General features: G+C 41.8%; 1 protein-coding gene across 1 annotated transcript; it reads right to left on the minus strand.

Annotated features, from left to right (window-relative positions):
• Positions 1-13,546: 13,546 nt before the first annotated feature.
• BCAP29 (B cell receptor associated protein 29) lies at positions 13,547-51,841 on the minus strand. Its single transcript, XM_063448110.1, has 8 exons — positions 51,776-51,841; positions 46,199-46,299; positions 44,628-44,728; positions 42,766-42,916; positions 40,602-40,737; positions 38,476-38,587; positions 24,508-24,608; positions 13,547-13,785 (listed from the first exon to the last, which is right to left on the minus strand). The coding sequence occupies exons 2-8, from the start codon at positions 46,288-46,290 to the stop codon at positions 13,747-13,749; spliced, it is 732 nt and encodes a 243-aa protein (XP_063304180.1). The 5' UTR covers positions 46,291-46,299; positions 51,776-51,841; the 3' UTR covers positions 13,547-13,746.
• Positions 51,842-60,948: the final 9,107 nt, after the last annotated feature.

The following is a 60,948-nucleotide window of genomic DNA, read 5'->3' on the forward strand; positions in this document are numbered from 1 at the left end:
AGGTGGGTCTTTTGTTGAGTTGACAGTGTTTGTGGTCCGTGTCTCACCTAGTGGGTCTTTATCTGCTTGCGTATTTGCCCGGGGGGTTTCGTGTAGTTTGCAGTGGCTTTTGTTGTGTAGGTGGCCTGTGGTCTAGGTTTGTGCTCCATGCAATCTATTGGCATGGGGTTTGTGCGTGTAGGGGGTTATCGCCCACGGGGAGGTCTCCTTTTGTAGTGTGTCAGTAATGGGGGGTCACCTTTCTTTATGTTTTCGATTCCTTCCTCTTGTTGGCTATTTTCTACTCCTCTAATTCTCTTTCTGGAATCCGGTCTGTGTAGTCCCTAGCTTGTGTCCTAGCTGAGCCTGCCTCTTATGTCTATTCTACTCCAGGTCCCTCCCTCCAATTCCCCCCCTTTTTCCTCAGTGTTATGTGGGTTCCTGGACTCGGATCAGTGAATTTTAACTATGTACATATATGAACACAGAAGGTAATGAGATTCGGCTGCACATAATCTAAAACAGGAACAAAAAAGGCACATAGTGTGATACAGTAAAACAAGTTCTAGTGCGCTGAGATAGTAATACACTCACAAGATTGAAATGAATAATGCGCCAAAAAGGTGCCTGCCCCAATAAACTTGGGTGGCTAAACGCCTCCACTCTCCACTGGAACTCCAAGCGGACCAAAAATATGGAATGAGACCTCCGATGTAGGTATGGATAAAATAAATATGCAAATTTATTGTAAAAGAAGGGCCATATAAATTAGCCACATAAAGAAAAATAAAACAGAGGAAAGGTCCTTACTATGAACACTCTGATAAAAGTGGCAGATTACTAGCAAGGATGCTCAGGGAGAAAAGGAGAACACAACACATCCACAAAATCCACACTCCCTGAGGGTATTCTAAAAGCGCTACGACCAGGTACAGAACCAAACAGGTCCGGCGGCAAGAAAACACCAGGAGCGGATAGCCTCGTACCTAGAGGACCATGTTAAATGCAAGCTTACCCCGGAACAGGAAACCAACCTAGAACTGCCCCTGGAGCTCGAACAGCTAGCAGCAGCGCTGAAACAAACTAAACCACATAGAGCCCCAGGGCCAGATGGACTCCCAATCTCCTACATACGCACCTTCAAAGACATTCTACTACCCAAACTCCTGACGGGCATCAACTCCATACGAACCAGAGGTCAATTCCACACAGACACCCTGAGGGCGACAGTCACGATCATACCAAAGGAGGGCAAAGACCCAACGAACTGCGCCAGCTACCGGCCGATCTCGCTGCCATAGGCGTGCGCAGCCTGTTGCATTAGGGTGTGCACCCTAAAGCACAAACACACACGCCGCGTATATATGTATTTTTATATACACACACACACATATATATATATATATATATATATATATATATATATATACACACATACACACACACAAATACAAGTATACGTAGGTGCAGTGTATGTGTGATTGTGAGCTGAGCTGTGCAGTGTGTGTGATTGTGAGCGGTGCAGCGTGTAAGGGGTGCAGTGTGTGTGATTGCGAGGGGTACAGTTTGTGTAATTGTGAGGGATTAAGTGTGTGTGTTGGGTACAGTGTGTATGATTGTGAGGGGTGCAGCAACAGGGGTTGGGGGGGGTAGAGGGACAGGAGGTGGGGGGGGTGGAGGGGTGAAGGGGCAGTGACAGGAGGTAGCGGGGGTAGACGGTTAGTGACAGGGGTTAGGGGGTAGTAACAGGGGTTAGGGGTGGTAGAGGGGTAGTGACGGGTTAGGGATAGAGGGGTAATGACAGGGGTTGGGGTAGAGGGGCAGTGACAGGGGTTGGGGTAGAGGGGCAGTGACAGGGGGTGGGGGAGTGGATGGGCAGTAACAGGGGTTAAGGGGGTTGGAGAGGCAGTGACATGGGTTAGGGGGGTAAAGGGGCAGTGACAGGGGTTAGGGGGTAGAGTGGTGTGACAGGGGTTGGGGGGTAGAGGGGTAGTGACAGGGGTTGGGGGGTAGAGGGGTAGTGACAGGGGTTGGGGTAGTGACAGGGGTTAGGGGGTAGAGGGGCAGTGAACGGGGTTGGGGTAGAGGGGTAGTGACAAGGGTTGGGGGGGTAGAGACAGGAGTTAGGGGGGTAGAGGGGCAGTGACAGGGGTTGGGGGGTGGAAAGGCAGTGACATGGGTTAGGGGAGTAGAGGGAAAGTGACAGGGGTTAGGGGGTAGTGACAGGAGTTAGGGGGTAGTGACAGGAGTTAGGGGGTAGTGACAGGAGTTAGTGACAGGGGTTGGGGGGTAGTGACAGGGGTTAGGGACAGGGGTTAGAGGGGTAGTGGCAGGGGTTAGAGGGGTAGTGACAGGGGTTAGAGGGGTAGGGACAGGGGTTAGGGGGGTGGGGGGGCAGTGAGTGACAGGGGGCAGAGGGGGGTTTAAATACCTGCCCTGGTGGTCCAGTGGTCCTGGTGGTCTCTTCAGTCTGCAGCTCCGCCGGGAGTGAGCTGCAGACCACATGGTGAGTCTCGCGATCTCCAGGCAGAGCGTTGCCGTGGCAACGCTCTGACAGGCTGGAGATCGCGAGATACTTCAGTCTGCAGCTCACTCCCGGCGGAGCTGCAGACTGAGGATCAGGGCAGACGGACAGGAGGGGCCTCTCACCCGGCGGCATTGTGTGCACGCCGCCGGCCCCCTCCTGTGTCGGGTCCTCGGTCATAGACCGAGGACCCGACATGTCAGTCTGCCCAGAGGCAGTGCAGCACGGGGGTGTGATTAGGGTGTGCCCAGGCACACCCGGCACACCCCGTGCGCATGCCTATGCTCGCTGCTAAACGCGGACTTAAAACTCTTCGCCAAAGCCATGGCCCTTAAAGTAGCTCGCACACTCCCAGACCTGGTACACCCAGACCAAGTCGGATTCATACCAGGGAGGGAAGCCAGGGACAATACCATCCGGGCCCTTAACATCATACACACAGCCACGGCTGGCAACCGGGACATGGTGCTACTGTCCACCGACGCTGAAAAGGCATTTGATCGGGTTGACTGGACCTTCATGGCAGAGACACTGAGACACATGGGTTTTGGGCCGCACCTGCGGACCTGGGTCGCAGCACTGTACACCACACCATCAGCATGAATACGAGTCAATGGAGCCCTAACGGACTCATTTAACATATGCAATGGGACTCGTCAGGGCTGCCCCCTGTCTCCCCTCCTATTCGCCCTCACTCTTGAGCCCTTCCTTGAAGCGGTCAGGCAAGACGGAGGAATCTCGGGACATCACATAGGCGGAAAGGAATACCGAGTGGGGGCATACGCCGACGATATGCTTTTCTTCTTGAAACAACCCAGGATATCGACACCGAACCTGCTGGAAGCATTCCGGAAATACAACTAGGTATCCAACCTGAAACTCAACCTGGATAAATCGGAGGCGTTGCCGCTCACCCGAAATACCGCCCTCCAACAACACATACGTACACAGTACCCATTCAAAATATGCGCAACCAAACTACGCTACCTGGGCATCTGGCTACCAAAGAACATCACACAAAATACCATATAAATTTTGCGCCCCTTCTCATAACCCTGAACTCGTGGTTCGGCCGAATAAATGCAATAAAAATGAACGTCATGCCCCGGATCTTATCCCCCACAATCATCCCACAAGACTTTTTTCAGACGTTAACGACTACCATCCGACGATTCGTATGGAACCAGAAGCCGGCACGCATACGGAGATCGACCCTGGAGCGGCCAAAGAGTGAAGGAGGCACGGGACTGCCATCCATCATCACATACTATCAAGCAACGCACCTTCATCGACTAGTCGACTGGCACGCCAACCCAAGCACTAAACAATGGGTACACATGGAACTACAGCAAGCGCAGGGGAAGATCCCCGCCCTACTATGGCTAGGTGAAGCTACACAGGGAGACATGCGTACAGGGAATCCAATGATAGACGCCACTCTGAGGGTCTGGTGCAGAGTGCGATACAACAAGAAACTCACAACGTCCCCCAACCCGATCACACCCATAACTAATAACCCGACACTGGCAGGAGGACTTAGCTCCACAGACCTACGGAACTTCGGAGCAACGGACTGGGTACACATACGCCAATGGTGCAACGGACCGAATTTGAAGACCCTGGCAGAACTACTACAAGACCGCAGACCAAACAGACTAGACGAATTCCGTTACCACCAAATAAAAACGTACGTCAACGCTGTGAAAGGCAAAAACCCCCTACATCGGCCGCTGCTGCAACTAGAACACATCTGCATGACCAGACAGCACCTCGCACATGGTGTATCGCTCCTATACACCACACTACAAAATAACGGGGACAAGAGCCCACTAGGCTTCACGGAGCGATGGGAGAGGGAGGTGGGGATTTAACTGATGGACTTCGAATGGGGAAACATCTTCCAGTTGACACACAAAGGAAACGCTAAAATTCCAAGAGTGCAACTATAAAATACTAACGCACTGGTACAGGACCCTGGATGTACTACGGCATGTACACAAATCGATCCCAGGAGAATGCTGGAGATGCGGCACAGAAGAGGGCACAGGGCTCCACATCTGGTGGACATGTTCCCATATCGTACCATACTGACAAATGATACACTGAACAATCAACGAAATCACGGGAATGGAAATCCCTCTACAGCCGCTACCGATGCTACTGAATCACACACACATACTGCCAAAGAAATACAAAAAAGTGCCTCACCATACACCTGCTCACGGCGGCGAAAACGCTTATACCAACAATGTGGAAAAGCCCAACAATTCCCACCTTTCAACAATGGATAGACAGAGTGGAAACAATCTACAACCTGGAAATGATGACGGCCTCACTGCAGGGACGTTCGGACAAGTGTGCCCTGACATGGTTCCCTTGGGCGGACTATGTGTCAAAAAGAGCTGCGCGAGCGGGAGCAGGAGGGAGCGGGGTTACCGCCGCGGCGGCGCAGGCTTCACGACAAGACAACGGACAGCTACAATAAACGCCACAACTAACAGAACCGCACACCTGAACATACCCCCCCCAGGGACTATAGACGTACAACAGAGACGCACACCCGCAGCACCCCACAAAAACTACAGCTAGACCATAACGAACAGACACCTACGAATAGAGAAGACAGGCGGTCAGAGAGGAGAAGGCAACACGATCGGAGTACAAAGGCTAGCTGACCTAGGTCTCTCATAGCCACATACGAGAAAAGATAGGAACAAGGGGAAAGCCACCGATAGGGACAAAGCCACCCCACGCAGGGTAATAGGGCTTCAAGACACCTTAGAACAGACGACTAACATAGGCACCTTAAAGACAGACCAACCCCCGACCTACCTACAGCCAAACACGATGGACACATACCCCCCACACCCGACAGGGAACATGACAATACACAAAAAGTAAGACGCGATTACCCCACAAGGGAAAACGAAATGACTACCAACAACGGGAGTAACATTTGAAGACACACTAAACCGATAAGGACCAAGATACCACAAATCGAACATAAACCCAACTCGACACCACAAACAACCCTATAGAGATGACACGATGACAAATGTAGACAACATCACACACACGGCCTACACCCAGAACTTGACCCAACGCACATTAAAAAATTGCGAATTAATACAACGCCCACCTGAGCTCTCAGGGTAAAGAAAACAAAAGGGTAAAAAGCCAAACAGGGATACACGCTAACACCTGGCTGCACGACCCGGGAATAAGCTATATAAACGAGACTCGAAAAACGCCCACCACTAACCAAAACTCACACAAAATGTAGCTTGAGAAGGGGTCACAACGCAAAACGAAGACATCGACACTCTCACAAACGCCGCTCATGCGGTAGCGCAAACTACAACCAAGCTCTCACCCTACACGTACCTACTGAAACAAAAACAAAAAAATAAATACACCCGAATACCTGCAAACAACAGGTAGCCAACACGGTAAAACGCTCTACACTCAACACAATAGAAAAGAATATACCTAGTTCTGACTCCTACTAAAAACTAAATGTTTAACTGTTGTAAGAATGTTCATCCGCATATGTTCAATGCAATAACAAGATCTGTATGTTACATATCTGTGACCGACAAACAAAAATAAAGAATGTAAAAAAAAAACCAAAAAAAAACATTGTGACTCTAACCTAACTAGATCTTCTTAATTTAAGATTCTGTGTATGACATTTTGTAATCTAGACTCTAAATAAGACAAGTCATTGTCAAGACCTATTCCTGTCGATTATAACTATGGTTACTGTAATTTTAGGGCTGATGAACCTTTACATTGTAATATACAGCACCATACATTGTTTAACACCGGGGGATTTGACAAGAAAGTTACATCTTTATTTCTTTACTAGAAGCCTGCTGTGATCAGTGATAATGTATATATTTAGTTCTGTTGTCTATGACATCTCCTCGTGAACGTAATATGTTATACACTGGCGAGATTGCGTCCATAGCAACACAATAAACACATATATCCGTGATCGGCATTAAGCTCTGCCCACTCTAATCCGATTGGCGCATTTACGGATGAATGACAGAAGGTAGTAACCACTCTGACCTGGGGGCATGTAAATGTAACGCCGCCCATTGTCTCGTGGATTGGCTCTGCACAATGCCGCTTCAGGTACAAATACATGCTCAGGTTAGTGTCCTCATTGATAGCCTTTGAGAAAGGTGCTGGTTTAAGCGCCGAAACGCGTTAGGCTTATTATGATTTTTTAAACTCACAGCACTTTTATTTTAGCACTGTTTGGGGTGTTAATTTAATTTATGGGGAGTAGAAGCTGGATTTAAGCACAGTTTAGAAAGGGGCTTAGCCTCCTAATGACTCAATAGCCTTCCTATACACAGGATTAGCAATGGATAGCTTTTAGCACATGATATGCAACAGCATAGTGTGAATAATCACTTGAAAGTAGCTGTTCATTATTGTATACCAAGAGATTTGCTATACCAAGAAATCTGCTATATCTGGGTCAATAGGGCTAGAGTGTTTAGCTAAATGTCTATTCAGTGTGTATATTATCAGCTCTAAGACTTGACAACTGATTGGCTTCACACTAGGGATACTGGGAGATCTACCTAGCCTCCATTATAGGCTTTATAGCTATTCTTATTCCTTCTATACGTGGCTCATATGCCATATAGGAGTATCTAACCTCTGGTATTGCCACTTGATTTGGCCTCCCCTTCCTGGCCTACTGAGCTTCATTATCTCCTCTTTAGGTTTTTACTTTTGGGGTAGTGTGTTTTTTATTATTATTTTGTTTGTCTTTGTTTATGATGACTAATAAACTTATGGTTTTTATCAGTAACACAAAACTCTCATATATCCTATCCGTGTTTCCTGAACATTTCTGCCCTAGGATCACTTTTTCTTTTGTAAGCTAATATTTTGGGTTATCCCCTCTCTGGCTATTTTCAGGACACACTTCATACTCCCTGCTTAAGGGATATTTTCTGTCTTTTCCTTTTGGTTACATAGAAAAAGTCTTTCAGTTCAGCTCATGAAAAATGAGGGCAAAAACAAAAGTGTTGCGTTTATAATTTTGTAGATATAATATATGTATTCATATATATATATATATATATGCATACATACATATATTATTATTATTTTTATAATTTTTTTTAGGATTTTACAGAAAAAGGGAGACTAGTACGTTCAGGCATCCCCCTGCAGGCAGCACTATGGAACGCCTATTGCAGCCATGTGACCACTCTTTCAGAGCGATCACATGGCACACAGGGCCTAATTTGCTGAGGGGGGACTGTCAGGCAGTCCCCCCAGACCGGGAGAAACACCGATCGCCGGCGAGGGAACGGCAGCAATCGAGTAAGTTTTTTGTTGGTCATTAAGGAGTTAATCTCCCCAGCAGTCTGTCATGGCACACAGCAAGGCTTGGATAGTGCCAGCTCTGCATTGGCCAGCAGGGGATATCCTTTGATCTTTCCTGTTGGCCTCGACCCATGGCCATCACTGCCCACCGTGAATATGCCCAGTTTGCCTCATGACCAGTCCAGGCCTGCTGACACTTTACTCCGGAGTAGTAGAAATTAAACAGTTTCACTGTTTGCTTGATATATCCCTTAAAAAAAAAATGTATAGACAAACCAATTCGAACAGAAACTGCAATCACAATTTGGGTCATTGGAATTACATATTTTTTTCCCCAGAGGAATCCATTCAGAAGAACCAAATTTTATTATAATGCAGAACTCTAGTAGAAATGTGTTCTCTGGAGTGATAAATCATACTTCACTATCTGACAGTCTGCTAGAAGAATCTAGGTGGTACTGAGTTTTATGCTGCTTTTTTGATAATTTGATAATTTGTTTGTAAAAAAAAAAAAAAAAATAATGACATGATGATTAGACGCAATAAACTCTGCAATTTAAAATATTGACTTAAGACCAAAGTGTAAATAATTTCAAGCAGTGCAAAACCTTTATTAATATAATTTCATTTAAAAATGACAAGCAGAATTGTAAACATATAATTCCATATATTTTGAAAACACGTCAAAGTGGAAAAAAAAAAATCAACAAACTTGTAAACATATCACATTTGCTGTGAACTGTAGAACAACATACTGTGATGTATACTCTAAATGGAAAATAAATTCAGTCACATTTAACTAGCGCGCAGAAAGGGCAATTTCAATGCAAAACTAATTACGCCATGACTCATGTCCATGAAATATTTCAGTTTAAGGATTGAAGACCATCAATAAAAAAATAATAAATCTGTTTTTTTTTTTTTTTTTAAGTAACATAAAACACTCAGGTGGCAAACTTTATTTTCTACTTCTATTCCTACCCTTGACGCTATAACATGAGTTTTCATGCTTTTGAGGTGAAGCTTTTTCCCCCCACATTAAGTTCCCCTCTTAAGTTTAAAGGCATCCATTCACTTGTATTTGAGTAAATAGAAGCCACTGCTGCTATTTCACATAAGTATGCAAATCTTCTATTCATGGGTAATGCATTGGACAGGTATGTGGATGTAAAACATATGCATAGTAGTGTATCCTGCAGAAATGCACAGCAAACTGCCTGGTATATTTTATTCACTTCCTTGCTGGAATTAAAATTAAGAAGTAGAAACACAGTAAAGGACTTTTTAATATTAACCTACATTTGTATTGCATTATTTGTATTGCATGATTAGCATGGCCAAATCCACTCTGGAGTATTTCTTTAACGGGATCCGTACCTTTTCCAAGCGGCACTCCATGCTTTCTGAATCTAGAATTTCAGAAGCTGGATGCCGCTGTGTGGGGAAGGGGAGGGCGAGATCAGCAATGGAGGCAACTTCGGGGTTAAACCGTTTGAAAACGTTTATCCCCTAAAGGTATGAATGCGCCAGGGGACCTCCTGGCATCATAATTTCATGTAGATGAAGTTGTTATGGTGCCTTATGATGCCTATACTGTCCCTTTAATTCTTACACAGATCGCTCTAAAGTTTCATGTTTATCAGATGCATGATTACAAAATGTACTTAAACTCTTAAGATTATTGGATAAGTTAAAAGAAAAGTGTAGTTGCCCCCTCTAATAGAAAAATGATGGGCTCTAAAAGCGACAGTCAAATACACCAATACAGGGCAGTCTTTAATACTGATTGGACCCTGGGCAGGTATTTGCTTGGGCCCCTTAGGCATAGCATGCATTCACGCACTCCACCCCCTCACACAAAAAACAAACAAACAAACAAACAAAAACACACTTAGCCACACTCAAAAAGACAAAATACACACACTGACACACATACAGATGCAAACACTGACATACATAGGGATACACACATACACAGGTACAGACATACAAAGACAGATACACAGACACACAAGTGCATACACAGACACACATGCAGATACACATTTACACACATCCAGATACACAGATGCACAGATACACTCACTGACAAACATGCAGATAAATAGACACACTAGCACACATATAGATAAACAGACAAATACACTGACAAATATGCAGATACACACAATAACATACAGATACATACACGGACCCACATGCAGATACACATACACACAACAACATACATATATATATATATATATACAGATGCACAGATATACACTGACATACACTAACACACATACAGATACAGACACACACTGACACACATGCAGATACACAGACACAGAATGATGCAAATTTAGATACACACATGTACACACATACAGACAAACATTTACATGCACAGATACACATACACACACAGATACACATACAAATACACACACAGATAAACATACAGACAAACAGATACGCATACAGACACACAGTTACACACGTACAAACAGATACAGAGACACAGATAGGCATACGAACACACAGATACACATATATGCATACAGACACACAGATACATATACAGACACACAGATTGGCATACAGATACACATACGGACACACAGAAAGACATACAGATGCACAAATGGACACACACACACAGATACAGACACACATGCAGATACACAAAGACAAACAAACAGATACACAGACACACAAAAACAAATACACATAGAAACAGATACACAGACACACTTACAAACAGATACACATACAGACACACATACAAACATGCAAAATTTACATTGTTTAGTCACCCTCTTGTGACTCCCCAGGGGTCCAGTGGCTGCCTCAGGCTGATGAGTGTGAGATCTGACTCCCTTCTCCTCCCGCGTGGTGCTCGGTGAATGCTGGGAGGCAGTGACCTCCTCCCAACATTGTAACATCATAGGGTTACGCTTTTAACCCCTTAAGGACCAAGCTTCTGGAATAAAAGGGAATCATGACGTGTCCCACACGTCATGTGTCCTTAAGGGGTTAAAGCGCTGCAGCGCTGACCGGGCCCCCGAAAATACATTGCCATCGGGTGGCCCTTAGATCATGGGCCACCCGATGGGCCCCCTCATCGTGTGTGGCCCGCGGTGGTAGTTCCACACGGGCCGCGCGCACCATGACGGCCGGCAGACTAAAGGGGCAGCTGCTTTGGGCCCCCTAGGATGACAGGGCTCAGGGCAGCTGCCCCTTTTGCCCTGTGTTAAAGACGGCCCTGCACCAATATCAAATATAAAAAGGCACTATGGACTGATGTTTCTGAGCAATTCGACCTAGGAAAACATGGTATTGAATTGTATAGCTGGCATGACCAGTTTGTGACATAAACCCCCCCCCCCCCCCCCCCCCCATGAGATCAAATACAGTAAAACTTTCACCAGTTAAAATCATTGCTATTTTGCAGATCCCACCAACAAGACTCCACATCACAACACAGCAGTCCTCCCTAGGAAAATATTTCACAAACTTACTTGAAGTTTTTTTTAATATCCCTTTTAGAACATTCTTACATCTTTCTATTGCACGTTTGTAGGTGAAACACTCCCGGCAAACTGGAGAAGTGATTTTTTATATAACTAAGGCTAGCATAATGAAGATCAGCAACACTTCCTTTTCAGCTTTGACATTTACAAAAAGGGAATTATTTGTTTTCTTCAAAAGCAGATTTGTTTGCCCAACGATAGATACAATATATCAGATATTTAGAACATTTACATGGATAATGTGATCTGTCAAGCCATCCTTAGAGCTCCTAAAGTAAGCTATTTTAAAGGCATACACCCTCACAGTGCGCGTACAAATATTTGTAAAATCAAAGTAGATTCCTGCTTCGACATCAACTGGGAAAGGTGAAGACTTGTCTGTAGAGATGTTTTCAAATACAGTTTCCAAACATCTTATTGAAAGCCAATTGCATCATAGCCATCAGAGTGAATATAGGTGGTTAAGGTGCCTAGATTTTGAGACTTTAGAATAACTAACAGTACAAATAGGCTGCCATTTTTGCCATTTATATGAATTATTAGTGTAGGACTCCCCAACAAAGAGTTTTTGCCTTGACATGGCAGATGAGCGTACAATTTAATGGCCATTGGAGTGATATTAAAAAAAACTAAACACCTCCAGTTATTTAATAGTGCATGGGGATTTGGTTGGGATAGTGGGCAACTAATTTTTTTCTTTGTTTTGTTTTTTTATTGCAAGTATTGGGGCTGATATGTACTATAGTCATTGCTGCCACCTGGAAATTGTTTGAGTTTAAGGGCAGGACTTTATTTTGTATGTTACCAAAATATATGTTTAAAAATCTATACATGTCAACAGGCATGAAATCATTTTAAAATGAAATGTATCAGAGAAAACACGATTCTTAAAAATATTTGTTAATTTGAGCAAGAGTGTATATTTACATACATTTGCAAAAACTTTAAATAAAAAAACCTGGATATATTCAGATTTCAAAAATAAAGCACATTTTCACAGCGTGAAATGAATGTGTGTGCATATAAGTGTGTGCAGTTTTCAACAACAAAAAAATCCACAGTTTAAAATATGAAATATTTATATATTTGGCTACATATATAACCTAATCCAAACTAAGAACTTCCAAGAAGCAAAATACGTGTGGATAGAGGTATATGTGTGGTTGGCTTTTGACAGAAAATTCATTTATTAAATTGGTACATATCTATATATAAGCCATCTACAGCTGGTTAATGACTGTAGCAGTAAAAAGAACTTTGCAATAAGTCTAAGAGCTGAAAAAACTGCACTTAATTACACCTTTTTTTCCAAAAGCAAATATCTAACAGGCAAAAACTCATGCACAAAGAACAGTAAATTTGATTTCAACATTAATGATGCTGTGAAAAATTCATGGTGATTCATTCAATCAATAAGGATAATTATTGGCATTAAGCCTTTATACTCTATACAAACATCAGCTGTGTCCCAGATATTATACCAGTCAGCAGCAGTCTGATAAATTGGTGGATGCTTGTAGAGCTCTTCTGTTTAAAGGGACACTAAAGATACCCAAACCACTTCATCTCAATAAAGTGATGTATAGTGCAGTGACCCTGTTCTTTAACCCTGCAATGTAAAATTTATTTTACTTTTTTTTTTAAAGAAACTGCAGTGCTTACATTGCAGGGTAAATTCTCCTCTAGTGGCTGTTTTTCTGACAGCCACTAGAGGCGCTTCCACTGTATTAACAGAGTACAACTCACGTGTCATTAAAGTTGTCACGTGACATTAAAGCTTATAGGAAAGCATGTGCATCAGCTTCCCAATGTTATCTGTGAGGAGAACTGATTGAACCTCCACCAGAGGAGGCCAATTATGTTGCAGGGACGGAGAGATGGGAGTCTTGTCGCTGGAAATAGGCAAGTAAAACTTTTATTGCATTAATTTTTATGACACATGGTGACGGGACTATATATACCCAGAGATAGGGACACTCAAGATTTAGGAATACAGGTTTGTATTCCTAACACCATAGAGGTTCCTTGCACACAAGTCTATGCAAAAAAAAAAAAGTTCTAGGGCAAAATTCTACAACTGGGGCAAACTGTAGGAACATTCCATAAGTGCTCATACTATTCTCAATATATATATAACCTCAACATAACCACCCAAGTGTGATCTAATGCCTGGTCATGCAATGAATTTTGCTTGTTTTCAACACTGCTAACAATTAACACGTTAGGCGTTAAAGTATTTGCTTACAGGCCCTGAACATCCTCTGTGCCCAAACATATTCTGTAAGCAGTAAATAAACAAAACATTGCACCATATGAAACAACTAAAGCAGTTTTCCAACAAACTTCCTTCACAGTCACGCAGCAAAGTATAAGTTACTCGTCTTTCTTATCCTGTCTTGCATCAGTGGCATTCTGTTGAAGGAAAAAAAGTATAATTACATTAAAAATGACAATAAAGCAATGACGATACACATTCTTAACTTTGTTAAAATTAACACCTTTATTCAGGTGGCAAGACATTTTCCCCCAATTGAACCTTTGGCATTCTAAGATAGAGGAGCTGAGGTTCCTTATAGAAATTCTGGTTCATGGCCCAAAGGGGGATGTAGGTGTACTTGGAAATGTGTGTGCAGTGGCTGGTCTCAACATTTACTACTGACTTTCAAGATGTGCTCAACGCCTCATATTTTTACTACTATATTTCATGTTAAAATAATTTGTAATTTTGATTTTGTAAATAACTGTATTTAAACATCAACATTCAAAAAGTTTTCTTTTTTTAAAAAAAATATTAAAATTAAAAAGAAACGAAACAGGGAATTATGGATATGATTGGTGGCTGTAAAATATGTCTACCTTAGTAGCTACAATTAAGCAACATTAGCTGGCAAAGTTGTCTATTCACTGAAATGAATATGTGGATATTATTCCTAATTGATTTAACCCCTTAAGGACTGGACTTTTTTTGCGATGTTGTACATTTGCGACAGGCATCTTTTTGACACTTTTGTGGTGTTTGTGTTTAGCTGTAATTTTCCGCTCTCTCATTTACTGTTCCCATACAAATTATATATTGTTTTTTTCAGGACAAAAGGGGCTTTCTTTACATACCATTATTTATATAATCTCATGTAATTTAATTTAAAAAAATGAAAAAATATGATAAAAAATTTAAAAAAACACGTGTTTTTTGACTTTTACTTGGAAAATCTTTTACTCATCTACAAAAGCGAATGAAAAAAACTGCTAAATAGATTCAAAATGTTGTCCTGAGTTTAAAAATACCCAGTGTTTACATGATTTTTTGCTTTTTTTTTGCAAGTTATAGGGCTATAGGTACAAGTAGGATATGGCGGTTTCAAAACATACATTTTAAAAATGTATCACTCGTGACATTGTAACACTATTATCTGTCATAAATCTCTGGAAAACACTCCACATGTATATATATTTTTTTAAAGTAGACAACCCAGGGTATATATCTAAGTATATTTTGACACTTTCTATGCATCCATTTTACCACCAGTCTATGCCAAACTTCACATAGGTATTTATTTATTTTATTTTTTTTCACATACATTGCAATTCAGGTATAAACTTACAGATCCTGTTATGTCTTGCTGCCAAAAAACACACTAATATATGTTCAGCAACATCTCCCGAGTACAGTGATACCACCCATGCATAGGCTTGTTGAGTTGTTTGGGGGCTAAAAGGCCTAATTTGGTAGGTGCGCATATCCATTTATCAACTTGGAATTTTGACAAGTAGTCAACCTGCGCACATGTTCTATTTGGGACATTTGTAAAGCCGGCCAATGTATTTTACCCCCACCAAACCATATATTTTTGGAAAGTAGACACCCTAGGGTATTTCAAATGGTGGTTTTTTAACACTTTCCATGCACTAATTCTAACACCAGACTTTGTCAAACATTTAGGTAGTCCTTTTTTGTGTGTTTTTTTTCCACACACATTGTACTTTAGGCATGAATTAACAGATCGTGTTATGTGTCACTGCCAAACAACACGCCAATATGTGTTCAGCAACATCTCCCGAGTACAGTGATACCACCCATGTATAGGCTTGTTGAGTTGTTTGGGGGCTAAAAGGCCTAATTTGGTAGGTGCGCATATCCATTTTCCAACTTGGAATTTTGACATGTAGTGAACCTGCGCACATGTCCTATTTGGGACATTTGTAAAGCCGGCCAATGTATTTTACCCCCACCAAACCATATATTTTTGGAAAGTAGACACCCTAGGGTATTTCAAATGGTGGTTTTTTAACACTTTCCATGCACTAATTCTAACACCAGACTTTGTCAAACATTTAGGTAGTCCTTTTTTGTGTGTTTTTTTTTCACACACATTGTACTTTAGGCATGAATTAACAGATCGTGTTATGTGTCACTGCCAAACAACACCCCAATATGTGTTCAGCAACATCTCCCGAGTACAGTGATACCACCCATGCATAGGCTTGTCAGATTGTTTGGGGGCTAAAAGGCCCAATCTGGCAGGTGCGCATATCCATTTATCAACTTGGAATTTTGACAAGTAGTCAACCTGCGCACATGTCCTATTTGGGACATTTGTAAAGCCGGCCAATGTATTTTACCCCCACCAAACCATATATTTTTGGAAAGTAGACCCCTAGGGTATTTCAAATGGTGTTTTTTTTAACACTTTCCATGCACTAATTCAACCACCAGACTTTTTCAAACATTTAGGTAGTCCTTTTTTGTGTGTTTTTTTTCACACACATTGTACTTTCGGCATGAATTAACAGATCGTGTTATGTGTCACTGCCAAACAACACCCCAATATGTGTTCAGCAACATCTCCCGAGTACAGTGATACCACCCATGCATAGGCTTGTTGAGTTGTTTGGGGGCTAAAAGGCCCAATTTGGTAGGTGCGCATATCCATTTTCCAACTTGGAATTTTGACATGTAGTGAACCTGCGCACATGTTCTATTTGGGACATTTGTAAAGCCGGCCAATGTATTTTACCCCCACCAAACTATATATTTTTGGAAAGTAGACACCCTAGGGTATTTCAAATGGTGGTTTTTTAACACTTTCCATGCACTAATTCTAACACCAGACTTTGTCAAACATTTAGGTAGTCCTTTTTTGTGTGTTTTTTTTCACACACATTGTACTTTAGGCATGAATTAACAGATCGTGTTATGTGTCACTGCCAAACAACACGCCAATATGTGTTCAGCAACATCTCCCGAGTACAGTGATACCACCCATGCATAGGCTTGTCAGATTGTTTGGGGGCTAAAAGGCCCAATCTGGCAGGTGCGCATATCCATTTATCAACTTGGAATTTTGACAAGTAGTCAACCTGCGCACATGTCCTATTTGGGACATTTGTAAAGCCGGCCAATGTATTTTACCCCCACCAAACCATATATTTTTGGAAAGTAGACCCCTAGGGTATTTCAAATGGTGTTTTTTTTAACACTTTCCATGCACTAATTCAACCACCAGACTTTTTCAAACATTTAGGTAGTCCTTTTTTGTGTGTTTTTTTTCACACACATTGTACTTTCGGCATGAATTAACAGATCGTGTTATGTGTCACTGCCAAACAACACGCCAATATGTGTTCAGCAACATCTCCCGAGTACAGTGATACCACCCATGCATAGGCTTGTTGAGTTGTTTGGGGGCTAAAAGGCCCAATTTGGTAGGTGCGCATATCCATTTTCCAACTTGGAATTTTGACATGTAGTGAACCTGCGCACATGTCCTATTTGAGACATTTGTAAAGCCGGCCAATGTATTTTACCCCCACCAAACCATATATTTTTGGAAAGTAGACACCCTAGGGTATTTCAAATGGTGTTTTTTTTTTTTTTTTTAATTCTTTATTTTTTCGTGCAAGAGTTATTATTACAAGCTTTCATGCTTTGCCACAACAGCAGTAGCATGTACCAAGCTAAAACACGGTTTAACAATTGTGGCACAAGATATAGTTGCACATTTTTTTTTTTTTTATAAGATAGTCAAGAAAAAATAAACGAACAATAGTCAGTGGAGTGACAACAAACATGTGATGCGAGAACAAGCTATACTGGCTGACTATATGTGCTTTTTTACTGGGTAAAGATGATGCATGGTGTACATGAGAGGCAGACTAACAATTAGGTGAGCCGTACATCTGACTGGTCGAGTGAGTTATGTGTGTGATGGTGGTTGTTTGTTAAATGGCTTATTAGGTTGGTCAGCCTTATTGTGAGGTCCCTTATTCCCCAGCACATTCCCTGTATATTGTCTTGTCTGTCAGATGTGTGTTAGGAAAGTGCTCTTTGTATTGGCACATTGAAACAGGTTGAGCTGTGGGTCTAGGCAGGGGGTCTAAAAGGGTGCAGGCTCAAGAGGGAAAGCCTAGCGTGACATAGTGGCTGGCTAAGCGTGTGAGGCATGCATAAACCAACAATAAAGGTTGCTTGTGTTGCACAAAACTGTAGAGTCCCTCAAGATAAATAGCACTCAGTCCTGTTAATATTGCATGGCTCTCGGCTGTTGTTGCCGCCAGCGGCCGCTCGCTGCAATTATTCAGTCCGGTGTCAACCGACTCCCATGCTGGGGGCTGATGGCTTCTCCAGGGTTATTGATTGAAGGAGGCAACGTATTTCGCCCTTTCGGTCTTGGGTCAGTGTAAGGGCCGGTGTCTTTAAGCCATGGATCTGGGGGCTCGGTGAGTCAAAGTCTCTCTCGCCACGTGGGCGGCGGAGGGTCCTGGTGCTTGATTGCCGTCTGTAGCGGGTGATTCTCCGTCTGCGTGAGGATAGCTGCGGGGTGAGTACCCCCAAGTCCCCTGGTCCATGCGGGTTGCGCTTGGGTTTGGTAGCGTGTCGGGTACGTTCTGCGCCCCTTTGTAGGCCCTTCTTTCTCGGGCCTGCGCCCCTCCGGGTGCCTCCGTGCTTTGGACTCTGCTTGTTTGTCACCCGTTTTTCTAGTTTGGCCCAGAATTGGGCAAACAGCTCGTCCAGTCGTTGGAGTGTCCACTCTATGGGGAGCATTGTAGTGTGTGGGCCGCGTGCGACCGCCATCTTGGGCGCCCATGGGGATCGTGGCTGCTTGTGGGATGCGACAGCCGTTTGCTCCGTGCGGTTGGTGTCTGCCGCCAGATTGTGTCGAGCATGCCATGCAGGACCGGGATAACCCCCGCCGGTCCATAGGGGGGGGGACAACATTAGTCGATTTGTACCTCCAGTTAAAGCCGTGGGAGAGCGGCCGTCTCTCCTCGGTTCGATCACTGGTAGGCCGCAAAGCCTCGAGTCACATTTGCCCGTGGAGGAGAGTCTTGTGAGAGACATCCCCGGAACCACCAGCGTGTCAGGAACAAGCTTGGCACGATTTTGCAGCCCAGTAGGTATTTGGCTTGGCATATTTGTTGATTGTAGTGTGCCAGCCGCAGGAGCTCAAGCAGCACACGTCTGTACAGCTCTGCAGCTAGGCTCCGCCCCCCAAATGGTGTTTTTTTAACACTTTCCATGCACTAATTCTACCACCAGACTTTGTCAAACATTTAGGTAGTCCTTTTTTGTGTGTTTTTTTTTCACACACATTGTACTTTCGGCATGAATTAACAGATCGTGTTATGTGTCACTGCCAAACAACACGCCAATATGTGTTCAGCAACATCTCCCGAGTACAGTGATACCACCCATGCATAGGCTTGTTGAGTTGTTTGGGGGCTAAAAGGCCCAATTTGGTAGGTGCGCATATCCATTTTCCAACTTGGAATTTTGACATGTAGTGAACCTGCGCACATGTCCTATTTGGGACATTTGTAAAGCCGGCCAATGTATTTTACCCCCACCAAACTATATATTTTTGGAAAGTAGACACCCTAGGGTATTTCAAATGGTGGTTTTTTAACACTTTCCATGCACTAATTCTAACACCAGACTTTGTCAAACATTTAGGTAGTCCTTTTTTGTGTGTTTTTTTTCACACACATTGTACTTTAGGCATGAATTAACAGATCGTGTTATGTGTCACTGCCAAACAACACGCCAATATGTGTTCAGCAACATCTCCTGAGTACAGTGATACCACCCATGCATAGGCTTGTCAGATTGTTTGGGGGCTAAAAGGCCCAATCTGGCAGGTGCGCATATCCATTTTCCAACTTGGAATTTTGACATGTAGTAAACCGGCGCCCCTGTCCTATTTGGGCCAATTTATTTTACCCCCATCAAACCATATATTTTTGAAAAGTAGACAACTCAGGGTATTTTGAATGGTGGTAGTTTAATACTTTTCATGCAATAATTCTACCACCAGCCTTTGGCAAACTTTTGGGTAGTAATTTTCTTCGTGTTTTTTGACACATACATTGTACTTTAGGCATGAATTAACAGGTCCTGTTATGTATCACTGCCAAACAACACCCCAATATGTGTTCAGAAACATCTCCTGAGTACAGTGATATCACCCATGCATAGGTTTGCTGGGTTGTTTGGGGGCTAAAAGGCCACAATCGAGACTTGTACATATCAGTTTTTCAACTTCATATATAGGTATGCTTGGCCTATCTTCAGTTTGGCATATTTTTGCATCCCCCAGTTAATGTTAACATCATGAAAGTTAATATTTTTATAAAGTAGACATTCCAGGGTATTGTATATGAGGTGTTTTCACATCCTTCCCCCAACCATTGTGCTAAACAAATTTCAGAGAACGTGCATGGTGGTAATTTTTGAATTCTGCTTTTTATGCACACGTCATCTGGTTTTGGCCAGCCAGTTATATGTTACTACCATAAAACTTTTTTAACCAAATGTGCAGGTATCAAATGCACCTTTAGCAGCATTCTCTAAACTAACTCCTGCAAAAAGAATCTAAGTGGAGATTTGGGGGAAGGAAACTGACTAACTATAATGTGCTGCTTTCAAAAGAAAAAAAAAACAGTGCAAAGGGGTGTCTGTCATTTTCCCTTTTTTATAACAGAACCAGCAACATTTCAGGGGATTTGTGTTTTTTTGCAGTTGGCGGTATCTTAAAAATAAAATGTCTGGACTCCTCTGGCACCGTTGTTGAAACTTCTCCAACCATCTCCATAAATTATTGTGGAAATCAGCTTGAACTGAAATTGGAGAAAGGTGTTTCTTTCTGGATTTATTTTTTTAAAGAGTAAAAATGAATTATGTGTCGCTACTTGCATCAGGTAGATAGCCACCTTTTTATACCAGGTTTTTGTCTTTCTTAAGATAAGATATGGCTGCGTCAGCTGATCAGCCAAATTAACACCCCATGTGCATTTTATAAGCCCTGATGCAAACAGGTTTGGTCTGTACTCTGCCTCGGACAGTGACGTCTGACATGCTTTCGTCATGGATGGTGGTTAGTATATTAACATCCTTCCTGTCCTTAAATTTTATTGCAAGCACTTTAGCTTTGTGCAGACCTTTACATTCACTTTTTTTTTTATTTGGCCTCTATAAAAGGTCTGGGAAAATCCTTGGCATATCTTCTCACAATGCCACAGGCCAGTATCTAGAAACCCTAAAGAGTTTGAAACAAACGGACAATGCTATAAAAGTTGTCCACATAAAGGTGGTAACTCTTATACCTAAAACTGATAAAAACAAACTAAATGAGACTAAAACTTCCGTTAGCAGCAATCTGTAAACTAACTCCTGCAAAAAGAATCTAACTGGAGATTTGGGGGAAGGATACTGACTAACAGAAATTTGCCACTTTCAAAATAAAAAAAATAAAAAAATCAGGAACAAGTATTATAAAAATGTATTTTTGTGTGGTAGACCTTAAAACATGCTCCGATACACAGTCCAGGTTTTGTAGGGCAATCGGGACAGTGAAAAGGGGTGTCTGTCCTTTTCCCTTTTTTATAACAGACCCGGCAACGTTTCTGGGGATTTCTTTTTTTTGGTGTTGGCGGTATCTTAAAAATAAAATGTCTGGGCTCCTCTTGCACCGTTGTTGGTACTTGACCATCTCCATAAATTATTGTGGAAATCAGCTTGAGCTGAAATTGGAGAAAGGTGGTTCTTCCTGGATTCATTTTTTTAAAGAGTAAAAATGAATTATGTGTTGCTACTTGCAACAGGTAAATAGCCACCTTTTTATACCAGGCTTTTGTCTTTCTTAAGATAAGATAAGGCTGCATTAGCTGATCAGCCAAATCAACACCCCCCATGTGCCTGTTATAAGCCCGGATGCAAACCGGTTTTGTCTGTACCCTGCCTCGGACAGTGACGTCTGACATGCCTTCGTTATGTATGGTTGTCAGCATGTGCACATCCTTCCTGTCCTTAAATTTTAGCGCAAGCAGTTCAGCTTTGCGCAGGAATTTGCATTCACCTTTTTTTAATTTGGCCTCTAGGAGCGGTCTGGGGAAATCCTTGGCATTTCTTCTTACAGTGCCGCAGGCCAGTGTCTGCAAACTATAAAGAATTTTAAACAAGTGGACACTGCTGTAAAAGTTGTCCACATAAAGGTGGTAACCCTTATTGAACAAGGGGAACAGTAGGTCCCAAACCAGTTTCCCACTTGTCCCCAGAGAGTCAGGACAGCCAGGAGGGTTCAGTTGAGCATCTTTCCCCTCATATATACGAAAGGCAAATGTGTAGCCACTTTCGCTCTCACACAGCTTGTATACTTTAATGCCATACCTAGACCGCTTTGAGGGGATATACTGTTTGAACCCTAATCTCCCTTTATATTTCATTAGGGACTCATCAATAGATAAATTTTGTTGGGGGGTATAAACTTCAGAAAATCTGTTCTGAAGATGGTCTACCAGAGGGCGAATTTTATGAAGCCTATCATATTGGGGGTGATCTCTGGGGTGACAGAGCGTGTTGTTGTTGAAATGTAAGTATCTCAGCAGCAGCTCATATCTTGGTCTAGGCATTGTTTGGGAGAATATAGGAGTCGAACAAATTGGGTTGTTGCTCCAGTAGGAGCGGATTGATGGCTTCTTTATTATCCCCATGAGCATGGTAAGCGCCCAGAATTTTTTAAGTTCAGGGACATCTGTGGGGTGCCAAGCATGCTCCCTGACTGTATAGCTACCTGGATTCGTCTCAATAAATTGACTAGCGTATAAATTAGTCTGGGAAACAATCTCCTCCCAGATGGTATCCCCTAAAAATAGCTCAATATATTGTGTAGGGGAGAAGTCAACCACATTCACATTAATGCCTGCGTTGGCACTAAAAGGGGGGATGTTCGGCTCAGCTGACTGTGGAGGTACCCAGTCCTCCTCCACATTTGGCGTAGCAGGGGGAGCACAGCTTCTTTTAGCAGCTGGCTCACACACAGATGACGACATGTCACTAGATGTGCTGCTAAACTGACCTGGGTCAAAATCGGACGCAGTGTCAGTGGCGTCAGAGTCTGACGCCAAGAAGACATATGCCTCCTCCAAGCTGTACATGCGCTGCATGTTTCACACTAACAGACTAAACTAACAAAATACTAAACACAATTTTTTTTTTATTTTTTTTTTTTATATATATATATATTTTTTTTTTTTTTTAACACTAAAACAGACTAAAACAGACTAAAACAGTAATCCCTAAACTAACTCCTGTTACAAAAATCTAATGGAGATTTGGGGGAAGGAAACTGACTGACTACGACAGACTACGACAGACTACGACAGTCTAAGACAGTCTAAGACAGTCTAAGACACAGATCTTTAAAATAAAGTTAACCCTTAAGGGCAAAAAAAAAATACAGACAGTACCAATGCACTGTCTGTAACAGATCTGGCAGGGAAGGGGTTAAAAAGGGATTTTTTTTTCACTACAGATACTTTTGACAACTCTGGAACAACTGCTGCAACAATATATCACGATCTCTGTCTCTCTCGCCTCACAAAACGCTACAGAGGGGAGAGAGGCAGAGATCAGTGTCAAAGTGAGTGTTTGTAACACCCACTTTGACACCAGCCAATTGTGAGCGATCGCGGATCGCTCACATGCCGCAATTGGCTGTTACTATCTGCCTGGGATGCCAGGCAGATAGTAACAACGTGATTTCGGCGGAAGTTTTCGCCGATCGCTCCTGCCGCCCGTTTTCCGTTAGGACGGTTCAGGACCGTCCTCGGTCGGCAACGCAAAAATGCCGAGGACGGTCCTGAACCGTCCTGCGTCCTGAAGGGGTTAAAAAGACCGGAAGCAGATCTTGGTGGCAGCAAGTCACAAGCTTGGAGCTGCCCCAACAGTTTTAAAGGATCCCTAAAGGAACATAGACAACTTGATCTCAATGAAGTGGTCTTGGTGGTGAAGCAGTCCTTTAGTTTTAACCTTGCAATGTACAACATTGGTGTGTAGTGGATACAGCAATGCTTATATTTCATGGTTAAAAACGCCTCCAGTGGTTTTTTACCTGACCGTCACTAGAAGCAGTTTTGCTCTGAGAACAGAGTTAAACTCTGTTCTCACATCTAACCTCAAATAGGAGCAAAGTGATGCTGCACATGTGTTTTTACTCACCAGTGCTCCTCTATGAGGAGCTTTGGATAAGGCCTCTAGAAGCATCAATGGTTTGCATTCCTAACGCTATAGTAGTGTTCCTTTAAGTGATGTGTGCATATGGATATTCTATATCATATGCAAAAATTAAGGGGAAAAAAAAAAATTGTAAATATATGAAAACAAATAATTACAATTTTTTTTCTTGTTTGAAGTTCCAGGATTTGACGCAGATCCCCTGTAGGGTGCTCTTCCTGATCACTTTGTATCCCAACACAGAGCAGAAGGCTTTGCAGCTGCCGCACAGTGACTGCCATGCGTGTGCCCGGTCTATTAGCAGAGAGCTCATCAGTAGGAGCAGGCTACAGCAAGGGACAGTCTTGCTACAGGGCTAATGGCAAAGTTAACCGTTTATTTACAGCTTTTACAGGGGAGGGGGGCCAGAATGCCTTCCAGCTTTATAAATAGATTTATTTATATTGCTGGAGTGTTCCTTGAACTCTACACAATTTGTTTATTTCACCTTCATCTTGACTGTATCTAATTGTTGCTTGTTATGAGGTCTAGATCACTACAAAATTGCTTCCCTTTGACTCAGCAATATTATCAAGGCAGGTACATTTGTGTGTATATACTAAATATTTACATCTCAGTGAATATACCTGCAGTTGCTCATGTTGTCTTAGAAGACGATCATATTCACGTGTAAGGCCTTCTGATTGCTTCTTCAGAGCACCAGATTCTGCTTCTGATTTTGACAAGGCTAAAATAGAAATGTCTAATTTTAATTACAAACAATTAAAATTACATACAATTATAATGGGGAAAAACTCTGCACACGCGAGATAACCCTCCATGAACGTAAATGTAAAACACATTTAAAAACTACCTAATCCATTTCTCAAGGTACATCAACAATCAAGGATTTTTTTTGACAATCTTTATCTATAAGTTTACTTATAAGTTTAATAATTTTATTTATAAGTTTCACAAACAGAACAAGAACATAGCAAAAGGAATAAGATAAGCCACAGCACAAAGCTCATGAAAATCGATACTTACGGTAGCTAAAAGACACATCAACATAGCTTATTAGTATTTGCTAAAGCTTCCACAAGGTTCACAGGCCTTAAATTTGTGCCTGCCATAGTCGTTATGATATCAGGAGTACCCTGGCCCTTTTTTCCCGGTAATGTGGCAAACTATTTTGCTCTCTTACCTGGGTCTCTGCCAGGTGCTGTCTATGGTCAGTGACATGCATCCGGTTTCTGCAGTGCTGGAGAAGCTGGAAGCAAATCGTGCCAGCCATTCACTGATCGAGATGTCAACTGCCTGCTCTCAGGCAATGAATGCAACCCTGTGCATAGAAATATGCACAGAAGTGACATAGCCAGCCAGTCAGTATTGCTCCAGCTGACTACTAAACACCTCAATGATGCTTTGGATTCTGTGGCTGCTATAAAAGCTGTAATCACTGCATTCCACATTTTGCAAAGGTTTAGCTTTAAAATCGTAATTCACTTAAAAACAGACTTAGTCACAAACACATTGCATCTCAAAATATCATTCGACCACATTGGAACATAATTAGGAAATGCCTAAATCTTTGACAGCTGATGTGCCTCGAGGACTAGGGAATTACCAGAACTTTGCATTCATTTTTTTCACTGTACAATATGTATAGTATATAAAGGATTATTTAATGTGTTTTTCCAGTATGCATACTAGAGATACTTTAAATACGTTTTCTAAAATTGGTTAGCATGTAGCAAGATTAGAATTTCTGTCTCCTACATTTACTTCTCTGTCCACCGCTATAGATTTATGGTTATTTTAATTTTTTCCGAGATACAATATTTAACATGTGTTTTCGCGTAGCGGTTTTAACATGCAAAGTGCATCAAATAATGAGCTCCACTAAATTCAGTATTACTATACAGCAGCCATTAATTTCTATGAATGAAGCAATACAAAAGGCATCTGTGCACTTTTATCCATATTTATCAATATTAAAATAAAAAGGGAGGGGGGGCAGGGCCTGACTGCCAGGCTGAATAGTTGCATGAAAGAGCAGCTCCAGCAAGCTTATGATTTTTCAACCTATTAAAGCTGAACTTGTACCCACCTGGCTGGCGTCCTGTACACAAGGGAGTACTGGCTCCAAGGAGAGGCTTGCACGCAGTGTTTTAGTCCCTTGGAGGGCCATCCTTAGTCTACCCAGATGAGGCCTACTTGGGCGGTGAGTACAGTGGACGGCCGCTTCCCTGCTCAACTGTACCAAGCTAGACTTCCGACACTATGTGAACCTGGCCCTGTTCCCCCACTCCTGCCCCCTCCCCTCCACCCCTCTGGACTGGTGGGGGTGATCCCGGTCCATACCCCGAGGCCCCATCAAAACTGCGACTCTGCAGCCCCACTGTACCATCATCTTGTGGCATCAACCAGCAGATTTCAATAAAATGGCTGAAGCAGTTCATCAAGCAGCCTGCTCCAGGGAGGCCGCTGAATTTCCTTCCTTGCAAGATAAAATCTTCCCAGAGCTGTGGCAGAAGCAGCTGAAACATACCTTTAACTCCCTCGGTGTGAAGCTTGCTGTTAGGCTGCAACCCGTGACCCCTTTTGTTCTGGCCACCCACACTCAAGGTCACACACTGGAAATGGAGTGACTTTACAAGTTACTACTCCGCAGCAGCATGACATCTTGGCTTCCATCTGGGATCCTCTGCCTGCAGACCTCTCCACCACGGCAGAGCCATGAGCTACCCCAGAGGGGCATAGGCTGAAAGGGGACTGTGACTCTTGCTACCATACTCACCTTTGTGCAGATACCCATATTTTGCAGAATGATTTCTAAGTTTAGGTTCTTATTTTAAGTTTACTACTTCTAATAATATGGGGTTCTGATCTCTATTAGGGACCTTGCTCTTTAACAACCTACTGTAGGGGCCATGGGGGTGTTTTAACACTATTCACTTTGCCAGTTAGTATAACTTTATTTCTCTGCTTTTCTCCCAATTATCTACTGACACATTCATCAGCATGTTAACAAAGCATGTTCTTACTTAAAAGCTGACAAGTATACTTGGCCTGTTTATCTGTTACTGCCCCCCTCCCACCCCCCAAAAAAAGAGGCTGATCTATGTAGGTGTATAACTCTATGCTATGTTATGCTGTTCTGTTATGCTGTGTTTTCCTGTTATACTACCTTTATCATTTGCTGTACCGTATAGATCACATGCCTCAATAAAAGAAAGAATTATAAAAAAATAAATAAAAAGGGAGACCAGAGATTGGCTAGGATCAAATTAACTTACTTCCTTATTTATCTTTATTAATATGTAATCTAATACATTAATTTGTTCCTGGATGGCAAGAGTACATGAGAACCACAGTATGTGGGAAGTCAGAACTGAGGATCTTGGATGAACTGCAGCTCAATGTAGTGATTATGATGACAGGAATGCCCTGATATCCCCCTCCTTCCTTATCTACTGTCTTCTTGGAGGCAACTAGAGCAAGCTGTAGAGGTAATGATGCTTGGAGTGTTCATTTAACCTGTGCTTCGGTGTTTGCGTAAATAAATAAATATATAAATAAATATATATAAAAGCATAATTTCTAAATGTGAATACCTGTAGATATATATCTAGATGTATATCTACTACCATTTTAGTATTATTACAAAGTAGCTTTGCTTCATGTGCAAATTGCATTTACAACCCTCTTGTAACGGAGTAACATAAAAAACACAACCAATTAAATGAAATTAAATCTTGGGCAAGAAGAAGTAACCTGATACAAATGTATATATATTTTTTGCAGGGATAGACAATCCAGTGCATTCTGCTGTTGTTACTATAAACAGCAGTATCTCTGATCAAAAAGCAAAGTATCTAGAAATACACAATACAAAGAAACGAACAACATTACACATTGTTTCAGTGTTTTGGTAATATACTGTAGCTAACGAGTCATTACCAAGAACAGAGGAGGATGAAAACGTGTGTCATTTCATTATGTTTGATTTACAATTACAGGCTGAATATAAATAATTGTGAACAAAAACCTGATATTTTTTTTATTAAAGGACCACTATAGGCACCCAGACCACTTCAGCTCAATGAAGTGGTCTGGGTGCCAGGTCCCTCTAGTTTTAACCCTGCAGATGAAAACATAGTGTTAACCCATTCAACCCAGCGGGAGGGGGATCCTGAGGGTAGGTGGGGGGGGGGGGGGGGGGGAACGACCTAATGACCCTATAGTGCCAGGAAAACAAGTTTATTTTCCCTGTTACTATAGTGCTCCTTTAAGATAACACCTGCACAGGAATAGAGGTCTCCAATGAATCACAGCGAGGTGGTGGGGTGGGCTTGAGCACCCCAGCAAAGGCGCTGAATAACTTGTCCAGACGGAGCTCCACATCCAAACTCACATAGCAAGGGTCGAGGGAGCATGTGCATCCCATTACCATTTTACAGGCAACGGTGGTGCTGGGCTCTAGTTTCAGCTGCAGTGCCGCAACTTTCACTAAGTTGCGGGGGAACCTCCAGGGGGTAGACCGGGATGACCCCCACCAGTCCAGAGGGGGACTAACAGGGGCTCAGGGCCAGTATTCCAGCCTCGTATGGCAACGAGAGAGTGGCCGCCTCCCACACGCCACCTATGCTGGTAGGCTGTGTGAAACTGTCAGGTGAATCCCACATGATAGGCTGTTCACTACCATGAACAACTTGTTGCTACCTCTCACTTGGTGGCTTGTATAAGCCGATTTTCAGCGATATTTCGTGGTAATTGCTATTTAGAACGATAGCTAGCATGCCCTCAGCTCAGTAGTCAGGCCACGCCTGCCAATATAATATTTTTGTTTAAGCTTTCCAAAATGATTGAATATTTTTGCAAGAACTTTTAAATTATTTTTATAAGTTTTAAGAGATATATAAATACCATAATGCAAATATTTGAAAAGTTTATCCAAAAAAATAAAATCGAGGCTCTCTTAGAAATGGTACACTTAACGGTCTTGAGGAAAGTTCCAATCGGGGATTAAGGAAAATACCATTTACACTAGAAGCATCTTTAAATAACAATGATATTAACAAAACTTATCAAAAGTCACATCACTAGTTCCAACTAACAGTTCAGATTTGGATGATACAGAAACACAGATTGTTTAATAAAATATTTTTCAATTATTTAACGTTAGCGGCATAAATGTCACTGACCACTACCTCTGGTATGATATGAAGCGAAGCATAGCTCAGCCACAGCATTTTGTCATTAGAGGCTGTGCTTCAGGCTGCTTAGGACCAAACATATCTATTAAAATATGAGTAAACAGTTTAGTATTTCAGAGTAACCCAGCACCCATGGACTCTAGGCACCATAACTACTTTCATTAGTTTAAGAGGTTGTGGTGCCTTTAATATCTACTATTAATCTTTTGTTGGGTTATTAATTGTGGACAATTGCCTACTTCATAGAAAAACTTGGAAAATATATATTTTTTCCTTTCTGACACAAAATCCTTACTGTTTAAAACCACAGACAAACAACAAATAATGGCATCATCACAGCTCATAAATGACAACAAATAAGGGCATGATCACGACTCTGGTGCGAACCAGGCCATCAGATGTCCAGGACATAAACATTACTGCCCAGGATTCAAACACATCTCTCTATTCTAACATAGGTAACTGCCGATCATATTATTAATATTATTATTACTAGCATTTACATAGACCCAGCATATCCCATAGCACTTTACAATATTATCAAAGGGGCAGATTTAACAATAAATGAGACAATTACAAAAACTTACAGGAACAATAGGTTGAAGAGGTCCCTGTCAAACGAGCTTACAGTCTATAGGAGGTAAAGTAATTGGTCGCCACGTCAGTACTTTGAAAATACTTTCCTAGAGGTACAATGATTGTATTTTACTTTTACATGGAATGCTCCACAGGAAAGTAAAGAAGAAAAAAAATGGGAATGGAAGTAGTAGCATAGGAAAGGAAATGAATTGGACAGTAATCCAATGGCCCATATGTTTTTTGTTTTTTTTTATAAATTTAAAATGCCTCACAAGAAGATAAGCATTAATGTCCTAGATCTCAAAAGCAAATAACTGAAATATTGAGGTAATGTGACGTGCAGATTTTAATTTTGGTCTACTAAAATATTTTCTTTTTTTAATTTAAGATTTAAACTAAGTAGGATAATTTAACACTGATAAATTAAGTAGATTTTATACTGAAGAATTTTTTTTTTCAAAATAAACTATATCTTAGTTTGGATATTTTGCAAATGTAAAATTTAAATGTTTTGTTTTTCAGTCAGCTTATACAGGCCACCAAGTGAGAGGTGGCAACAAGTTGTTCATGGTGGTAATATCCTTACACATGCATAAATATTTGAAATGTACCAGAATTTTAATACATACAACCATAAAGTTTTAATACATTAAAAAGCCCACGTCTAACTTTCGTCAATCTTAAAAATTTTCATGAGTAATATAGAAAACCAAAACAAATTGTCCCTTCTAAGCCAAGCAGGATTTCCCAATAACATATACTGTATCCTTGAGATCAGCTGGAAATTGTGTCATTTAATAGGAGCCTAAGAAAGCACGCCAATAACAGTAATGAAACATTGGATTGTGTATTTTGTAAATGTAGAAACCTACTTAGTGTTTATATATATATGCAATGACTACTATGAGGCCTGAACAGAGCAAAGCTGGTTCTAAGAACAGTGCTTTACCCTTGTACAAGGACCTCAGGTTCATTCTTAGAATATGTTCAGTTTCTGCAGGAAAAAAAAAAAACAATGCGGCACAGCCCCTTATATATAAAGACAAAGCCACCATGATTTTTTTTTTTTTTTTTTAAATCAACTATAATGGTCATTTGTGTGCTACCCATTTACTATATTATTGTATTAAGAAAAAATTGCACCTTATTCTCCGACTGATTTTTGTAAATTAGTCACGTGCAGCAGCATGTTCTTTATTACAGTACACTATAATTATACCCTACTGTGACTACAACGCTACATGATACTACATAAACTATATTACACCAGAGGATAAGAACGTAGCAATGTTTAATAAACACATCATATATTTCTCAAGTATCTCGTACAGAATGTATATGAAAGCTACTGAAACAAATTGGAGTTTCAGTAAATCTAAAAATTCAGGCAGTGGCATAGTGAAATGTTGTTGAGAATTCACATAGCAATTTCCCTTGTGCCCAATTACTGGCAGGGGCTCAAAGAACAGAAGAAGTTATTGAGCTGTTTTGTGTAATTCCAGAATACAGAAACGCACTAGAAAAAAAACGGAAGCCAGCCTACAAAAATAAATATTAAAACATAACCTTTACTGAATTTTGAATTAGAAAATCAGGCAATAATAAAAAGGTACCACCCTAATTGAAGGGATGTAAAACTATCCTTCATAAAAACACATATACCCATAACGGTCATTTCTTCCTTTTCCTACTGTAGCAGGGCATTGTTTATCCAGCATATTGTAGTATGATTGGGAAGTTTAGTTTAGTATAGGTTCCCCTTAAAGCCACACTCAAAACAGATTCTTAAGGACAATACCCCTCCTTCACAGCAGGGAGCTTACTTTCTACCATTATTCATTATATAGTCTATGTCTGAATTTGCTACAAATTGAAACTTTAAACTATGGATACGCATTTGTTTAATGTAGAAACTGCAACTCTTTATTTCTCTGCTACCTCCATTAGCATTACACCAGATATATCTTTATGGCAGAATAGGTTTTCATCCATCCAAAAAGGTGTTCTTGATTACACGGGTATCTTTTTATTATCTCCTGGATTTATAATTATACAAAATGTTACCTCTTATGGACAGAGGCAATTATACAAGTTCTGACCAAAACAAAATCTAGAATATGTCTGTTCAATCATAAATTTACCTTTTTTCATAATTATTATTATGTTATTTATATAGCGCCATCAAATTGTGCAGCGCTTTACAATGGGTGGACGAACAGACATGTAGTTGTAACCAGACAAGTTGGACACACAGGAACAGAGGGGTTGAGGGCCCTGCTCAATGAGATTACATGCTAGAGGGAGTGGGGTAAAGTGACACAAAAGGTAAGGATAGTATTAGACTAGTGACAGTTGCAGAAGAGGAATCAGTCAGGAGCTATTAACAGTTTAATTGATACGCTTTTATGAAGAAGTGGGTTTTAAACGATTTTTTTAAGGAATGGAGACTGGGTGAGCATCTAACGCAGGAGTGAAGCGAGTTCCACAGGAACGGTGCGGCCCTCGAGAAATCTTGAAGGCGAGCATCAGAGGTGGGAGTACGGACATAAGATAGATGCAAGTCTTCAGCAGATCGTAAGGGCCTAGACGGGACATACTTGTGTATAAGGGAGGATAGATAGGTGGGAGCAGCATTATGTAGAGATTTGAAAGCAAGAACCAGAATTTTAAATTGAGCTCTATATTTTATAGGAAGCCAATGTAGGGACTGACAGAAGGGTGAGGCACGGGCTGAAAGGAAGATGAGCCTCGCTGCCGCATTCATTATGGACTGTAACGGTGCAAGTTGGGAGCACATAAGACTACTGAGAAGCGGATTTCAGTTTTGGTCAAGTTTAGTTTAAGGAAGTGGGCAGCCATCCAGTTAGAAATAGCAAAGAGGCAGTCAGAGACACTAGTCAAGAGGGACGGGGAGAGATCAGGAGAGGACAGGTAGATTTGCGTATTTGAGTACGGACAGAAGATAGATGCAAGTCTTCAGCAGATCGTAAGGGCCTAGACGGGACATACTTGTGTATAAGGGAGGATAGATAGGTGGGAGCAGCATTATGTAGAGATTTGAAAGCAAGAACCAGAATTTTAAATTGAGCTCTATATTTTATAGGAAGCCAATGTAGGGACTGACAGAAGGGTGAGGCACGGGCTGAAAGGAAGATGAGCCTCGCTGCCGCATTCATTATGGACTGTAACGGTGCAAGTTGGGAGCACATAAGACTACTGAGAAGCGGATTTCAGTTTTGGTCAAGTTTAGTTTAAGGAAGTGGGCAGCCATCCAGTTAGAAATAGCAAAGAGGCAGTCAGAGACACTAGTCAAGAGGGACGGGGAGAGATCAGGAGAGGACAGGTAGATTTGCGTATCATCTGCATAGAAATGTTATTGGAAGCCAAAGGAGCTAATGAGTTTACCAAGGGAGGCAGTATAGATGGAGAACAGTAGGGGACCAAGGACTGAACCTTGGGGGACACCAACAGAGAGGAGTTGGGGAGAAGACGCAGAGCCAGAGAAAAACACTAAAAGCGCTGGGAGAGGTAAGAGGAGCACCAGGAGAGAGCAATATCTTGTAGACCGATATTGCGGAGGATGAGATGAAGCCGTTGATGATCAACAGTGTCAAAAGCCACAGACAGGTCAAGGAGAATTAGGATAGAGTAGTGACCATCAGATTTTGCAGCGAGTAGATCATTGGATACTTTGGTCAGTGCTTAGCGCGGAAACCAGACTGAAGCGGGTCTAGCAGAGAGTTGGACTCGAGGAAGTCTGTCAATCTCGCATACACAATTATTTCAAGGATCTTGGATGCAAAAGGCAGTAGCGAGATAGGACGATAGTTGGATGGGGAGTTAGGGTCAAGATTGTGCTTCTTTAGAATTGGGGTTACAGTTGCAAGTTTGAAGGCCGATGGAAATATACCAGAGGAGAGAGAGAGATTGCGAATTTTAGTGAGAGGTAGTGAAAGAGAAGAAGACAGAGTACGGATGAGATGCGAGGGAATTGGATCTAGGGAGCAGGTGGTGGGGCGGGAGGACTGGAGCAGAAACCTCTTCCAATGTAGCGGGTGCTGATAGCAATTCTTAAAGGAGTGGGTTTAAATAGGTGGACAGGGTGAACTTCAAAAGAAGAAAAGGATAGGGCAGGGGGAGTTATGATTGGTTGAAAGGTACATTTAGGGGAAAGAAGGATGCCTACGCCGCCTCCTTTACAGTTGAGTCTGGGAGTGTGAAAGAAGTGCACTCACACTTTTTATATATCAGTTTGTTCAGGAGAAATAGGGCTTTCATTTCACATGCATAAATATTTTATATGAAACACTATTTAATATAAATAAAATCTAAAAAAAAAAAAAAAAAAAGTGAGAAATTAAGAACAAAAAATGGCTGTCCATGGGAAGTCCCCATCCAGCCTGACAGAGACTGAGAGGATTGGCAGATATGAATGGCAGAAAATATCCAAAAATATCCAAAGCTTGTCACACCTAAAAAGACATTCTGCTGTAGTTGCTGCCAAAGGTGCTCCAACTGAGTATGGAGTTAAGGTTTTGCATACTTGTTTTAATGTAATATTTCAGTGTTTTCTTTTTTAGTATATTTTCAATGGTGTAAAAAATCTGTTTTTTGGCTTAGTCATTATGGGCTATTGAGTGTAAATTGACGTGGAAAAAAACAATACATTTCAACAAATGTAGCACAAGTTACAACATAAAAAGTGAAAAATTAATGAGTCTGAATACTTTCAGAATGCACTGTAAGTAGAATCAAATATAATTTTGAGATGTGTAACCATGGATAAACCGTTTTATAAGATTTCAGTCCATCACCAGACAAATTCACTAGATTTACTTTGGCACAAAATAAACACAGAATTATGTTTACTTGGTGTAACCCCTATGCCACCCCAAGAGTTGAGTACTCAGAAGTAACAAATATCAGTATGCATAGAGATAAAATAGACCTAACCATACATCTTCATACAGGTGGAAAAAAAAGCATTAAAATTAGCACATTCATGTTTGCACTAAGATCTCTATTTAGTGTCACCATTGATTGTCAAAATGGAGGAAACCAACAAAAGTAAACATGTTTACTTTTACTAAAATGGGAAACTGAACTCTGTATCTACGAGAAAAAAAAAATGTCAGGATTGATGTTATCTAATTAACCAATTTCAAAAAGCTGGTGCTCAGTAATGTCAAACACCTTGTAACATCCAAATGAGACATCCCTAAGCAGGTCAAAGCTGCTTTCAGCTCACAATGTTGATGCTTTAAGACATTACTTCTCCAAGCTGAAATTCTTTATGTGCTAAGAAGTTACCAAAGAAGCAGAAATGTTGCTTCCTTCTTCACTGATAAAGAATTCCTACATACCGTATTTATCGGCGTATAACACGCACTTTTTCTCCCTGAAAATAGGGGGGAAATTGTGGGTGCGTGTTATACGCCGATATCCCATAATTACTTACCTGTCTTGAAGCGTGGTCCGGAGTTCAGCGCGCACCGCGGTACTGGAACTTTAATTTCAGGTTCCGGTTGCCGGCCCACGCTTGAAGACAGGTAAGTAATTATGGGACAAGGGAAAGTGCACTAGGGGACACTATGGGGGGGGGGGGGGGGGGACACTATGGGAGGAGATGGGAGAATACTATGGGAGGGGATGGGAGAATACTATGGGAGGGGATGGGAGAATACTATGGGAGGGGATGGGAGAATACTATGGGAGGGGGGGAGAATACTATGGGAGGGGATGGGAGAATACTATGGGAGGGGATGGGAGAATACTATGGGAGGGGATGGGAGAATACTATGGGAGGGGATGGGAGAATACTATGGGAGGGGATGGGAGAATACTATGGGAGGGGGGAGGGGGGAGAATACTATGGGAGGGTTTGAGGGGAGAATACTATGGAAGGGGGGAGAATACTATGGAAGGGGGGAGAATACTATGGGAGGGGGGGAGAATACTATGGAAAGGGGGGGACACTATGGGATGAGGGGGGGAACACTATGGGATGAGGGGGGGAACACTATGGGATGAGGGGGGGAACACTATGGGATGAGGGGGGGAACACTATGGGATGAGGGGGGGAACACTATGGGATGAGGGGGGGAACACTATGGGATGAGGGGGGGAACACTATGGGATGAGGGGGGGAACACTATGGGATGAGGGGGGGAACACTATGGGATGAGGGGGGGAACACTATGGGATGAGGGGGGGAACACTATGGGATGAGGGGGGGAACACTATGGGATGAGGGGGGGAACACTATGGGATGAGGGGGTGAACACTATGGGATGAGGGGGGGAACACTATGGGATGAGGGGGGGAACACTATGGGATGAGGGGGGGAACACTATGGGATGAGGGGGGAACACTATGGGATGAGGGGGGGAACACTATGGGATGAGGGGGGGAACACTATGGGATGAGGGGGGGAACACTATGGGATGAGGGGGGGAACACTATGGGATGAGGGGGGGAACACTATGGGATGAGGGGGGAACACTATGGGATGAGGGGGGGAACACTATGGGATGAGGGGGGGAACACTATGGGATGAGGGGGGGGACACTATGGGATGAGGGGGGGAAACACTATGGGATGAGGGGGGAAACACTATGGGATGAGGGGGGAAAACACTATGGGATGAGGGGGGGAACACTATGGGATGAGGGGGGGAACACTATGGGATGAGGGGGGGAACACTATGGGATGAGGGGGGGAACACTATGGGATGAGGGGGGGAACACTATGGGATGAGGGGGGGAACACTATGGGAGGGGGTGGAGAATACTATGGAAAGGGGGGGAATTTCCTGGAATTTCCTTCTTAAAATGAGGTGCGTGTTATACGCCGGTGCGTGTTATACGCCGATAAATACGGTAATAGAGCTGCATAACCGTTCAAATTACAAAATATTGTTAGGATCGGTCTATATCAGCCCATGATAATATACTATCTCACACAATGCTACATTTCTAAAAGAAAAGTGATCAATTGTTTTAATGACAAAATTAATCACTCTAAGATTGGGATTCATTGTTATTAAAGAAACACTTTAAAGATCATAACCACGACAGCTAGCTGCTTATTAGACTTGAGCGCCGTCAAAGTTTTAATTTCATCCAAATACATTCAGACAAAAAAATTATAATTTCTTTCGACCGAACCAAATTTCGTCTGTTTCTTCATTCATTCTTCGTGGGAATTCAGACTTTATTTTAGTTACTGAATTTTATTTGGACAAATCAAATTTTGATATAGCAGAAAACTCCCTAAATTTGTACCCTTGTGGCATTGCTATATTTAAGACAATTAGGGAGCGGTTTAGTAGATAGCTCCCTTTTGGTATCCTTATAGTATCCCACACTGATTAAAGAGCTATGTACTAAGAAGTTTAAATACCAAAATTACGAAAAACCCTTTCTCTTCCTAGTTTTGATAATTTGACCTATTGTCCCCCCATCCACCACCCATTGATGGCAAGTGTGGGCTCTAAATAGTAAAAGGGGACAACGATACCCCCCAATGGGAGGAAGCTGGGGTTCAGCCCCCTCTACCCACCACCAGTTTATTGACTCCCTCCTCAATATTATTACACTATTAGCCCATTTATTTTAAGAGCCCCCACTTGTGGGGCTCAGGAGGGAACACTATGTCTCCCTACTTTATTAATAGGATAGTTTCCCCACTATGGAAGCATGAAGGACCTGCATTAGCTGCCCAATCACTAATCTTTTTTTAGGACAGCAAACAGCCAATGGCTGCTTGCTGTTTAGTTGACATTCCCACATTGTGGCACGGCAGAAGGGAGGATTTAACTTCCCTTATACTAATATGGCTTAGGGTAAGAGAGGGCAATACAGGATTTAGGAATATTTTTAAATATTACACGGAGGGAGGTGTGAGCTGTTAGCTCCCTCCTTGTTACTAAAACAAATTGCATGGACAAAGTTTGGTCCATCAAACAAGTTGTTTTTAATTTGCATTCGTCCATTCGTCTTAGGGAAAAGTACCATCCTCCATTTCTGTGGTAAACCATGTTTGAACCGTCTTATTAAAACCTAGGATTCCCAGGGCACCCACATACGACTGCTCAATGTAAACTGCTCAATGTATTGCTAATGCAAACGTTACACTTCTGCATTAGCAATATTTGTATTGTCCATCTTTGGATGGAAGTGACCATTTTATGAGTACAAATTTGCAACAGAGATTCCCAACAATAAAACATGCTAGCTTATCTTTTAAACTACAATAAATGTTTTTACAAATACTACTACACTACACTACACCAGCTACCAGTGGGTAAAGTCCATGAATAACCCTTCTTCCAGGCACACTTCCAACCAAACCCCTGAAATTATAGTGTCCCTTTTTATTCATTTTAAATATCAAGTTAAATGTGCATCTATAGGGTCTTTGCTTAAAATGCATAGTTGAATATCCAAATATAAACGATATGGTTTAATAAGCACTAACATGTTTCAGGGGCACATTAAAAGTGATAAAATTGAAACTAGTGAGATTTTTAAGAAATAAAAAGCACAACTCACAATCAACTTTTAGTTTGGTATTTGAAAACTCACAATCAACTTTTAGTCTGGTATTTGATTGAGCTATAGTCTCACATGTGACAGTTATGTTTTTTTATAAAAAGGTGACAGAATAATTGGCAAAGCTAGTAAAGCTGGAAAGAAAAATAAACAACGCATGTAATACACTGAAACTATAATACTGTCATATTTATGATTGTGATCCAAAATAACAGACTGAAACTAATTTCTACAAAGAAATTTCAAGTAGCTAAAGGATGCATACCTTCGGTCACTCTCTTAAGTTCACTTTTGGTGTTATCAAGTTCTCGCTTGAATTTTTCATTCTGTTCGTTAATTTCTTGTGCACCTTCCTTCGATTTATTTCTATTTATGGCCTAGCAAAAAAGGCAGAAGCAAATGCAACACTGCAAATTTAAATCAGTCAGAACTTTTGGATTATTACCCTCTTTCCTCCCACCAATTATATACCGGAGTCTACAAGGAATAAAAAAAAATTCAACAATATTATGCTTTGAAAACTTAATACCAAGAATCAATATAGTGCAGACAGATAAACATATAGAATATGGATACAGTAATATATAGTGATATAGAATCAAGATGCAAAGAAGAAAATTTGGAAAAATATAAAACTATAAAAACCAAAAAACAAATTGAATCTGGAAGAGACGTACGGATATATGGACTTGAGTGAATGGTTGGACAGCAAATAAGTTAAAAGTATGTAAGTAAAAAACATTTTTCCCCAAACATCTCTGTATGAACTGCTGTTTGTAAGACTGTACATCAGAAGCAAGCATCTAACTTTTCAAACACAGTATAAATTGATGTATAGACCTAATCAGCTTATAGATGTCCTGTCATGCTCAAAGATACATCATGGGGGTAGGGGGGTGGTTATGCTGCCTTCACTGGTCAATGGAAGATTTACCCATTGTACGAAATGAGTTAAAGTCTCTTCCTGGCTGCGGAGGGTCTTTACTGGCTACAAACAGTAGCTTTCAGTTGATTATGTTTTCATTTAACATTTGAAACTAGGATGCCCATTGTTGCCTATTGTCTCCCTTTCAATTTGGTTGTAAATGACAGATTGGAAAGAGGTTTGATGGCACTTATGATATGAAATATTGGTATCATTATGATACAATTGCTTAGAATCTGCAAACAATATCTTTAGTTTATGCTTCACTACACTCAGTCATTTAGATTTTAATTTTACATTTTCCACAGTCTATGTAAGGAATTCTGTGTAGTTTTCAGATAGTAATTTCCCAAAAGAACACTAACCTTAGAAATGCAGACTTGTATATTTAACATTCAAAGGACACTATAGTCACCTGAACAACTTTAGCTTAATGAAGCAGTTTTGCTGTATAGAACATGCCCCTGCAGCCTCACTGCTCAATCCTCTGCCATTTAGGAGTTAAATCCCTTTGTTTATGAACCCTAATCACACCTCCCTGCATGTGACTTGCACAGCCTTCCATAAACACTTCCTGTAAAGAGAGCACTATTTAGGCTTTCTTTATTGCAAGTTCTGTTTAATTAAGATTTTCTTATCCCCTGCTATGTTAATAGCTTTCTAGACCCTGCAAGAGCCTCCTGTATGTGATTAAAGTTAAATTTAGAGATTGAGATACAATTATTTAAAGGTAAATTACATCTGTTTGAAAGTGAAACCAGTTTTTTTTTTCATGCAGGCTCTGTCAATCATAGCCAGGGGAGGTGTGGCTAGGGCTGCATAAACAGAAACAAAGTGATTTAACTCCTAAATGACAGTGAATTGAGCAGTGAAATTGCAGGGGAATGATCTATACACTAACACTGCTTTATTTAACTAAAGTAAATTAGGTGACTATGGTGTTCCTTTCAGGGCTAACTAGATTAAGGTCCCCTAAAGTTATAGTCAAAGGGTTATTCAAACAACCATGACCACTTCTTCTTTAAGAAGTGGCCATAGTGGAAGAAATTTATATATACACAGCATTTGTCATACAGATATATATATTAACTTTTGTGCCGAACACGTGACGTAGACAGCCTGGAACACTTTTATAGGTTGCATAATGTGAAATCTGGTCAAAACCAGTGTGGGGATCTTCTACTGGCACTGGATTCCAGGAAAGTTATTGCTTTACTTTGCAGATTTTTAAGTGGGTCGGGGGACGGGAGAAGGGGAATAGTAATGTCCAAAAAAGAAAAAGAAAGAAAAATAAATAAATATTTGATTATATAAAAATGTTTAAAGTAACCCTTTGAATAGTTTTTACTTATCTTTCTTCCCACACCCACAGGGAAGGAATTTGGGGCACCACTGGACATGCACAACAATAAAAGCATTTTTTTTTTTTTTTTTTTAAATCAAAATAAATACATTGGAAAATATACCATTTTAAACTTCTCATTTTCCTCCATGTATTTTTTAGCTGCTTCATTAGTATTTTCCACTTGAGTTTTCAAAGCATCATGACCTTCCATCTCTCCTGCTAACTGAATGATCAAGGAAACGAGTCGGCGCAGAACTCTATAAAAACACGTTTAGTGTGTTAATTTCTGTTTATTTAAAAATCATGTACATGAACGCACACAATATATATATTGCACACCGAAACCATGGACACTGCACTGCCAGGGTAACTATTTCACAAACCTCTCTCACTTTCTCTTAAAGGGCCATACTTCACTCCTACTCCTGCTATTTTCCTGACCCTCCGCTTGGTTGCTATCCCCTATATTGCCCATTCCAACATGTTTTTATAACCTACATTGTAATCTTTTTCGGGCAGGGTCCTAATCAACCTAGTGCTTCTGTAACATTTTGTAATTGTGTCACTTACTGTTGAATTTTAAATATTTAAAAAATATTTGTTTTACTCCAAGTGTCATAACAACTTATGCTCCTTGTAAAGGTTATGATGCAAGGAGGTTCCCTGTTCCCATCTCCCTGCACACTTTCAAGTTTGTCCTTTCAAAGCAGGATGTTATAAAAACTTTGTACATCCATATTTCACACTAGAAACAGTACATCTAAAGTTACTAGGGTTGCCAGGTCACCATTCATTAATGAGAGGCACTTATGGAAAAAATGCATACTTAAATTGTATTGTGGAAAACATAACATGAAATATTTTTATTCGTTTATAATACTCTGATAACCTTCGGGCCAGAGACAATGGGTACAAGAGATAGAAATATGCAAATTAGAAAATAATAGCGATATGTGGAGAAAATATGTCAACACTGATAATAGAGCATATATTCAATACTGAACAGTGTAACAGTTCCATTCAGAATTAAACTGTTTCTAACGTTTTAATGCTAAGCAAGAGTCCCCAGCAGCCCATGCCCTTTATGCTGCTCGGCTAATTAGGAAGCATTAACATACACAGCAGTGTGCAACTGTGACTGGCTGAGAGTACTAGCTGAAACCTCAAAGCGCCCACTGATGGCATGATTTGGTATAACTAGGAGGTAGTGTGCAATTTCTGCCTTAGCCATACTTCCAGCAGGGGCCAGAGACCCTAATTTAGTGTTAATAAAAATTAATAACACCGAATGGGAGGGACTGTGCCAGAGGAAAATATCAAATTTAATGAGATCACATGGTTATAGTGCCTAAAGTGTCCATTTAATGTCTTAAAAAGTGTTATAAACTGATTAAATCTCACTAGCACAAACATACAGGGCATTGCTTGATCGCTAAAGATGGGATCCTGTGGTGAACTGAAATATCTCTAATGATCAAAATGCATAAAAGCAAGCTAATTTATAGGTCTTTATTGACATTTGTTTTCAAATAAAACAACCAAGAGTACATCATCTTACTAGATGTTGGCTAATAAGTATGTCAGGTCTCATTTTCATGCAGTCTCTTTTAAAAGTACTAGAAAAGAGACACTAGACTAGTATCAGTCTAGTGTCTTGTATAAGCATGTTTGATCTAAAAGTATTTTCCTGTTGCTCATACCCATGGAGATTGGGATCATAACATGGTAGTTTTAAATTGTGCCCCCCCCCCCCCCACCCCAAACAAAGATAGAGTTTCTATAAATGGCAAAGAGAACGGCAACATTAAATATTTTGCAGTGTCAGGTAAAACACTGCATGTGGCTTAATGTAGCATGTTTCAGGGGTTTTAAAAATCACTCACTAATAATAGAAGCTGGATATTCTGTTTGTTTTAATGGATCAGTTACACCACTGCCAAATGTGCATATGGCATGTCTGTAGAATATAACTTACGGTCTGTCAGCGATAGCATAGACTAGTTACGGAGATTCAGATCTAAGACCTCTTGGATTCTAAGATGCCCTGGAGTACCAAAGATCACAGAATCTTTACTAATCCATAGTAACTAAAAGAATACTAGCTCCAAGAGCCTAGTTGCAATCCCCTCCACCTAATATCATATTGGAATGAGAGTTGTGAGAAAAGCATGTCAAAATAGGTCTGTATTGTCTAATGTATGATCTCATTTGTATGTGTGCCATCCAATTACGGAGACCAACTTCAAACCTGCTTTAGATATTCAAGCTCTGTGTGGGACACTTACAGCCAGAGAAAGAGAGAAAACCCTGAAATATAAAGATTACGTTGCGATCTAAATAGTTTCATGTGGATGAGATCATAAGAACTAGGGTAAAGCTTTGAAGTCTTGTCTGCCACTTGCGTCGCAGAGTACTTTTTTACTTCTCTTGCAGCATCTGTAAATAAATAAATCAAATTTAAAAACTACACAGGCAAAACAAACCGAGGAATTTCCAAAACACTCATTTGATATAAATCCCTTGTTTATCTAGATTGTGTGTGGACACATTTTCTTTCAAATAAAAGATGCATTGTACACCACACACTGGGTATTTCCCTCCAGTGGCACATGTAAAATTGACAACAACGTTCTAATACATTATATCTATTTACATAAATCGTGAAAATGTACGTTTGTATAACTGATTTGATTTTTGCAAATTTTAATGGTCTGACATGTTCTATTTCATATAAACAAGATTACAATGAATACATCTAATGCATTTACCAATCAATACAAAAGAGAAATCCTTGTTTACAATGTGACATGAAATGTGTTGACATAACAAAATGAAAAGTTACAAAAGGGCATCAGGTAAAGTATGTTATGTGCCCTTCACTGGTACAAGGTGCGGCAGCTCCAGCAGACATCGCTTCTGTTTTGTAAACACAAATGTTGCATGTAATGTCAGAAAGGTACCAACTACGCATTTTCACTTTCCTCAGGCAACAGCACCATTGAAGGAAATTAATTTTATCATGTATGTCCCTTTAACCCCTTAAGGACACATGACATGTGTGACATGGCATGATTCCCTTCTATTCCAGAAGTTTGGTCCTTAAGGGGTTAAAGAGGAACAGTTTTATTTATTAGTTATTTAATTTATTTTTTAAAACACCCTAGTAAATTGTATTGCAGAATTTATAGGGGTTGAAAACTTTACTTTTACTTAACTAGATTGTACAAGCAGGGTATTGCAATTACAGTTGACCAGGCTTTCATTTTTTTTTTTTACGTAACCACTTCCCATAGCAGGCAATTATCTGTGAATAGTGGTGCAGTTAGACACAAGTTATCATGGAAGGCCATATGCATTCATTATATTTACATACATTAAGACCCACTACCGAATTCATGGATTGGAGGTAAGTAGCTTTCACTCATCCCCACTCTTTTTCCCCTTAGTGTTTATTTGGGCAAGCAAAAGAAGAACCATCAGAAATAAACATGACTATGCTCTTTAATTGTAGGAACTTATCCATTTACTGGCCTTTGAACTAAAAAAAATAAAATAAAAAACAGCGTCATTACAGCTGAATTAAAATTTAAAAAAAAATGTTAAAAAAGAATGGCAATCTTGATATTATAATCCTATTTAAACATTGTTAATTGTAAAAGTCAAGCTTGAATATACATAGAAACCATAAGACATTTGGTTAATCAAACAGGCATTGCTAAATATTTACAGATTACAAGCAATACTGTAAACCTGGGAAGATGTGTTATCAAAATAAAAAAGTATTGTGGAAAAGACCAGTATATTTATTATTAACAAATGCCACAAAATATATACTTTTTTCATGATAGTTCCTCTATACCGATAAATAGAATTATGCTCATGATATGAATTGTATGCAGTGTGCAAACTGCAGAGAAACTTGATGGCTATCAACACAGGGAGATAAACGCCTATGCTACCGCAAGGAAAAACTACCATATTTAATTATTACATGCAATATATCATCTATGTTGTAAGGAATGCACATAGCTAAAATACCTATTTCAAGTATATATGGTAATCAAACGTAAGCACTAAAACATTAAAGTAGGACTTTAGGATTAAGCAACAAACACAGATACAAAATATCTCTCTCATAATAACTTACCAAGAAACAATATAATCAATACAACTATGATGGAGAGAAAAGCCTTGTTCCAATAGGGGGATATTATACTCCACAACCGAAATCCAAATATTTTCCTCCATCTAGAAGCACAAATGCAAGCATGTAAGAAAAGCCTTAATTTTTTTTTTTTAATTTAAGGAACACTCCAAACATCACAACCACCATGCTTGCCATTCGCAGTTTGCAAGTAGTTCGCCGACCATTGTCCCTCAATTTCAGCAGTTTAGGAGCTTCCATTAGCTTCCCTGAGCCACACCCTTCATTTGTTGCCCTCAGCCAATGAGCTAAGGCTTGCACCGCCGTTCTCAAAAAGTTTGACTACTTACAGTGTGGGGCAGAGCGCCAATGCACTGTAGTGGTTATGGTGCTTGGAGTGTTCTTTTAAGTGATAGGATGAGGAGGATACCAAATATTATGCAGATAAATCCATATGTGAAGAAAATATGCCTAACATTGCAGAACTCGCAAATGTTTTAACTTTATTTTGCTTAAGCAAGTTAATTTGAATACCATGTTAATCATGATACAGCTCTGCAGAAGTTGGACCGCCTTTGATAGTTTGCAAACCTTAAAAGAGACATTGTAGGCACCCAGACCACTTCAGCTCATTGAAGTTGTCTGGGTGCAAACTCCCATCACCCTTAACATGAACATGTAATTATTGCAGTTTTTATAAACTACAATAATTGCCTGCTAGGGTGAACTCCTCTTCTAGTGGCTGTCTACCAGACAGCCACTAGAGGGACTTCCGGGTGGATAGGCAACTTTTGGTCGCCTAAGCAGCGATGGATGCAATGCATGAGGAATTTCAGCGTCACCGGAATCCCCATAGGAAAGCATTGAATAATGCTTTCCTATGGGGAAATCCTAATGTAAGCACAGCCACAGCTGCGCATGCGCATTAGATCTCCCCTGCCGGCTCACATTGGCAGGGGAGGAGCGTGGGAGGAGTTGAGCCGGGTAAGCGCACAATGGGATGGGGGGTGGTTCTTTACAGAAAGGGAGGCTATAGTGCCAGGAAAACAAGTTTGTTTTCCTGGCACTATAGTTTCCCTTTAGACCAGGGCTTCGAAAACAGAAGGCTTCAGGTAACTGCAGACATACAAATGAGAATGGCACCTAGTACCCCTGTCGCACATGGGACAATTAAGGAGTTTATAAAGTTCCCCCTGACCTACAACTATTAATGTTTTAAGGTTTAACTTGGTATGTGTCTTTACCTTATACAGAACACTTTATATGCTTCCTCACTACCCACAATGATCTGAGAGCGTGGTTGGAAACCAAGCCATATTATGCTAGAACATGACAGACAGGGGCTGAGATGGGAGAGAAGCTTCAAATGTGGTTATGTGCATGTGGTGGAAAAACATTATCTTAAATACCAGAGACACATCATTCAAATAAGCTTCACATAAAGAGAAAATACACTTTACTGATGGAGGTGTACCAACTTCCAACAGCATCATTAACCAGCATGGAACGGGAATTTCCCTCTGAACTACTTTGCTATAAATGCCATGAAAGACTATGATGACGGTATTCTGTACCTTAGAGGGGAAATAAAAGGAATACATAGAATCAAAAGTGCTCCAATTTCTGTGTACAAAAAGGTTGCAACCGTTGTCCATTGAAATGTCATCTTTTGATCCTGTAACACAAAAATAAAAAAAAATGATATACAAGAATCAAACTTTCTAAGCAGACAAGTTAAATTACTTCATCACTACATAATAGATTGTAAGCGTGTTTGAGCAGGGCCTTCTTCACTCTTGTATCTGTAAATGGCACATCAAATATCCACAATTTATAATTGTAAAGCGCTGCACAACCTGCTGGATCAATATAATGCAAATAATAAGATATCCAAAACGGTTTTGAACTTGGCAGGAAGGTTTCAATTTGGGGACCCTGATTGGAATTCTGGTGTACCCAAAACAAAAAAGTCAACTCATTTACTCCACAATCAGGCTTGACATTGGCAGTCTGGAGGAGCTGGCTGGCAGTGTTCTCAGTAAGCCTGGCACTCATGCAATTCAAACTGACAGTCTCTTTTTGAGCAGAGGATATCATTAGAGGAGAAATCTGCATTATCTGGCTCCGCAACTAGCCAATTACATACATCCCAATGTTGGGAAGCTATGCTTTATAAATGAAAGTAATATAGGAAATATAAATAGTGGAACTATTAGATATTTATATAGTAACTAAAATCTAACTGCAAAAGAGAGGAGTTAAAGCAGGACTTAACAAATTTGCTTTGAATCCAAGAGCCAAGTAAAAAAAAAAGTTAGGCGCCAGGTGTTTCAATGTCAAAAATACAATTCCTAAAGAAACACTATAGTCACCAGAACCACTGCAGCGTAATGTAGTTGTTATGATGTCTATAGCTTGTGTCTGCAGGCTTTTCAATGTAAACATGGCATTTTGCTGCCTAGTAACACCTCTAGTAGCTGTTACTCAAACACCTACTAAAAAGTGTCTCCTATCTCAGTGCTGCACACAACTACACACACTATAGATATGCACACAAAAATAATAATAAGAAAAACAAAAAAATGTAACATATTTTTAGCCGCCCTCCTGTTTCCAACCTTTTGGGTTCAAGAGGGGTGGCTTCCTTGGGGTCCAGTGGGACTGAGCAGCAGCAGGTGACAGTGGGGCTTGCTGCGGCTGCACATTCAAAAACCTGATTCCTCTTGCTGAAGTACTAGTCCCTCTATCCAAATTTATGTCCGGGTAATTAAAATCTCCAATAATTAACGTATTACCCCAATTTGCAGCTTTCCCAATTTCCTCTAACAGCTATTCTTCCTCATTAATATTTACATTAGGTGGTTTATAATATATCACAACTAACTGATTTCCCTTTGTTTGCCCCAAGCAGATATCTACCCATAAAGCTTCCACATTTTCCTCGTCACACTCCACATGCCTAAGATTTGACTTTAACTCATGGTTGACATACAAACATACCCCACCACCCTTCTTGTTTTTCCTATCCTTCCTAAATAACGTGTACCCATTTAAGTTAACTGCCCAGTCATGTGTCTCATCCCACCATGTTTCTGTTATGCCTATTATATCATATTGTTTAGTGTATGCTATTGCCTCCAGTTCCCCCATTTTGTTATATAGGCTCCTTGCATTAGTAAGCATACATTTAATATTATCATGAGTCATTTGTAGTTTTTGTGAATTATCAATATTACATACATTTTACAGTTTTGGCACCCTAATATTTGTGTTCAGCGAAGTCTACCAAGTAAACAGTACCCCCCATGTACAGCTTTTATGGTGTCTTGGAAAGTTACAGGGTTAAATATAGAGCTAGCAAATTAAATTCCCTGGACTTTTGGCCTGGGATGTCAGGCAGGTCCCACAAATTGTAATTAATAAAATGACCTAATTATGTAAAATTATTACATATACACACACACATACATATATACATATATATATATATATATATATATATATATACACACACACACACACACACACACATATATATATTATTTCGTTCTACATGTATTTTGCTATAAATATATATATATAAAAAAATTTAAAATACAGTTAGAACGAATTTACACATACATATACTTTTTATTATTTTTTTACGCATTTACATATTTATTTTATATTATATATAAATATATATATATATAATGAAAATTAATATCATTGTACGTGTATTTTGATATATATATAAAATTAAATATATATTAATATTAAAATACACTTAGTGTATGTGTATGTATATATATATATATATATATAAATATATATATATATATATTTAGATCATATATATAATAAAGGGGTCCTTAAGGGGTTAAATCACTGTTTGTGCAGCCCTAGTCCTCACTGTGACACACCTCCTCCCTGTAAGAGAGCCTAATTTTTGTGTTTAATTTAGATTTTCTTCTCTTCTGTTCTGCGAATTACCTGTTGCAGCCTGCAGTAGCCTTCTGTGTGCGATCAAAGTTCAATTAAAGAGACACTGTAGGCACCCAGACCACTTCAGCCCATTGAAGTGGTCTGGGTGCCAACTCCCATCACCCTTAACACTGCAAGTGTAATTATTGCAGTTTTTATCAACTGCAATAATTACCTTGCAGGGTTAAGTCCTCCTCTAATGGCTGTCTACCAGGTACGTCCACGGTCCTTAAGGACCGTTTTTTGTCGGACATACCTGATACATCCTTGGTCACTAAGGAGTTAGTGCCTTTTAATAGTTAAATCAACTTTGTTTCTGCTAATGCAGTCCTAGCCACATCTCCCTTAGCTCTGACGGATACAGCATGCTTGAAAAAAATGGTTTCATTTTCAGATTAAGATGTAACTTGTTTTAAAAGTTTTTGTCTCCTGCTCTGTAAATTGAACTTTAATCACACAAGGAGGCTCCTGGAGGTTCTAGCAATCTCTTAACAGAACAGGAGATAAGAAATTCTAAACTGAACAGAATTTGCAGTAAAGGAAGTGTAAACATTAGAGCAAATCACATACAGGGTGGGACTATGGCATAAAACAAGTGATTTAACTCCTACATGGCAGAGAATTGATCAGTGAGACTGCAGGGGCATGATCTATACACCAAAACGGCTTCATTAAGCTAAAAGTCGTTTTGGTGACTATAGAGTTTACAACTACAGAGTATAGTCAGACCATACAGGCTTTTTGCAGTAAACACTGTTCTTTTAGAAGAAAAACGCAGTGTTTACATTACAGCCTAGGGATACCTCCAGTGGCCACTCCTCAGATGGCTACTAGAGGTCTTTCCTGTCACTCCGTACCTATACCAGCACTGGCTAGGGAGTTTTCCTAGCGACTGCAGCACATTCTATGCTTGGGAGTGCCGCAAAACCTTTTTTTGGAGGTATTTCTGATCTCCTTCGACAGTGAAATCGTCGGCATAGAATCTATGCTGACTATTTGACCGAGAAGTGTGAGAAAAGAGAATTGTAATAGTTTTTATTTTATTTTATCCAATCTATATAGGCTAGCAAAACATGTATGCTCTTTCAAAAGAGCATAAGTGAAAATGCAAGTACAGGTATCCTTTAAGAATTTTTATAACATTTTATTTTTGATCTGGAATTTTCTCTGCACATTACTTCTCCTTTTTGAAAAGTCAGTACACTTTTTAGTTCTTTGTCCCATTTCCTAATTACTAGATTCATATTCACTTGGACATGTCCCCTTCATATTCACGCTCACTTTTAATCACGGTTTCATTCTCTCTATCAACTTTTTTGGGGCACTATTTAAAGGGACACTCTGGGCACCATAAAATCTTAATCGGAGTTATGGTGTGAGGAGGCCCCGGAGACTGGCTTACCTCAAGGGGTTAAATTGTTAATGAAGGTTTACCCCCAACAGTCTTCAAGTAGCCGCACGATCACTCTACCCCTCCACTCACCCTCCATGTCGAGGCTTCAATCAGTTTGCTTTGGTCCTGGTGCCGCTGAGAGCTTGAGCAGAGGCTCTCAGCCTATTAAAGGGACACTCCAGGCACCCAGACCACTTCTGCCCAATGGAGTGGTCTTGGTCCCAACTCCCACTACCCTTAACCCTGCAACTGTAATTATTGCAGTTTTCATAAACTGCAATAATTACCTGGCAGGGTTAAGTCCTCCCCTAGTGGCTGTCTCCTAGACAGCCACTAGAGGGAACTTCCGGCATCATAGCACAGATTATCTGCGTTATTGCATCACTGGACGTCTTCACGCTGTGTGAGGACCTCCAGCATTGCTAAAATCCCCATCGTAAAGCATTTTCAATGCTTTCCTATGGAGAGGTCTAATGCGCATGCGGAGCGATCAGTCTCCCCCGCCGGCTGACGTAATGAAGGGGAGGAGCAGCTGAAGAAGCATCCTCTGGTAAGCGACTGAAGGGGTTTTCACCCCTTCAGCAACCGGGGATGGGAGGGAGAGGGGACCTGCAGTGCCAGGAAAACTGATTGTTTTCCTGGCACTGGAAAGTCCCTTTAATATCTCCCCACTGAGAAAAGGCAGTGGAAAAAAAGGAAATTTTGCAGATTGCCCGAGATATAAACCATAGGCAGAATAGAGACAGGATAAGTTGCTTTGTATAGAAGTAAATATTGCAGAGAATTGACTGCTCCCAATTCATCCCACCAAAGTCATAAAGTGGCTGTAGCACTGCTGGCATTAGAATATTAACATTTTGCTTCACACGTTATCAGAATTGTGGCTTGATATATGACTACTTCTTCATAGACATTGGTGCAATGGCAAGAACACATGGAGGCCTGCCCATTTTATTCTCTCCCTTGATATTAGAGATACAGATATTAGAGTTAAGTTTTACCTTGCCGTTTCACTATAACAATAAGTAAAATGTGTTGGAGTGGTGAACTAAGTGAAAACACATAATAGAGATGCTCTTGTCACGTCAAACATAAAAATACAAACCAAAATGACACAAGTCAACATTATCTTACATTAATTTACAAAACTGGTTCTCATTTTTTTCCAATAGTTTTCCAAATTAGAAGAGAAAGAGAATGATACATTGGCATTATCTCCTACCTACCAACCAGCTCAAGTGCCTGAAATGTTGCTTTAATTGGACACATGTGAAGCACACATTCCACACATGCTCAAAGCATGACAACATAAGAAGGGTTCAAATATAACCATTGCACACACTCAGCATAACCTATTGGGTGCTAAAATACACGAATTGAACGGTCATTTTCCTACCTTCCATAAAGTATTAAAATTACAGAGGTATATTTATTAATCTAATCTAATCACCCCTTGTACCCACAAAGGAACATACATAAACTTAAAGCACCAATCAGCCCTCAATACAAAATTTATATTCATAATTCTGGTGGCTTGTGTGAATTTCATCAATATTGTGGTTTTTATATAATGAACAAATAAAATATTGTGGTTAGTAGCTAAAACTGTCTGGCTTTAAAGGTTATCAATAAAGAGTTTCACGGGGAAAGAATTCCTGTGATCATATGTTTCCTAATATAAACACAGTAGTTCACATTTATATAATAGTGGCTTCCAGTATTATAGTGCAATGTACCTACACCTTGTTCTACATCTGTGTCTGACAAGGCTGGGGGTGGTGTCACTGTAACTTACCGCTCTTCCTCTCACTGAACACTATCCTTACCCAGCATGGAACGCATAGAACACATGGAACGCACACGCAGGAAGAACGTTTCTGGTGACGTCACGCGAGTCGACACGGACCACAACGAGCAGTTATTCATTTTAGTTTAGGGCACTATGGGCATTATCGCCTGGACACTAGGTCAGCCTCAACACGGGCAACTCAATAAATAAAGCATATTTAGAAACTTGTTGAGTACGGTATGAGGATAGTAAGTGTGTGGTAAAAATTGAGAAAAGAAGATTTAGTGTTCTAAAAGTAGTGTCCTGAGAATGTTTGCTGAGTGTGTTGTGATATGTTTGAGTGTGTTCGTGTATAGGGCAATGACTGTGTGTCAGGTGGATAGATACCTCACAACTTTCCCGTTTAGGAGGGACATTCCCAGTATTGGGCCCAAATCCCTCTGTCTCTTTTTTGACAAAAGTGTATTTTAGCGTATTTTATTATTTGCAGTTTTGTTCAGGTGTATTTTAGCATATTTTTTTTATTTTATTATGCATTGGTACTATGGTGGCCCTACAAATATACTAAAAACAATAAAATAAATACATTTGGAGCATCTGCTAGCAAACCATCTCCCACATCCGGACACTGCCATGATGTGCAGGGCCGTCTTTACCGCGGGGCAAACGGGGCAGCTGCCCCGGGCCCACTTACTCCTGGGGGGCCCAAAGCAGCTGCACCGTGGGCCCCGCTGGCCTCAAGCATTTCTCCCACCGCCGGTGCAGCCGTGCACTAAGGAGGCCCACTGGGTGGCCCATGCACTAAGGGCCACCCGGTGGGCTTCTGTCAGCAGGGGCCCGGTTCTGCGCTCTGGTGCTTTAAGAGCGCGACCGGGCCCTCTTGCTTTTCGGCAGCCGGCTAGGAGGAAGTGACGCCTGTGGCAGTCACTTCCTCCACTAATGAGAGGAGCGTGCGGGAGGGGGAAGAGGCAGAGCGGTGGGGGTCTGGGCCGAGCTAGCCAGACCCCAACTCCCAGCACCTTCAGCCACAAGTAGGAAAGCCACCCTCCAAGGTAGGAAGGGTGGGTTTAATAGTGTAAATTTTGTGTGTTTGTGTATCTGTGAATGTGTCAGTATGTCTGTCAGTATATGTGTGTCAGCATGTCTGTTAGTGTATGCGTCACTGTGTGTCCATATGTATGTCAGTGTGTGCATGTCTGTATCAGTATGGCTCTTTGTGTCAGTATGTTGGTGTGTGTGTTGGTGAATGTGTCAGCATGTCTGTCAGTGTGTCTGTCAATTTATGTGTGTGTAAGTATGTCTATCAGTGTATGTTTGTGTGTCAGTTTGTCTGTCTCTGTATATCTGTGTGTGTGTCAGTGTGTGTATATATATGTGTGTGTGTGTGTGTATCTGTATTAAGTGTGTGTGTGTGTGTGTGTATCTTTATTAAGTGTGTGTGTGTGTCTGTGTCTGTGTTTGTATCTTTGTGTATGTGTGTCAGTGTGTAGCTGTATGTTGTCTTTGTGTGTTTCAGTGTATCTGTACGTTCTCAGTATGTGTGTCAGGTTGTGTGCATATCTACGTGTGTGTTTGTGCTTACATCTCAACATTCACACGCTAACACTACACACAAATACACCCCTGCATTCAAGCTTCAGCACAACATACAAATACACGTCTGTGTTAAACACCAACATTATATGTATACACACCCCTGCATTCAAAAAGCAACACTACACATAAATGCATGCTTACATTCAAACGCCAACACCACATACAAACATATTCCATACAAAAACCTGTTTACATTGATACACACAAAAACTGCTTAGGGCTAAATAAAAACCTGCAAACATGGGTAAATGGTAGAGCCCCAGCTGTCAAGGCATTGCTGGAGTCGCACGACAGATGGGGATCTACCTTTTAAACATCCTTGCAATAGGGAGGCCCAAAAAAATATTCTTGCACCTCTCTACTTTAGGTAGCCACTGCATTAAGGGAGATAACGTGTTTGCACGCCTGGGGAGGGGTACAGGGTCTAGGGGGCCCAAGCAAATGCTTTGCCCAGGGTCCAATCAATATTAAAGACGGCCCTGATGATGTGGTTAGCTAGAAGGCATCTAGTCGTTAACATCATAGACTGCGGCAAATTGTAATCCGCTGTGCATTGCAGAGGGCCACTTGCGGTGTGCTGGCTATTGTTATCCCTGGAGCATGGTAAGCACTCTCAAAGTGAATACCTACAGTCATTACAGGGGATGCCCAGGCGTAGGATTTATTTCCAGTAACTGTCTGTATCCCAGATTACATAAAACAATGTCAGTGCCCAGTGCAGCTCACAGTGGATAGATAGTGAGACCATCTCATTGTAAACTGCTAGTCACATAATGCTAAGCCACACATCTGTGCCTTAGACTTGCTGTGACGGTCAGCCAGACATGTTACAGGATTGGCTGCCATCAGATATTTTGGGGCCCCTGACACAGCTCAAGTTCTGAGGCCCGCCCACTGGGCCACACCCGAGTCCACACACAAGGGTGTGTGTAGTGACTGCAGACTGTGTGTTTGTGTAAGGGTGTAGTGTATGTAAATGTTGTAATATAATGTATAGTGTGTGTAATTGTTGTAGTGTGTGTAAATTGTGTAGTATAATGTACCGTGTGTGGAGTTGTAGTATAGTGTACAGTGTGTGTAAATGCATGGAGCTGCATATTTGGGGGGGGGGGGGGGAGAGAAAGCCTAAGCGGTGCGCGAGGGAGCAGAGCAAGGAGATTAAAACTCCCTCACCATCTCTTTTGCTGCCCCACAGGTAACCAGCATCCTCAGTGGGCCCCAGGGAAAGAATTTACTCCAGCACTCCTAAAGATAGGGAGGCTGGATAGATTTAGATTAAAATAAATCATTTGTCAGTGTGTCGGTATCAATGTGTGTGTCAGTGAATTTGTGTGTGTATGTTTGTCACTGTGTGTCAGTGTATGTCTGTCAGTGAGTGTGTGTGTGTCTTTCAGTGTGTTTTGAGTGAGTGTGTGTGTCAAATCATTGAGAATGTGCGTATCTGAGAGTGTGCCTGTCAGTGTCTGTCTGTAAGTAAAAGTGTGTATTAGTTAAACAATGTGTGTGCCAATGACTGTGTACCTGTCAGTGAGGGTGTGTATGTTAGCCAAAGTGTGTGTGGACTTAAACAGGAAGAGGTGCAGCCTTGACAGGAAGGGGTGTGGCAAATTTAGATTAGGGGTACCCAGGACCGGTGCTAGGATTTTTAGTTACACAGGCGAAGATGCATTTTGGTGCCCCCCACCCTCGTTTAAAATAAGGTTCATACAAACACAGAAATAATCATACAGAGACATACAGACACAGACAGAGACATACATGCATACAGAGACATGCAGGCATATAAAGACATACATACAGAGGCATACCGTCATACAGACACATACATACATACATAGACATACAGAAACATACATACAGAGACATCCAGGCATACAGACACATACATACAGGCATACAAAGACATACACGCATACAGAGACATACCGTCATACAGACACATACATATATACAGGTATACAGAGACATACAGGCATACAGACACATACGTACAAAGACATACAGGCATACAGACACATACATTTGTACATACAGAGACATACAGGCATACGGACACATATATTTGTACATACAGAGACATACAGGCATACAGAAACATACAGACACATACATTTTGTACAGAAATACAGGCATACAGAGACCTACATACATACATACATACATACAGAGACATACATACATACATAGACATACACAATTACATACTTACATCAGTTCAATCTTGTCCCCTGGATGCATGCTGTCTGGCTCCTTGGAGTCCTGTCCTGCAGCCCAGCCCCATCACAGGGCGCCAGCCACGCTGTGTGGTACACAGGGAGCAGGGATATGATGTCATTCATATCCTTGCCCCCTCCACACAGCCTGCGGCAGACACCAGGGTAGGTGCAGTGGCGTACACATGACCCATGGGGCCCCAGTGCGCAAATTGATCCGTGCCCTCCCCCCTCTCGCGCTTACTCTGCGCGGGCCGGGGCCGCAACACATGGCGGCGGGCACCTGGTCGCAGGGGTTGCAGGGCTGTGACCCCTGCGACCGTGGTATGTACGCCAGTGCATGCAGATGCACACACACTTAAAGGACCACTACAGACACCCAGATCACATCAGCTCAATGAAGTGGTCTGGGTGTCAGGTCCCTCTAGTTTTAACCCTGCAGCTGAAAACATAGCAGTTTCAGAGAAACTGCTATGTTTCACCGAGGGTTAATTCAGCCTCTAGTGGATGTCTCACTGACAGCCTCTAGAGGAGCTTCCGCTATTCTAAAACACTGAACGTCCATAGGAAAGCATTGAGTAATGCTTTCCTATGGGCGGTTTGAATGCGTGCGCGGCAAGAGCATTCGGAGCTGAGAGGCGGAGGAATCCCCAGCACCAAGGGAGAAAGGTAAGTGCTGAAGACACACACACACACTCTCACGAACAGATGCATACACACCAGCTAACGGACACACATTTACTGACAGACACACTCAGCGACAGACATACATACACACTCACTTACAAACACACACTCACTAACAGACAAACAGACTCACTAATACACACACAAACACACTCAGTAAGAGACTCACTAGCAGACACACTCACTGACACACACTGACACTCACTAGCAGACACACTGACACTCACTAGCAGACACACTGACACTCACTAGCAGACACACACACTGACACTAGCAGACACACACACTGACACTAGCAGACACACTCACTGACACTCACTAGCAGACACTCACTAGCAGACACACTCACTGACACTCACTAGCAGACACACACAATGACGCTCACTAGCAGACACACTCACTGACGCTCACTAGCAGACACACTCACTGACGCTCACTAGCAGACACACTCACTGACGCTCACTAGCAGACACACTCACTGACGCTCACTAGCAGACACACTCACTGACGCTCACTAGCAGACACACTCACTGACGCTCACTAGCAGACACACTCACTGACGCTCACTAGCAGACACACTCACTGACGCTCACTAGCAGACACACACAATGACGCTCACTAGCAGACACACACACTGACGCTCACTAGCAGACACACACAATGACGCTCACTAGCAGACACACACAATGACGCTCACTAGCAGACACACACAATGACGCTCACTAGCAGACACACACACTGACGCTCACTAGCAGACACACACACTGACGCTCACTAGCAGACACACACAATGACGCTCACTAGCAGACACACACAATGACGCTCACTAGCAGACACACTCACTGACCCTCACTAGCAGACACACTCACTGACGCTCACTAGCAGACACACTCACTGACGCTCACTAGCAGACACTCACTGACGCTCACTAGCAGACACACACACTGACGCTCACTAGCAGACACACACACTGACGCTCACTAGCAGACACACACACTGACGCTCACTAGCAGACACACACACTGACGCTCACTAGCAGACACACACACTGACGCTCACTAGCAGACACACACACTGACACTCACTAGCAGACACACACACTGACACTCACTAGTAGACACACACACTGACACTCACTAGCAGACACACACACACACACACACAATAACACTCACACTAACACATGTTTTTTTTTTTTAATTTAATCCCCCAGCCTCCTTACCTTTTTGGAGTGCTGAAGGGATTCCCTGGGGTCCAGTGGTGCTGCTGGGCTCCTGGGCGGGTAGGCAGGCTGGCTGGCTGGCGGACAGGCGGGCGCGCGAGGGAGCACTCTCCCATGTGTGCTTCCTCTTCAGCTCCCTCGCGCACCGCGAAGGGATGCCGGCGCCGGAAGATGACGTCATCTTCCGGCTCCGGTATCAGTATGCGGCGCGCGAGGGAGCTGAAGAGGAAGCACACATGGGAGAGTGCTCCCTCGCGCGCCCGCAGAACCGGGCGCTCGGCCACGCTACAATAGGTCGTCGGTTGGAGGGGAGCGCAGTGCGCTTCCCTCCTTCCGGTCACCCTGATTTTGCGCCCCCAGGGCCGGTGCGCCCTAAGGCGGCCGCCTGGGCCGCCTTATGGTAGCGCCGGCCCTGGGGGTACCTGAGTTTTGTCATGCCTAGGGCAGCACAAATCCAAAATTCACCACTGGCTCTATGTTGTTCATGAGTCTGAGTGTATAACAGAGCACCATAACAATAATATTCACAGTAATGTGTCTTTAGAAAAAACACTCCATGCCCCCAAATCACTTCAGCTTGTTGAAGTGCTTTATGAAGGAGAAGTACCCTGGTTTAACCCCAGTTTGTAAGTGCTGATTTCTATGAGAAATTAGCACTTTTATAAATTAACTAGGGAACCCCCCTCCCCAGCCTCGAATGTCAATCAAACAACCAGGGAGGATTTACTTCTGTTAGTATTCCTGAGCTAACGGAAGTGACAGCCACCCTCTACTAAATAGTAACTTAGTGGCTTCATGTGCCTGAAGATAGATACACTGGGCCTAAATTCACTTCACAGACTTGCCAATAGTCCCGATTTTGTGATCCTGTTGCGCTGTGCTGATTTTGTTCCCTAGAGTTCCACATCCAAGGCCACCAGGGAACTGTCGTCAGGAGCATAAGTGCTGTGAACAAGCATGCAGAGAGGGCTTTGTCACTGCTCAGTTCTTAGTCCTATATGTTGCAGGCTGGCCACTATTCTGGTGTGCTTTTCACTGACTTGCCCCTTTTTATAGGCTTGTCTGCCCAGTTTTGGCATTATTGGTGACCCAAGGTTCTTCTTGGGCGATGCCCCCCCCCCAACCCCCCCAGGGCCTGCCCACCTGTCCGATCTGGGAGATATGAATTAGTTACATGCCAATCGAAGTTAGAAAAAACAAGTCTCAGATCCTTCAAGTTCAATCTTTTGTACATGTTTTTATTCTGTTGATCCAAAACAAGACGGAAAATCCAATTTAAAGCAATTACCAGTTGTGCCAGAAAAGGGAAAACAATACCTTCTTTACCCCATAATGGCAATCATATTTCTCATTACCATCAGTAAAAAAAACTCCGTGAGCACTTCCTGTCAGTCCAGCCGAGTACAGGAAACAGAAGCTCCTGTACCGCAGACCAGAGAGGAGCTCGACCACGTTAAACGGTGGGGGGCGTCCACTAAGGGGAGGGGGGTGGAGAGGGACGTGGGAGGGAGGCTGAGGAGAATGGGGGGGAAAGAGTCCACGGAGGGAGAGGGGGTGTGAGGAGAACGTGGGAGGGGGGGTGAAGAGAACGCTGGGGGGGGGGGAAACCGCTAAGGGGGGAGGGGGGTGAGGAGAGACCACTAGCTGAGGAGGGGTGAGGAGAGATCACTAAGGGAGGGGAGATGGAGATGAGTCCACTAGGGGAGGGTGGGGGGAGAGAAGAGACCACTTATTGATAAGGGGGGAAGAGGGGAGAGACCACTAATGGAAAGGGGGGAGACCACTAGGGGAGGCAGAGGAGAGCAGAGACCACTAAGGGGGAGACGAGAGACCACTAATGGAAAGTCGAGGAGAAGAGGAGAGACCACTAAGGGACAGGGGAGAGTTCTAAGGGACGGAAGGGAGAGCTCTATAGGGCAGGGGACAGGACAGGGAGCTCTTTCACACTACGCACACACACACACACACACACACACAATGCATCCCTATACATACACAGAAACACACAATGCATCCCTACACACACAGAAACACACAATGCATCCATTACACACAAACACACACCGCTTCTCTTACACACACACAGAAACACAATGCATCTCTTACACACACTCAATGCACCCATTGCAGACACGCACACTGCATCCCTTACATACACAGAAATATACCTTGCATCCCTTATGCATACAAACACACATTCACACAATGCATCCCTTACACACAACCAGAAACACAGAATACATCCCTTATACACAAACACACACTGCTTTCTATCCCTTACACACAAACACACTGCATCACCTACACAAACTGGTATCCATATACACTACATTCCATAAGCGCACACATTAGATCCTCTACAATAACACATAACACATCCCCTACACACTCTACTCTCTGTGAGCGAACTCATGGGTGGAACATATAGGTGGACTTATGGGTGGGCCTTATGGGCATACTCACCTTCAGGCCCTGGGGCCAAGACCTTGAGCTGTTTAAGGGGCCACAAAAAAATGGAGCTGCTTCCTGTTCTACAAGAACATTGAATTTTGTGACCACAGTTACAAACAGCCTCCAGAGATCCTGTTCTACACCCGACCAGTGGAGCCAGGCTGCAGCCAGAGCCCATCATCATCCTCATCTGGTTGTAAGTAGGCAATCTAGTATATTATTAGTGACACTAATCTCTAATTTACCTCACATTAAAGGGACACTATAGTCCCCAAAACCACTGCAGCTTAATGAAGTGGTTCTGGTGTCTATAGCCTGTCCCTGCAGGCTTTTTAATGTAAACACACACTGTGTGCAGCACTGGCGTTAGTTCATATGGGTGGGGCATTGTGATGTCACATGGGGGGGAGGCAAATTTTTATTTTGCCCACGGCGGCAAAAATCCTTGCACTGGCCCTGGGCATAGGACCACGTGTGCAGCTGGTCAGAACTTTAACCCCTTAAGGACCAAGCTTCTGGAATAAAATGGAATCATGACGTGTCAGACATGTCATGTGTCCTTAAGGGGTTAACACGGTGGTGTTTCCTCTACATGGATCTGAGCGCTATTTGGACAACTGGGGGGATCAGATCAGGGATATTTGAGGATGTATAATATGTGTGGTTACTGTATATTTTTATAATGTTTCGTGTTTGTTCTCTGTTCCTGGGAGATCATTAGCTTACCGGTCTTTAACGCAATTATCTCTCAGGCACAGAGATTTATGGGAGGGGCTTGCCTTGTATTGAATGGAGACCCCACGCTGGTTGCTGTGTATATAAGCAGGCAACTTGGCCATAATAAACCAGTTCCTTGGGGGGCGGAGCCTGGCAGCCATCCTGTTCAGACGCCATCTAAACTTGCTCTCCCATAGCCAGAAAAAATCTGTCGAATATCCCCTACACCAAGCACCATCAAGCAGCGAAAAATACCTGACGTTGATCAGCGTTCCTTGCTGCATCGATTGATG

This window comes from Pelobates fuscus, chromosome 3 (genome assembly GCF_036172605.1).
Source record: "Pelobates fuscus isolate aPelFus1 chromosome 3, aPelFus1.pri, whole genome shotgun sequence".
NCBI lineage: Eukaryota > Metazoa > Chordata > Amphibia > Anura > Pelobatidae > Pelobates > Pelobates fuscus.

Bases quoted from the DNA above. Each gene is read 5' to 3' on its own strand.
- BCAP29 (XM_063448110.1), bottom strand. From the start codon at position 46,290: ATGACATTTCAATGGACAACGGTTGCAACCTTTTTGTACACAGAAATT. The intron at 40,738-42,765 runs GTAAGTGTCCCA...GTGTTTTTATAG, and splicing joins TTTTCTCTCTTTCTCTGGCT to AGTTCTGCGCCGACTCGTTT. The intron at 24,609-38,475 runs GTATGCATCCTT...TTTCTATTTTAG, and splicing joins ACTTAAGAGAGTGACCGAAG to CCTTGTCAAAATCAGAAGCA.